The sequence below is a fragment of the Phoenix dactylifera genome, unplaced genomic scaffold, assembly GCF_009389715.1.
Source record: "Phoenix dactylifera cultivar Barhee BC4 unplaced genomic scaffold, palm_55x_up_171113_PBpolish2nd_filt_p 000026F, whole genome shotgun sequence".
Classification (NCBI taxonomy): domain Eukaryota; kingdom Viridiplantae; phylum Streptophyta; class Magnoliopsida; order Arecales; family Arecaceae; genus Phoenix; species Phoenix dactylifera.
The window spans coordinates 2,067,007-2,139,095 of NW_024067667.1; the positions used below are offsets into that span (position 1 = coordinate 2,067,007).

Consider the following 72,089-nt stretch of genomic DNA (forward strand, 5'->3'; position numbering starts at 1 on the left):
CCTACGCGGTGCATCACTCGGAGGGTTTTCTTTGGATGAACTAGGTGGATGTTTTCTACTCACTTAGTCAGCTTTTTTATTTATTATTTATTTGATTTTTTTTTTTTGGGCTATACTCATGTATGCTTGGTGTGAGGACACATTATATTGGAGGAGGAAAGCGGAAAAAAAAAAGAAAAAGAAAAAAAAAGGTGCTCGCCTTGATATCCAAGGAGACCGTGCGACAAAGACCACGCTTTCCCTCAAGCGCACGGGCCAAGACCAGTAGAAACAGCCGGAAGTAGATTTTTGCTTAAAACTTAAAAAAAAAAGTACGAAAACCTCCCTCACCGCGTGTGCATCCATGGCGACGCGAGGGCAGGGGGCAGGGGCCGGGAACACGATTAGGGTTTCGGACATGGAGAAGATGAGTTTGGAGCAGCTCAAATCCCTCAAGGAGCAGTCCGATCTCGAGGTCAATCTCCTCCAGGACAGCCTAAACAAGATCCGGACTGCCGCCGCCCGCCTCGAGATCGCCTCCTCCGCCATCCACGATCTCTCCCTCCGCCCCCAAGGCATCCATCTCTCTCCCTCCTTCCCTCCCTCTCTACAGGCTTTCTTCTTTGATTCTCATGAAAAGTTTGTTCGATTCTGTAGGGAAGAAGCTGCTGGTCCCTCTCACGGCGTCTCTCTACGTTCCTGGCACCCTCGATGACGCCGACAAAGTTCTCGTTGATGTGGGGACGGGATACTTCATCGAGGTGCTTCCTCTGTTCCTCCTTTTTGATAAAGATGTCACCTTTCAAGTCCCTTCTTGTGTTTTTGGAGCGTTTAGATTGTTTCCTGCTAGAAATTTAGAATATTTAGCAATACTGGTTGAACCTAGGGTCCCCATACAGTTTTGGAACTGCTGGATTGTGGAGATGTTTCTTCTTGATATCATTGCATATTGCCTGATGCACATTTGCTTTTTGGCCCCAAAATTGTTGCGGTAAATTCGGGTATTCGTAATAGGATAACTTAGAAAATAGATGTTTTTGATTCCAGAATGACAACTGTCCTCCTAAATTATCTAATGAAGAGGGAAGATCGGCAGAGATTTTTTACTTTCAACTTGAGAACTATAACAAGGTCAAGCTGGTTCTTCGTGAACGATTTCTTTTTGCAGTCCAGTCATTTGTACCATCCATATATGTCAGGATGGTTTTGGGCATTGAGAGTAATAATATGCCTCATTGGTCATTTAAAATGCATGAACGTCGTTACCACTTGTATTTATTTGATCTGGTAAAATGCTTATTGGAGCATGTAATCACTCTGATACTATAATTTCAGAACTGATGCAAGGGAATGTAGCTTTAAACAGCTTGCTTCATCCCATTCACCCCCTGCATCTGATCTCTGTTAGCCTTAGGTATGATACTAGTTAATACTTTAACCTGTTCAAATTAAATTTCTGTGATCGACAAATTTGTGTGTATCGCATTCCCAATTTCTTGACTATTGTGCTTTTTTTTTTTCAAGCAGCCAATGATGCCATCCATTTGATTGTCATTTACCTGTTCCGTCACTCGGCAAAGATCCTCTTGCATTCCCTTTTCATTCATCTTGATGTAGAAGTTATTAATGATGGACCTATATGCAAATTGTTGATCCTAGACTTCCATTAATGCTGAAATTTTAATACACCTCTGTCCTACAATAGCAAATCTGAGGATACCAAGGTTGTTTCATCCACTTCAGTAAGTAAGTGGCTAATTATTTCCTTGGAGAAAGTGGCTCATTATGTGCCTCACCACTAGACATACAAGGTTGTAAGGAGGGAAAAAAAGGAAATTCTGCTGTCACTCTCTTGATAACTAGTTTTTCCTACTCATAATCTTCTTTTATTTTATTCCAGAGCAACACTTCACCTTACTTGTTTCTAATTATGCCATCTACTCATCTCAGGATGTTGTTCCCTTCCACTTCGCAACATTTTGATTTATAGTTAAAACTCTAATATAATAAGGCAATGTATATTTAGTATCCCTAGGCAACAACACAACATTCTAGCAGCAAATATCTAGTTTTTCATGTTTCTTGATCCTCTTTGGAACATTCCTATTCATCTCTCCATCCTTTCATATCATGTGCTTGATGTAGCAAGATGACTTAAGAACCTGAAGCATAGATTGCTTTTAATGCTTTTACATGCATGTGTTACTTACACCAGTGAAGGGTGTGTGTGATGCATGAGTGAATAGGAGAAAGTAGAGCGGGCAAGACATAAAGCATGGAACTTGGGAAAGAGATGAAGTTGTAGATAAATATGATGATCCTTGATTTGCTTTATTATGGTATAGATATTTCAAGATTCAAATAGAAGGGGAGGAAAACATAATAAAATGTTTGGCAAATCAAGAGGGAAAGAAAACTATTGGAAATTTGAATACCTCGACCAGAAAGCCACAAACATGACCAACTGGCCTGGCTTCAACCCAAGTTTGACTGTCAGTTTTTTGAATATTTTGGTTTTATGAGAAATGGGTGGCTGGTCCTAACATTTTAAGTGGCCTTTGTTTCACGTATTTCAGTATTTCTTTGGAGGGACTGTCATCAAAGTGGTGCATAATTTTTTGTCCAGAAAAGCTAAATATACCATTGACCTGTGGTTATAAATTTTATTTGGCAATGACATGATTCAACAGTTGGATCTTTTGTACAGTTCAGCATTATATTTATATTTGTAATATCTTTATAATTCCAAAACAGATTTTTCTTTACTATAAGATCTACTATGGCCTGATCTAGATCTTGAGTCAGAAACTGATCGAGATTGTTAAATTTTCAAAACCTTAAGACAAATGCCTAAGGAAAACAGATATATATATATATATATATATATATATATATATATATATATATATATATATATATATATATATATATATGGAACAAGCACATGCATGCTTATTGTTCCCTTTATGGATAGTTGGATACGGCATTGTAAAATTATGAAAAAGGCAAGTGTAATTACCTAGTTGTTGATATTGATTTGGTTGTTGACATCTATTATGAATGCTAAATTACTAAGCTTGACTGTTTTTTGATCTTTTTCCCATCAGGCAAGGATTAGAACAACACCATGTATGTTCATGCTAAGTTACAAGAACTACATGGAGAGATATAACTAAGGTTTCCATATCGTACCGTACCAATACCGAATCAATACGCAGTACGGAGAGCACACGGAGCCGGTCTCCATACCGGGTGTACCAATATAGTAACAAGATGGTAGTTGTACAGGGTTCAGTTTTGAGACTGCAAACCTTAGATACAACATTGTTAACACAAATGTCATACTAACGCCTCCACGCACCCCTTCCCCTCCAAAATAAAAAGAAAAAAGAGAAAAGGAGGGCACTTGAACTACATCTACTTTTACACGCTTATAAAGATTTAAACTTGCTTTTGGAGCTCATAGACATGCTTTTTTGACTTATTATAAACAAGCTAAAAATCTTGAGTCATACAAAAGATGCATATTGATTGTTGAGAATTAAGTGCTAATTGTATGTACGATATTTTTTTAAACAATAAACATCAAGTAAATCCATCCAAATCAAATTATTAATATTGGTAGGTCCAATTGCACGAATGTGTAGTCTAGCAAGATATTCACATTGCATGGACTAGTTTAGAGAGTTGGAGAGATTATGATATTGGTCAATAAAGTATTGTGTGATTTTGTATGTTTTGGACCATCACTCAAATCTTAGCTTGGAGGCCTAGATTGAGTGCAAGTACATGAGGGATTGGCATTACCTATAATGTATATGTTACTCAATTTAGGGCATGTTTGGAAAAAACTAGACTTGGTCATGGGCCGGGCGGCCCGATTGCCTACTCAAGCTCGAAGCCTTTTGGTTAGACTTGGGTCTAGATTATAAGCCGACAGGCTAGGCTAGACCTGAAAACTGTGCCCGTCTATTAAACGAGTCGGACTTGGGTTTAGGTATTGAAGCCTGACCCTAGCCTAGCCTAGCCCAAATTATACATATAAGTAGGTAACCCTTGGGCTGGTTCATTATTGAGGCTGGTTCACTGGTTCATCGTTCCTCTCTTCTTCTTTGCCTTTCTTCTCCTTTCTTCCCTTCATTTGTCAGAGCGTCGATGATGAGCCTGCCACCTTCGATCGCAATCTCATAGGATTTTTCTAGCGACGTGGCCACCAACACCCCACTTGTACTCATGATGGTGGTACGTGCACTAGAATGACCGAGGGTGGCAAATCGGAGAGCAGACGCACTGCTTCAGCCCTGTTCTAGCTCAAGATGCGAGGGATTTTAGGGTTGTAGGCAAAGGACTTGATTGGGGGAGGCGAGGCACTGCTCTTTTTGAGGATTTGCGGGGGCTTGAAGTAGTGGTTCTTCCACTCATTGTTGGAGATCTTGTCAAAGATGTGCCCTCTGCCTTGGAAGGGGAAGAGATATAGGGTTTTCCTAGGGAAAACCCTAGAGCGAGAGGGCTAGTGTTTGGGGCTTGGGGTGGGGAAGGGGATGGAGTAGGAGGAGCACGAAGGTTGGAGGAGTCGAAGATGAAGTTTGGAGGAGCACGAAGCTAGTGGAAGAGGTCTAGCTTTTGGGGCTCAGGCAAGAGCTTAGGTGCGTTGGCTAAGATTTCAAGTGGTTCTTATGTTTTGCATTTTTTTTATTTTCAAGTTGAAGTAAAAAAGAGTAAGAAAACTCGAAACTCGATCCAAAGCTTTAATCCTGGGTAAGTACTGGCTCAGGCATGGGAAGTAGGCCCGAAGGCTGGGCCGGGCCAGGCTCGAGCCTAACTAATTTTAATTAACCATAGACTGATCCTAGCTTGCCCAAGCTTAGAAGATACCTTGCTTGATATGGTGTGATCAACTGAGGAACAAGTGTTAGAGAAGAAGAGAAGATGCCTGAAAAGAGCCATCATGGGTGTCAGGGCCCAATCCCTACAGGATAAAAGAAAAATATTTCAAGAAATATTTTTTTTAATCCCATGGCGATCGGCCATGTGAGCCCCATAATGGCCTCTCCGGCACTCTCTCTTCTCCAGCTCCCCTTCCCCAACTGATCTTGCCAAATCTGGCGAGTTTTCTCCTAAACAGGCCCTTAAAGTGTACATGATGTGGACGGTAAAAAATTAGTCCTATTTGGAAATGGATTCAATCAATTCAGCACCTTACTTGTATTGCTGTTGAGTTCTGTTCACAAGCTACACAAAATGCTTTTATAAATGCTTTCTTGTAACAGCCATCTTTTTTGTCTTTTTCCTTTTTTCTAATCTTTCCCTCTTGTTAGATGTTTTCTGCATAAATTCAATCCCTTCTCTTTTATGGGGCTTCATCCAATTTTCTGTTTTACTCGATTTTGCCATTTAAATATGTTCTCCATCACCTTATCTTCTATTGGTTTAACTCTAAAGCTATCTCAAATTTATTTATTTGCAATTTGTTTTACCTAGTTTTACCGTACATACACCTTAACATACACCTTAACATACTTATCTTGTGCTAAGTTTTAGTGTGTGCAGGCCTTTGTAGTTTACTTATACTTCACAAACTCTATGTAGGTTCAATAAAATATTTTCTTCCCGTTATCTTTTTTTTCCCCCTCCATCTTCCTCTATTGCTCAAACTTCTGTCTCCTTTTCGCAATAACCATAAGGCAAGCTTATTGGCAACCATGCTTGTTGGTTATGTGATGTGCCTTCTTGTCAAGAGCCAAACTCTATAGCCACCTATGTCTTATTAGAATAAGGCATATCTGATGCCCAGACAGGTGCTCTGAATAGCCTGGATAGGCTTAGGTTCTATTTTGTTGCTAATAAATTGGCAATTTGGGTTGGAACATTGATGTTGCAACATTGATGTTGTGTCAACTTGGGTCAAGTCCTACTTGCCTTTCATAGTTTGAATGATTTAATGGGCATGCTTTTTATTGTTAGTTTGGTGCATGAATTACATACTCGTGTTTCTGTAATTTTAAGCATAAAATAATCAATTTATATATGTTGATAAGCAAAAAAAAAAAAAAAATCAATAATCTGTTTCCACTTGCAACCTACTTGGTTTAACTTGTTGAGTCAATTATGTCGCCTATTTTGATTAAGGAGATTAAGTGTGAAGGCGCTCTCTTGTTCTTAGGTGTCTGACGCTGCTATAAAAAAGAAATGGTGAGAATCAACATAATCCATTAAAACATGCATATCCGCATCTGGCTTGAGAATGTTTGGAATCAACATGCATGCCATTTTGGTATTCAATCTTTTGATGCATATAGATTTGTGTTTTTTTGTGAAATAGTTTCATAATTTGCTTCTTACTTTTAGTTTATGAGATTTTTGCATGTAAAAGCAATTAAACATTTCTAGGCGTTTGACACTAGTATTGCAAGCCAACAGGGGGAATTCATTGTACCTATAGAAAAATGTGGACCAAAAAAATCTTGATAGATTATCTATTTCTAGGTGATAATATATGCCTTATATGTATAATTTCATATATGTTTATATGCTTGCCTATGTATTCCATTTGCACATCCTTCTTGTTTATCTCCTATTTTTGTTGATTTTACTTTGTTTATTACAGAAAACCATGACTGAGGGCAAGGATTATTGTGATCGGAAAATTAATTTACTCAAGTCTAATTATGAGGAACTTATTGAGGTATTTATCCACCAGAAACCTTGTGCTCGCATGCTATGCTTTTAAATCCTTTGCCATTTATTTAAAGGGAGATAGAACATTTCTATTTATTTGTTTCATTTCCACTAGACTAGAGCTGTATAAATAACTACTTTTTGCATAAAGATTGAAAACCTAATATAGCAATTTTTTGGATGTATATCTAACATGCCATTGCTTCCAGAAGACATAATGCGTAAATTTTAAATGGCTGATCCTTTTCATCATTGACTCTAATTCTAAATTTAAGGTTGGCAATGACTATCAAGTTAAGACACTGGTGGATCTTATTTAATTGTTTTTAACAAGAGTATCTATTGATGCGGCTGCACATCTGTAGGACCTGGGTTGCGCCGCTCTCTAGATGTTGGTAGAGGGTTGTGGCTAAATGTGATAACTAACTTGAGCACTACTGTTGGGTCCTATTGTATCAACAAAGCTCTATGATCACCATCCTACAATTGGCTGCCAAGATGCCTTGACTTGCTCCGGGAGATTTGTTGATTGCATTCGTTCGCCTTCCTAGGACAGAGTATACTCAGCCTAAGGATCTTCATATGGACGACTGCAAAATAGAAATGAAAGATCAGTCTAGAAGAGGTTGGTGAGGGAGGATTGACTACAACTCCCCTTTATAGGACTCTCAAAGTAAAGATAGGTAATTGAATTATGAAATGCAAATACTAAACCTATGCATGTATGAGGGGACGACCTAAAGATAAAGAGAAATAAGGAAAGAGAGTGGGTTGAGCCTGGGATGAAGTTTTTGCTTCGGCCTTGGATGATGTTTGCTCAAAGAGTCTTCTCAACCTCCATTTCTCCTTGAGCTCTCTCTTTCAGCATCAAAGTTTCTGTCATCCTCTCGTTACTCACCTTTGAAGGAATTGAGAATTGATGCTCTCAAGTGGCCAGTGACTGCAGCTCCATAGGGTAGGCATCCCATGGGTACATAGGTCCTCTAAGCTTCAACATTTGAAAAGTCTGTTGGTACTCTCCTCTAGACACTTGGACGACAAATTCGGATGACAAGAACCTACAATCCAAACAACCAGGACTACTAGGTGATTCCACTTTGTTAAACAGGGTCCCAAAATCAAATTTTGAATCCGGAAGGCAAGACTTTCCTATCTGGAAGTCAGGAAGGTCACACTTTGTTTTTCGAAGACCCAATTTTCAAGAATGAAGAAATGCTTCTATTTATTTATGATTTATGCACTTGGCCTATGTAGGGGTAATGATATCAGGCTTACGGGCATTGCATAGTTTAACATCCTCGTAGTATGTGTCGGGTGCCAAAATGTGGGGTGTCTATAGCTGCCCCTCCATGTCTGGTACTATAGGATGAAGTGCCAACCAAGGCCTTAAAAACAGCCCTTGGGATTTGCTGACACCCTTGTTTGGGTTGGCAAAGTGGCAGTCTGCGTGTTGACTAGGGAGCTAATTTAAATAAATTCAAAACCTTGTTTCACAGGGGTTTTGCGAGGTTGATTTATTTTGAGGTGAAGAGCATTCAGGGGATGTCATTAACCTGGCCTTTTCTGCCTTTTAAAAGGGCCCCTAGCTGCATGGTACGTCCTTTACCATAGATGTCAACCAATCACTAGTCCAATGTCAAGTTTGGGGAACATCATCTATCAGGTGCTGTATGCCTCTGCATACGTTGCCATGGAGTATACTAGCTATCAAGGAGGTTCGCCTGCAACTATTTCAAGACCTAACCATAAGATATGACTTGAAGTGGCTCATGATCTTATCCCAAACCAGAACCTAGGTTTACCCAAAAGTTCAGGTTAGATTGAGTCAAAAACCGGTCCTATGGATATTCTTCATCAAAACGAGAGTTATTTTGCACAATATAGGGTGGAGAGAAGGTAGGGACAGAGAACGGAGCGGAGAGGCAAAGCCACAGTTTGTTTGGTGTTACAGTTTTTAATGGTTTATAACAAAAAGAAATTGCTCACTTTTTGGTCTATGGCTTTTACTATTTAATAAATTAAAGCAGTATTTCATTAATTTAATCATTTGTTGTGACAAGTGAAGGATTCGTGGAATGTGTTTTTTTAAGATTTTCTGAAAGTAAAAATGAATCAAAGAAAATTTCTGCATTTTCACGAATGATTTTATTAACTTGCCTTTTCTTTACCACCAACCTTTTTCTTCCCCTCCTCTCCCCACATCTCTTCAATAAAATATTTTCTTTTTCTTCTCTACTGCAACCTTCAGATTCCAATGCATTATCATGCCCTCGCATATCAATTAACATTTTTTTATGCTAGACATGAAATCCATAACAATGCCACTGCTGGTCATAAGCATAGATGAGATATGTGGAGGATTTACATTAGGTTGACATGCAGTCATAAAAAGCATCTCCAACTATGTAAGAATCCTGATCTGATTTTCATGTACTGGGGTGTGAGATAGCCTGAAATAGTTGGGAGAAGGTTGATGGTGATGGTTATAAGTCCATTGGCTAGATGAATGGCTTGCATTTTGATGTCTTGGGTTGAACCCAACACACTTACGTGCTTTTAAGAAAAATCATGCGTCCTTACAAATTTTAGTGCTATCATACAATTTTTGATCATTTACTTTAAATGGCCTTTTGAGAACTGGCAAACCACTACTTGGTGCAAAAACTTTCTTCATTCAATAGCTAACTTTGGCTATCTAATGATGCAGATGGCTTCCAAGAAGAAAAACATAGCAGATGAAGCTGGAATAGTCTTACAAGCAAAACTCAGGCAATCAACCTCAACTACATGAGAGTGCAAAGTGGCAGCTATTTGTAATTCTTGAAATTCATAGTTGGACACTTGAATTATAATATTTGGTCCCGAGTAAAAACCTTTGTTTATTTGCATCTTTCAGGGTTTCTTTTCTTTTCTTTTCTTTTCTTTTTTCAATTAGATGCTCCTGCCACCTTGCCTGTATTATTCCAGATACATGTTAATGTCAATAGATCTTAAAACTGGCTTATGGTTTAGGTACTTTGAACACAGGAGAATGTGGAGTTTGTATATTTCATAATCTTGGTTGATGGATTGTGGAGTGGTACAAACTTTTCCACCACACATGGCAGTAGGGTTAAGAATGTGCATCAAATGCCCATGCCATGTCCATTGATGAGAGCATCGCCTGCCCCTACCAAATGTTGCTGATGTTCAGTGCTGGAGAGAGCTATTCTTGCAAACTTTGTTCTTATATAGGAAGTTCAGACTCTCTGGACATCTGTCTTCAGAGATGGGCAATGAAGTATCAGAGAGTTGAACGAATCCACAGCAGCCATGAGAAAGAGTTGTCATTGGGCAGATATATTGCCATCGTTCCATGTGTACTTCTAATGAAAGTTCATTCTCTAACAGGAGGCTGATGGGGTGGACTGGATCCATGAAACAACATGCGAATATCTAAGTCCGGTAAAACATCGAACGCATAAAACTTGCAATGAAAACAAAGAGAGGTTGCTTAGCTTACTCTATTCTAAAACATCCATTGGTATCTGCTGGATATAAGTTTTCAGTATTCGATACCCATTTTATAATTTCCCAGATATTTCCAAATTCCAATGTTTGAAAATTGCATGATGTGTTGTTCGCATGCATTTGTGATTCCTTAAATGATGTTTAATTACTGTAAATCGATAACTACGCTCTGTTATGTTGATTTACAATGTAGCAATTGCCTCATTACAGACAAATGTTCGAGGATTGCCAGCTATATATAAATTACTGTAAAGTGGGTATATACTCAAAAATATATGGCATTGTATAGTTTGTAAAGTCATCCTTAACCTTAAAGCATTGAACTAGTTGAAATTTGGTTCCATGATGCTTTAATAAGTGCAGAGCCTACATATGATTTAGCTAACCATCCACACAAGCAGAAAAGAATTGAGACAAATCAGGCAAATATTTTGTAAGGCAGATCTCAGTTCCATGATCTAAAGACAAGTTTAAGCAACAAAACTATGTTTAAGCAAGGAAACAATTTCAGCAATGGACTGGTGGCAAGTCCTGCTATAATAAACCTAAAATTCTAGACCACTATAGTGCCTGCCATCACAGTAACAGCTTCTCCCCGAATCTTTACTCGTCGTGTCTCCTCTTCCCATTGCAGGTCCAATACTCCACCCCTCGAAGAAGCCTGCTCGAGCATACAAAAGATAAACAACACATTAAACATTCCAGAAGAAGAAAATGAATAAAGACTGTGAAACCACCAATAACAATGTTCTTTCCTAAAGGAAATCGCTTAATAGTTTATTCCCACATGAAGATAAATTCACAATATGCAGAATATTATTACCATGTAAGCAATAAGATTGTTTTTCCCCAGCTTCTTACTCCAGTAGGGTGCTAATGCACAATGTGCGCTACCACAAACAGGATCCTGGAAGAAGCAACATATGAGAGAGAGAGAGAGAAGATGATTTCTATCATCCCCGAACCATTCGTACAAGTACCAAAAGCTTTAAGACATCAAAATCTTTGTCCTGAAAGTATGTCAGACTTGTGCATCTCACAGAAGCATTAGAATTAGTAGTTTCTGGTTGTAACCATGGCATGTAAAACTTTTGTAGCTTTCCTGATATGAGAAGAAAGGTTAATAGATGGGAGTGCTCTGGAGAATGTAACAATGTTATTTGTGATTTTGAAGGAATGCCAATGAGTTTATGTGAACACATTCACCAGCGTCCGGTCTGCAGTTAATATAATTAAGCCTGCATGCATTAGAATATTTTCCATGCTTACAGTGATACAGTATTCTGATCTTTTATTCCTAATAGCTGCAGATAAAAAAGACAGACCACATTGGTTAACATTTTCGTGCCAAAGTAGACCGGGTAGTTTCGATTGATCTTACAGCTGCCTGTTGTTTTGGATGACAATGATCATATTTAACAAATGAAGCTTTTTGCAAGGAGAAGATGCTTCTAGCTATTCCACAAAACAGTTCATACCGACCCTTGAACAAATGCATGGCATTAACAAATTAAATAAGCCTGTAAGGAAGCATAACTATATCCAGTGAATTATGGCAATGTGCAAGTTAACCATAAACACATCAGCAATCATTAGGCATTAGCTGACACCTATTCCCCAGAACCTCTCATATCTACCCTTGAAACTTTCATGAAGCAAGTAGCGACTGAATCCTTTCCATTACACTAACAATTCAAAGAAGCCTATTAGGAAGCACTACATTTAGTGAATCTTTAGCTGACACTATGGCAATGTGCAAGTTCCACGATAACCTCTCGTATCTGCCCTCGAGAATGGCTGAAACTTTTTTTTTCCATTCTGTGCTAACTATGAGAAGCATCTGGGCCTTTTCTGTGCCCGCCGTCCCATCTCATCCCCATCTTTCATGTAGGTGCTTGAGCTAAACCCTGAAAACTAATAATTCTGTCTCATTTAGACTTAGGGCCCTGGAATTTAGGGCTTTTAAGGATGTTGAGGTTCTTTTGGAATTGGCTTCTAAATTTGCCTTTTTCTTCTTAAGTACCTCAAGGTTTGATTTGAAATTTGATTTACTCTCACAACAAGATCTGATTTCTAAAAGCCTTTTTATTTGTTTGCATTTTACGGTTAAGGATGGTAATTAGGTTACTTTCCCCCGAAAAGACCATCAAAAATACTTTGCAATATCATGACTCATATATTCATCTATTTCTTGGATAGCATATCTCTGTCATCTTACCTCTTCAATTTTACTTTTCTGGTTAAGCATCAAAGCAAGGCTGATACACTCATGCATACATATATGCTGGTCGAAAAGCATAGATTTTTGGAAGTTGCCATGCCTAACACTTGAGGACACTGACACACTTTGGCACTCATGCAAGTGGCACGGCGCTTACACATGCATGCACAAGCCTCTCCTTGCTTCTATCGGCGACCATTGCTACAGCATCAACTAGCATGAGTGCAACAGACTCGAGACTATCCTCACTTGCCAAGGTGCCTAGAGCTTCCATGAACATGTAAACATGTAACATCAACTCCTTGCATGAGCATCGTGAGCTCCAAGATTAGGTGAAATGTTATGTAATTAAATTCTGTGTAGGGTCAATGACAAGTAGGCATTTTGACATCATGCATTTTCAAATTTTGTGTATGCAATCAAACTCCTTGAATCAAGACTGTTAGACTTTTAAGACAAAAAATCAGAATAGTGCCTGAGCCAGGCGAAGCCATAACTGCATAAAGGGTATATTTGAGTGCATATTGTGCACCAAACAGGCAAAATTGTGATAAAGTGGTAGTAGTTGTGTCTCAAAATGTTTAATCGTGTCCATATGAGAGACTATCTTTTACAGCTCCCGTATGCGTACTTGCTTGCAGCACTTTTAAGTTAAAATCACCACAAACGAGCCATGTGTGAAATCCTTAACCTAATGCCTTTAACGAGATGGAGTGTCGGTTGCAAAACAAATGGACTTATATGAGAAGCAAATGCAATGAGAGACATACAGACTGAATTTAATTTGAACCAGACAGCTCGAGTAAAATGCCCTTAAAAATTTCTTCAGTTCCCTCTTTGACAACTGATATCCAAGTCATACAGTGTCTTTGTTTGTCTTGATAACATCATAGATTTAAAATACCAGTATTGATGTAAATACTATAAACAGATTTCAACACATAGAAACAATTACAAAAAATGACATGAAAGTGGAATTCAGTTTGAACTTCAGAAGAAGAAAACAACATTAATCATACCAAACTAATGTTTGTGGTTTGCTCTACAAATGGCATTTAATGCCAGAGTTATCATACATGAAGGTGGCCAGAATACTGGCACAAAAGTTTCCTTTCATGTGAAAATAAAGGTCTAGTCATTCAAATTTGTATGGATGCAAAAGAAAGGACAAATAGGAAATCAGCTGTTAGAAGATGAAAAGTTCTGCTCATACATGTGATATATATGCATATACGAAGCTTTGGTTTTAATATAGATAGAAAAAGAATACTCTCAAACAATGTTCCTAAATCAGCTATTTAAATAAACTTAGAAAGTGTATGAGACATATTAAATGCATAGAATACCTCATTGACCCCTAGCTTGGGACAAAAAAATCGAGTGAAAAAATCAAATCCAGATTGAGATGGAGCAGCTCCTGTTATTATTACCCCTCTCCCAGCACAATTTTGTAACTCGTCAAACTTTGGATGTATGCCGGCAACTTCATTTCCTGAAGCAAGTTCCACCTATCAAACATGAATTTGGATTCCATGAGTAAGACTACATGGTATAGCAGAAACAAATACTGAGAATTACTTAATTGAAGCAACAAACTACTAAGAAGCTTTTGATGTTGCTCCTGCAATTCAATGATTAGAAAAGAAAAGAAATCCTTCCAACAATTGCTTAGATGATTATTCATGATGGATTCATGGTGGAAAACAGAGGTAGTTCAAGTTCTTCAAGCATGGAATTCTACCAGTGGCAGACCTAAGCAGTACAATGATAAAGCATTCACCATACTTGAAACATGAATACCAAGGAGACCATATTTTCAATTCTTATCAACACGACCAATTGTTAGAGGTGAAAAGGCAGGAGGTACAATGAGATCATTTGCAGTAGCTGTTTTTCGAACATCGACCATCGCCGCCCCATTCAAAGTTTCAGGAATCAATGGGATCTCTGCAGAATCACATTCTACCACGGGAACCATCGGAAAATCCAGCTCAATATAGAACCGTCCCTCTGCTTCATTGTTTGAAAACTTCATGGGTGGTCGAACTTTCTTGGCTGTCAGAAGTCCAGACTTCGTGACAAACTCAATTATGTCGCATTTTACTACACCAGAAGAGAGAAGGTAATGTGCAGCAGCTAATGTTCCATGTCCACAAAGTTTAACCTGCAAACGAACCCTACGAAATTCAACATAATAATTGACATAAAGAATTAAAAACATAGAGCATCATTAAACATATTCATGCTTGGCACAGTATTTGCTTCAGAGAAAAAGATGAAGCCTGTCCTATGACCTCAACACTTCAAACAATTCTGATGGATAACTACAAATCAGCAAAGAAATCAAGGCACATTGAAATAAACTTATTTACTACATAAGACCATCATTTGGAGAAGCAATACTGAAGTAAAAAAAGAGCAACACTTCATACACAGCTTTTGGGACAATTTACTCCCCAGTAATTGTGTGAACTCCAGATTCAGCTAAGTAACATCAGTTATCGTTCAATTGTGTAATGGCAGTCCATCCATGAGAAAATCATGCTCGAGCTTCCTATACTAGTTTTTTCTTGTTTACCATGAGGATGAGGATTTGTATGGGCATGTATTTAGCCTCTTCCGGACCAATAAACTCAAATAATATTTTCTGACTAGCTTTTTTTTTTTTTTTTTTTTTTTAATCACCTGGTTTTTAACTTTAAGCTACATATGGATAAGAAAAGGACACTGCTTAAAGTTGAATCTGACATGACAGTGATGCAGCACATATGCATGCAGAAAGCAGAATGTGAATTGCATTAAGCTGTGAATTGCATTAACTGGAGCAAATCTGACCTCGGCGACCGGGGTGAACCACCGGAGGTTGAACCGGGGGTTGTTGGGAGCTCCATTACTGTTTGAATCGACGCTGGAGGTGGCGCGAGCGAGGAATGCGGTCTCGGAGATGTTGAACTCCTTGGCAACCGACTGCATCCACTCCTCATCCACGGCTCCTACCAGTTCATCTTCCAAGATACACACGGCAGCCGGATTCCCCTTAAAAGGAGTATCAGTGAACGCGTCTATCTGGAAGGAAGGAAACAACAACAACAACAACAAAAATCCATGTAATAGTTTCTTCTTTTGGCAACATATAAGGGGAAAGAGAGAGTTGCTAACCACAGCGTATCTAACTGCTCTTTTTGCCATTTTTGGAAGGAAAGAAAGGAGAACAAAAGCAGAGACAGAGGCACAGAGAGAGAGAGAGACTGAAAGAGAAGAGCTTTGAAATCCAAGTGAATGGTAAATATGAGGTGAAAGGATGCACGAGAGAAGTCCAAATGGGTATTGAATACTTGAGAGGCAAGAAACTAAGGTCAGATGTGGTGGGAAGGAGGAAGCTGGTGACCGAATGGCCGAGTTTGTTTATATTAGTTGTTTTTATATATATAAGTTTTTTTTCTTTTTTTACTTCAGTTCTGGCCCTTCTTCTTCGATGGGGTCCCCGAAAACAATAAAAAAACAGCGCGAGGATTAGGATTGGGAACTGAAGGGTTGTCATTGGAAAAGGTGGGAGGGCGAAGCGAGGAAAAGACGTAGGAAAAGTCTTATCACTCATATATACTATTTCCATCTCTTTGTCGTGAAGCTTGTGACTTCTGGTGCTCGTCCAAGGCTATTTGACCTTGTGGCCACTATTTGATCTAGAATTTTTTTAGAATACTTTTTTATAATATTTTATAAAAAAAAAGAGAAGATGTCTGAACCATTCAATCAATTAGGATATTGAGAATATTATTTTTAACAGCCTCCTAATTTTTTTATAATCTTTTATAAAAAATATTTTATTATTTTTTGTTCTGACTTGGCTTGGCTTGACTAAGTCAAAGAAAAAGCTATCTTATTATTATTATTTCTCCTCCATCACCTTCATTCTTACTCAGTCTTGCTAGGTGGTTTGGAGCTTTTCATACTCAACGTGAATCTTGTTAAGAGTTTTTTTTTTGGTATCGGCCATTTTTAAATATCAATTATTTGCTGAATAGATATTAAATATTTAAATAAAATAAAATATATCCGAATAATATATCGAGGAACAAATCAGAGCCATTTATGTTGAATGGGATGATTAAAAATTAACCATAAGTGAAAAGACAATTTTTTTTAAAAAAATTCTATATTTAAAAAAATAGAGTGGGAGAGAAAGGAGGTTTCGCATGCAAATCCTTCGGTCCTTTGGAACGAGGTAGAACAGTAAAATTAGATCATTCCAAGTCGAAGAATTTGACCATGCTGCCACCAAAGAGGAATTAACCATGGGCTGTCGTACTGCAGCCAAATTCTTTCCTTTCCTCCTTCTCTCCCACCCTTTCTCCCACCCAAAACCATCCAATTCTCTATGATACACGCAAAAAAAATAAGAGTCCGATCGAAACCAGAATAAATCATGGGCCAGTCATCAAGCAGCGGGAGGAGGAGAGACGATTATTACTTCCACTCCTCCTCCTCCTCCTCCTCCTCCCAAATCCCTCCTCCGCCTCCTCCTCCGCCTCCTCCTCCGATCCCTTCCGGCTCCTCTCACGCTCCCCCACCGCCCAATTATGCCTACTGCTCGCCTTCTCGCCCCAATTATTCCACCCCATTTCCCACGCCTGCTCCTCCTCCTCCTTATGCCAATTCATCCTCCTACTACAGGACACCCAGCAATTCGTTCGGGAGTTTGGTGCCCTGGAGTCGAACCCCTTACCGCCCCTCGTATTATTGCCCCAATCCGAACCCCGGGTGGCGATTCGCTCCCCCCTCCTCTTCCGCGGCGGCGATGGCTCACCCGCCGCCGCATGTAGAGCATCAGAAGGCGAAAACCGTGAAGAATGATATTAATCTGCGTAAGGATTCGATCCGGCTGGTGGTTGATGATCAAAAACCAGATCAGCATCTGGTCTCCTTCACCTTCGATGCCGTGGTTGATGGGAGGTATTTCATACCTATTTTCTTCTCTCTTATTATTATTTTTTTTTGGCCCTGGTGGGATTGCTTGTTCTTTTCTTTTCTTTTGTATTCTTGGTTGATTCACTTGGTTCCTCCTTCATGAACAAAAACCTAGTCAATTCACGTAATTGATCCTTGGTTCTTGTAAATTTTTTTCCCTTTGATTGAGGAGGATGCCCGGTGGCTTTCATCAGTTTGGGGAAAAAAGGAAAAAGAAGGCTGCGCAGCAACTCTTGTTGAAATGCTGAGCTCAACTGGTAATACAGTTCCATGACCAGAACATGATATAGTTAGTTAGATGAGAAATCACATATAGTTCTAAACGATGTTTTAAATTCGAGTCCTGGATCTGTCATCAGTCAGGAATCGGATCATGAAGGTACTAGGATGGTACCATCCCGGCACTTGGGATTGGTTGGTGTTCAGGTGATTTGCTGGGATGTCGATTTTTTTTTCTTTTATCTTTGTTAATGATTGTTTAGTGGATTTTAGGGTTTATTTGTTATTATTTAGGATAAGGAGAGGTTTTTTAGCCCAATGATTGGATTTGTAATGTCAACCTGTACCTGTACTAATGTAGTATTTGGTTTACCAAACCCATGATCCAAGCCTCTCCACCCTTCTTCCTCTATTTCTCCCTTTTCTTGTATTTACACGATCTGGAACGGGGTGCCCTAGAGTTGAGACCAAACCTCAGACCCTAAACTCTCAAAAAATGCTCGAAAACACCCCCATAATTGTTAGTTATGATCTACAAACCCTAAACAGCCTCCAAGCAACCATTAAAGACAAAAATAAACAGAAAATTAAAAAAAATGAAAAATGGCACCCCCACAAAATTTCGAGATGCCGGACCATCCCAACTATTGGGATGCTGTGTATCGGCCATCCTGGTAACTGTTCCAGTTTTAGAAGCCAGGATGACCCAGTTTTTCATGTATTAATTATGGACTGAGATGGATTGGGACTTTAATCCTTCACTGTAACCATATTTAACTAGGCCAAGCTTTGAGTTCTGCCCAAGACTTTGAAACTAAAATATTTCAGTTTTGGACGGAAACAAAATGAAATTTTAATCATTTTGGACTCTTGCCCAAATTAGAGCAAATCTGATGTGCTTATTTTTCAAATATTGAAAAGCATTTTCCTATATTAAATTTAATTTTTTGAGTTTTAAGAAGGTTTAAAACCTTTCAATGTTAAATCTCAAAAGTTTTAAGAAATATTTTGACCAAGTTTTTGCTATTCTAGAGCTCATACCTTATAAATGTCATATATTATGGTGCCAGCACTAGACCAGAACATGCTGTATCAGTGCTACGAACATTCTTTTTCACATTTTAGTTATAAAAAAAATAATTTCGGTTGTTCATTGTCAAGCCATTAAATGAGTGATACATACAAAGTTCTAAACAATGTATATTCTTTGTTCGATTTTCTTTTTTAAAATTTTAGAATAATCATTACAAGCTGACCCAACTGTTTGGGATTAAGGCTTAGTTGAGTTGAATAATAATTATTACAATGATTTGGATCACTCATTATGTTAAATATGAAATGAAGAAGTTTTTTTGAAAGTGACTATAATTTAGATGTTATTCTATCACAACGATCATGATATTTGGAAAAAATTCTTGTTGCTGGAAATATTCACTCTTCATTTTGAAATTCAAATCCTCATGCTGGATGGAACAAATAATTTTTAATTCCATGAACATTGACTGGTTACCATATTATGTTTTTTCCATTGTTATATGTTTTTTCTGTTGTAATGGTTATAATTGACGATTATAACAGATATTGTTCTATCCCTGGTTAAACCAAATCCAGGTCGAATTAAACAACTAACGGCCTTAAGTAATAGTTTTAAAGGGATCTGCTATTGGGAATATGGCTTCATTGGAACCTCTTTTTTTCCTCTTAAATTAACTAGTTTCTTTGGATTGTTCTATAGTTTTCAACCAACCATCTGCTGAAATCAAAGCTCATCTGGTCTAGAAATAAATCCAAGTCTCAGATCTTGAATTAGATCTCTTCACCTTGATCTAACGAAATAATGGGCAGGTCTCCATGCAACTTGATCAAATTGTATTATTTTAGCTTGCCTAGTGCCTTGAGTCAGATGATGATTGAATATTCAAACTCCTCTTTGCGTCACTTTTGTAGACCAAGAACTTTAAGGAAGACCACAAAAGATAGCGACAATTGTAATTCTCCTCAATGTTGGGATGCGTGCAAACTTCAAAACTTGAAAGTCGGTTAAGCTTCTCTGAAAATTCAAATTGGGATCATATGATTTTTCTTGTAGAAAATCTTGAACTTGAGAAAACACAACATTTAGATGGGCTTATAGATCTACAACATCATTATGGCAATCCTCTTGCGAGTCTCCATCACTAGTGAGAGGCACATGGAGATTTTCTTTTTCATCTTTTTGATTCAAAGGTAGAACAACAATGAATTGATATTAAAAGGGTTGTTAACTAACTGCTTGACCACAAAATCTTAAGTTGATAGGGAACAAGTCAATAATGTATATTAGTGCAGCTTGACTACTGATATGGAGGGATAAACAAGTCGAAACAACTGAATTAAGTCAAGATGACAACTTGGTGAATCATTAAGTAATTAACCTAGAGGCAATTTGACATCATGATCTCCAACAACATGAGCTGTGATACCATGTTAACTAACCACTTGATCCAAAATCTTAAACTGATAGAAACTAGATCAACAATGTAGGTCAAGCTTAACATGGGTATATCTTTGAAAGTATCTTAGGAACCTTCATCTTCAAGAGCAGAAAAGAGAAGAAATCATTTTATGACGTAGGTCAGCCTGACTCTCAACAGTTGAAACATGAAAGAGAGTAAAAATTAAACACATAATTGTCTTACTACTATGTGAAGAAGACTTAGTAGAAGGCCACAAAAAAAAGTTTTGCTCTAGTTTGGATGTTAGTGCTTGGATCATGTGTTCTGTGAAGTTATTTATTACTTGCCTTTGTTGCTTGCTCAATAAGATGAGTGACTAGTCCCTGTTTGATTGCTTAAACCTTTAAGAATATCAAAGTCAGGTTCAACATCGAAACCTACAGAGATCAAGTAGCATACTTACCATGCTTGAAGAATTTAGTCTACTCTGGTACAAATATTGTTTAAAGAAAAGGAAGAAGGTAAAATAAAAGAAAAAGTTCTATGCTAGAACTGCTCAAAGCCTTAAACTTTACTAGCTATCTGGTTATTGATATTAAATTTCTCTTCAAGTCTACCACAAAAGGCTTGAGGTTTTTTCTAATCAATATCCTAACCTAAAAATCAAAAGTAATCATGGCCATCTATTATAGATCTTGTAGAAACCCCAAAACCATGAACATCAGTCCAAAAGCACATCTGTTAATCCTAGAGATTGGCCATGGCTGAATTTTGCCAAAGAAAGACTATAAAATGGACTTTGTAATGTTATCTTGTTTTGTTAGCTCATGAAGTCATAATTTTCAGCATTCAGAGAACTTCAGTCAAAAAAAATTCCCTCCAAAGGAATTGTTAAGCTGAAGGAAATCTCAATTATAACTGCTTCTAAAATTTTGACATATTGATTTTATTGAAGCTTTATTTCAATTCTCATTGATTGTTGATGGTTGTATAAATTGTCATTACTCATTATGCTTTTGAATTTTTCAGTATAAAGTAAAGGGGGCTCGGGAAATAGCTATCCCATGCAATGAATGGAAAAGACTTGTGTACCATTTTTCGTCTTGCAATTACTTGTTTGAGTTTGTGTAGCTCTCATTATGATTAGAGGCTTCGATTATTTTTTCTTTGCATTATGCAGTAACATAAATGAAGGCCTTAGGTGGTATTTTATTCCCATCCACCAACCAAAGCACATCTGTGAGTAGCTGAATCACATCAAATGCAAATATTGTCCCCTCCAGAAAGTAGTGCTAAGGATAGGAGTGATCACTTTTTTCCCTTGAGCATTATGAAACCATCTGTTTTCTGCCCTCTCATCTGAGATAAACATTAATCTAAACGTGTCATTTAAAATAATTTTGGAATGCTGTATCCGAGCATGTAAGTCACGGCCTCACCAAATCTTTGAAGTCAGTTCAACACTCATCATACTTAGGGTGATATTATTAATATGTGTGTGTATGTAATTATGTACGCATGCATGTATTGAAGCATAACAACAATGCTTTTACCAAAAGTAGTACATCTTTATCATGGTCCTTGCATACCTTTTACCAGTTTCATCCTCCAATATGGAAATCAAGCTGTTTAGAAACACAAAAGGAATCTAGTTCCTTGAGCAGATAAATAGCTAATATATCAGATGCCGTACTTTTGACAATGAAATAAGCTGATCTATTCCCCTCCTTATGTGAGAAATTCTGATTGTTCAAAATTTTGATGCAGTCTATATATCTGTTACAATGTACTCTAGGTCACCTTTAATCATATGCACAATTGGGTCTTCTTTAGTAGCAAAGCTTGTGCCGTATTTCTTTGAATAATCTAATCAAGGCATCTCGTAGCTGTAAGAGATTGACTCACTGTTTGTCTCCTAACACATGCAGAACACCTTCCCCACATTATTTCTTATCTGCCAACCATAACCTGCTTAGTCACTTTGAATGTTCAGTCCTATTGTTTGATCTACTTATTTCAAGTTTTTTCCAATTAGAATTGCTTCTTTTTGGAACTTGGATGTTTTAGCTTCAAAAGTATGGTCTCAGTTGCTAAACTTTTGCCTATTCTCAGCATTTTTTCCTATTAAGCAATCTCAAAACCTTTCATGTACGTTCTAAAAATCCTCCAGGATAGCATACTATTTCATGATGTACCTTGTTCTCAACTTTGATTCACTTTGCCCATATATATCAGATGGCTGCAACCGATATAATTTTTCGCAAGCAAAGGGATCTAGATTTCCCCTCATGCCCTGAACTTATCTCTCATGGCTCAATTGCTTTTTAGAGTAAGCTTCATCTAATTATAGACCTCAAGAGTTGCTTCGACCTATAGATCTTTCAAATATGAGTGTAAGGACAAGTTATCTATGATGATTAATGTTTTCCTTTCCTGTCCTCTGAAAGAGCCAAATTATCTACTTGAATGACCTTGTCGTAGAGGCTGCACCTTGATGAAATTTATGTTTTAGAGCTTCAAATTAAACAGCAGTTATGCTTAGCAATGGTATTTGGAAACCAGACATTTGTTTTTGTATCTGATCAGTTGGGTGAATGTCATTTAGAATGTTCCCAGGTAGAGCTGAATCTGAAACTGGGGCGTGCCCACCCAAACTTGAAAAAAATTCTATAGGGCTGTTTCAGGCTCCTTGGCAGCATAAAGTTTTAGCCCTTTTTCCCTCTTTAAATGTCTCCTTTTTAACTAGTCATTCTCCATTATTCCTAAAAGACCTCTCACACATCTAGTTAGTCTAGCAAATCACTAGATTCCTCCCTCCCTCTCTCCCTCTCTCTCTCTCCCCGCCTCCTTCCATTTGATAGTTATTATGAATATATCATATGCTACAATAATATTTAAGATTAAATTACTCCTATCCCTTCTAAGGAAAAAAGTATTAAAAGAATAATTTCTATGAAGATACTATATCTTAAGGTACTATATAATGAAAAATTATTTCCTATCACTTCTAAGGAAAAAAAAGTATTGAAAGAATATGTTATCTTACTACTTATACTTTTATAAAAGGACAAAACTTATGTCCACTAAGAGCCTTTTAAAGCTATTGGATATGATTTAGTTCAATGATCTTGAGTGTAATCTTTTTAATATTCGATTTTGTTTATATTTACTATCACAACCACTGTTATTTGTTACATTTATTTGTTTAGTTGTAAAAAATACCAGTGATATCATTTCTTTTTTACCGTACACTTAAATTGCATTATTTTTGGTATTTATTTAAATTTTTTTTGCATTTTATGCCCAACATTTATATTGATATTATACTTAAAAATCTTTTCTTATTACTGCTTATAAAATGACCCAAATAACTTCAAAATATTTTGCAACGAACACCTATGGTTATTTTTGCTCTAACAAAATAGTAGTTTGCATTTGTTTAGGCATTTTAACTGGATCTCACCTTCTCTTCTCTCTAATTCTCCCCTCCCCCTGTTCGATGTATGTTCTAATGGAATTATTCTCCAACGAGTATTATTGTGCTCAAGATTGTTGTAGCCAATGGCAGTCTTGCCTGTGGCCTCAACACGATAGTCTCCATCATCCATTGTTGCTCTAACGCCATCTCTGATGACATCGATGGCATCAAGGTTTCTCTGATGATGAGAATCATCTGATTATGGAGGCCGTTGGCAAGGTTGAGCAAACCTCCAACCTTCACACTATCGTTGAGGCCATGATTGCTGCTGGCTACGGCTAGAAGTGCATCCGAATCTACAAAACCCTTAGTGAATCCATGGTCGATGAGGTCCTTTACCACCTTTAGCTCGCAGTCTTACCCAATACTATATTGAGAAGCTTGATTGGGAGGTGCTCAACCTTGAGATCTGCTCTTGGCTCGGCACCACCCTGTTGCCATTGACAACCCTCTTCTTTGGTTAGCAGATCCCTTGGAACCATGTCTTTGCTAGCTCTAGTTCCATCCATGAATCTTGCTTCATCGACATCTCCTGCGATGCCACTGGTTTCTTCCTTGGATTCCCCAAATCAATGGCCAAATCGAATTGATCCTGAAGAAGCTCTTCATCATCCTTGATCTCAAGGAGAGGGTACAAGAACAAAATCCCTTGCATTGGTTAACTTGACCAAGGCATAATGGTCATTTTCTACCCCTGCATGACATAACTAGAGCCTATGGTTCATTAGGACAACAAAATGTTCATTGGAAGGGTTTTTTGCAATATAGTAGAATTCATTTGGTTGATTTATAAATAGTGATAAGAAAAGGTTTTATATATAATATCGATATAATTTGGATGCAAAATGCAAAAGCCTCTTAATTTAGTCTTGTGAGGTTTCTTATTACAAATTCTTACACTTAGTTATATCAATTATATCCAAAATTTGTCCAACAAAGAGTATACAATTGTTCAAGAGAAAGATTTCTTGTTTTATCTTGGGCCTCCCATATGAAAAATCCTAGCTCCATCTTGAGGTCGTGGGAGTTTCTGACTAACTAATAAAGTTTAGCAATTTTCGCATATGGGTCCTCATCAAAAGATAACTACGTTTTCAATTAATATGCTGTTTTAATCTCATGTGTTGTTTCAGAATTCTTTTGTATTTGGCATCAACATCAGTTTCATTTAATTAGCCTTTTAGAGATACCAGTCTTGAGATTGATTCTGAATCCAATTGACCTAAATGGCAGTGGGGACATCTACTATTACCATATTGTCAGGTCCTCTCTAGCTAGTTGCTTCATAAAAAATAGGTGGCCTAGTGCATGAGGCTCCTGCTATTGCAGGGTCCGAAGAGGATTAGATGTACATAGCCCTACCCTTGCGTGCAGAAAGGCTAGTTCCGTATTTCAAAGCTATGACACCCAGGTCACAAAGGAGCAACTTTACTATTATGCCAAGGCTCACACTTAGCTGGTTGCTTCATTCCACTCGCCTAATCCTTAAAGAACCAAAGAACCCCACCTTTTCTTATATGAAGTTTTAGCCAACTAATAACATATAAGGACTCCTCCAAAGAAACATAACATTCTCTCTATTTTCTTCTAGTGCTTCAAGGTAGCAAATTAGTAAAATATGATTAAAGTAATGATTTTCTGACTTAATTCATAGTTTAAAATATGATCAAAGTAATGATTTTCTGACTTAATTCATAGTTTTAGTTCAATTCAATTCTCCTGTCAAACAAGAATAGTTTGTCCTTAGGACCATTCAGCTCGTACCGGACTGGTCTGGTCCTTGATCGGTCCGTTTTAAGCATGAAAAACAGTTCCGGCCCCTTGAGTGGTACAAGCCTGGTATTGGTGCGAACCGGACCGGTTCGCATCGGTAGCCGCCCTCGGGGAAGAGCAGGCGCGAGAGAGGTAGCGCGCTCGCGCGCGGTTCCAGGCGCGATTCCCCAGGGCAGCACGCTTGTATGTTGGGCAGCCCGCGCGCGGTTCCGAGTGCGATTCCTCTGGGCAAAACGCGGGCGCGTTTAATACTACTCTGTGGCATTTAGCTCAGCGGGCAGGCGTCTGCGTGTGCCCACCCAGGCGTTCGCGCGCGCTGCGCGTTGGCAGGTTCGGTACCGGTTCAAACCAGTCTGAACCTGAGCCGTACCGGTCCGGTAGCCGACCGGTACCGGTATAGCGTACCTTGCTTAGGAGTTAGGACCATTAACTTTTATTTTTGTATAATAATTAGAAAATTGTGATGCAATGTCTTTTAGTTGACTAGGCAAAGGGTTTCTTCAATTTAGAAATCAGTAGAAGTGCATGGATTACTAAGTAACAACCTATGCTTCTTTGTGATTATATAAGGCCATGCTTCTTAGGTTATAGTGTAGAAACCCACCCAAGGCCTTCAAATCCTTGGCCAAAGGCTTGTATCTGCTTTGAACTATGGGCAAATTGGACTTGAATCACTTTTCTCTATCTTTGTTGTATTTATGTTCATATTGTCACCTTGATGAAGTCTATGATTTGTCCTAATAAACTTAAGTGGAAGAACTATCTGCCCGGATAGAGGGACTGCCAACAAACATTTTCATTGAGTGGCTTGTGTGTAGTCAAATCCCATAAAACTCGATGCATGCCACAATAACTCTCCATTGTCATAATCCTTTCTAGAAGTCTACCTTGATAAATGCTCTTCTACAATGTTTTGAAATGTGTTGCATAAGGGCATATGTGGTTATGATCCCTTGACCATATTGCATCAGCTATATGTGGTCACTACATGCAAACTTATCACATATGGTTTGAAGGACAATCCATTTAGTACTATTTGGCCATATTTGTGGTTCAATTAGCATTTTGCGATGGCATATATGGCTTCACTTAGCATTATGGGACGAAATATGTGGCCCACTCTTATGTAGGCATATACAGATGGAGCATGTCCAAAACTAATGGTTAGGTTGGATTTGTGTTTTAATTATGACTATTACTACTAGTATTAGGTACTAAGTAATGATCACGAATTATTAATTATTATTGTCATTAATATTGATATTATTTCTTGAAAAAACTATTACCATCATTATTGTAACATTTGTTGTACTTTTTTGCATTTTATTGTTTTTATATATTTAAAAAATTCTAACTATATATGTGCCAACATATCGTAGATGCACTATGCAATCCGTTCGACTACCCACAGGTCGTGGCTGCTTTTCAAAACATTGCTCCTCTAAATCCAAATCTAGGGTTGAAGCCCTTTATTAACTTACATACTAAGAAGATTCTATGAGTTATCTATGTATTTAAAAAAAAAAAGTAGATTGATTGGCAAATAGTAAATTATTCATCACCACTAGGGGTGTAAATGAACTGAACTCTATAGCTGGGGCGAGCTTGATCTTGGCTTAGTGATCAATGAGGCGCACTTGAGCTTTCTACGAGCTAGCTGGGCCAAGCTTAAGCTTGCTTATTAACTCTCAAGTTCACCCAAACTTAACTCACTTTAGCTTGCTTTGTTTTGACAACTTGAGACAAAAAGAGGGCAAGGAATGGTGGTCATCACAGGGGTGGGTGGAAGGAAGCATATTGATATTGACATAAGGCAATGCGGTTGATTCAGGGTTGGCTATACCGGTTATCTGGATGTACGATACGATACGGTACTGATACCATGTCATTTCGGTCTGTTTGAGGCTGTTTGTTTTTTAATTTTCAAATTGTGAATTGAAGTCGGCATGTGGTTTGCCGACTTCAATTCAAAACTCAAAAATAAAAACAAATCAATTAGAAAATAAAAAAGATCATTATCCATAGAGAGAGAGGGAGGGGGGAGAGAGAGAGAGACCGAGAGAGAGAGCTTTCGAGCCTCCGCCGTCGAGGGAGAGAGACGGAGATGGAGGGGGGAGAGAGAGAGGCTGAAAGAGAGGGCTTTTGAGCCCTTATCATCATAGAGTTAGGGTCAAGAGAGAGGGAGGAGGATGAGGAGGAGGGGTTTCTTATCGGTGACATTGAGGAGGGCGGAGAGTGCAAGCATCAAGCAAAGGCATGCTTCGAGAAGCTGTGAGCGCCAAGAGAGGGGATCTCGAACGCCGGGGGAGAGGGGTCTCAAAAGATCACGAAGGGGGCGACAGGGGCTATTAACCGAATCGGGGAGGGGGGAGCAGGTTTTAATCAAGCAAACCGATTTAATCAATGAAACTGTGCCGGTCTCAGGCCGATCTAGTTCCGTACATCCTGAACTGGCAGGTTCGGTAGGGTTTAGCATTCCTTGGATGGATTTCTAATTGAAAAACTCAAGGCGTTGATGAGTTGCAACGGATGACCAGATTACCGGATGGTGAGATGAAAGGTTGTTTGAAGATAAAACTAGGGCGGACAAGATGCTGGAGAGACATGAGAAGGAAGAAGAAAGGAATAGAGGAAGAAGGGAACTTACTCGGATAGCAGATGAGAATGGGTTGAGGCCGGCACCATCCTATCCCTCATATTCTACCATGCAACTTAGGCTTAAATTATTATCTCAACCATTAGAGTGACATCTAGACACAATTGGCTATGTAATAATTTAACCTTTATAGCTCTCCAACCTGATTTTATTAAAGCCTTGTCTTTATTCAAAACACCTTTTGGTTTTCTTTGAAAGAGAAAACTAAGAGAAACCAAACAATAATGAAGATGTGCCTATCAGCTTTCATAAATGGTAGAAATAGATCTATGAATGAGTTAAAGAAAATTGTGGACTATGGAAAATATTTAGTAGCTTATGAAAGGTAGACAAGTAGACACATTCAAAAATTGCAAGTTGTATGATGCAGGACAATCAAGGGAGAATACCTATTAGGGTTTAGGATGAAACAGCTATTACAAGGATTTGCTTGAATTTCAGTTCAGCCCTGAGTTTTCAATAAATTTGAAAATTGAGAGTTGAAATTTCAATTCTAGATTGATAGTGGATGCAGAGATGAATCTAGAGAATATCAAACTAAGCCTTGATTAGGGAACAAGATGGTTTGGTGGTGCTAATACGTTGCTGTCTATCAAAAACTAGATATGGTTTTCATATCAATGGACTAGCTAGGTAAGTTTTCTTTCTGAAAGAACAATTGATAGAATAGAATCTAGCCTAAGGATTTAGGGTATAAGGTTTAACTGATGAGCTAAGATATTTAATAAAGGGAAAAATGTTTGAAAAGGGTTGTTAAACAACCGATCTATGTTGTAAAATTTATGACTATGATGGCCTCTTTAGGTATCAAGAACAGTATTTTGGGATCAATAGAGAACAAGAGAAGGAAGAAATTGATCTAAAGCAATAAAGAACTAAAAGAGAATACAGATTATTAGAAAAAGAACAAAAAGAAAGGTGAAAGACAATATCGTATTGGACTATCTCTAGGACCTAGGAATCACACCTAGAATTGCAAGTCTCACACTAGTCTATGTCATCACACCATAAGAGAGGGAAGGAAAAAAAACTGATATTCCATCATCTTCCACATAAAAATTGATTGCATTGGTCAAATCCCAAGTTTATAAGGAATCTCTAATAATCTTTTGTAATCCCAAAACTATCCACAGAAGTCGTGGTTACTGTAATATGAACAGTATCGCTATATTCACTGACTCATTAAACAATCTAGTAAAATCTGGGATATTTTAATCTCAGCCCTTCATTCCGAAATAATGACTAAAACTAATAACCAGGAAAATACAGAATTGGTGACTAAAATCAAATCTAATGTAAACCGTTTGTTGCAGCCTTGTGATGCATCATGTCACGATCCTGGATCTCCATCATTTGCTCCTGCTTCTCAGGAACTTGCCTCAAGTTCATTGTCGTCTTCTTGTTCTCGTCCTTTTAAAATTTGATTATGAATTCCTATCTATGGCCTTCAATGTCCCAATTCCGTTGCTAGCAGCTGCTTGCAAGTCTTTTACTGCATTGTTCTCCTTCTATGCGTTGATGCAAAAGGAATTCCACATCATTTGATAATGATCAAGGCAACTGTCTCCAATATCAAATAGGATTCAGCATGGAATGCAGCACCTCTCTTGGTTTAACTTTATTCATCTCAATACTGGTAACTTCCTTTAGTCTGTGTTAGAGCTTGCTGAGCAACTTGTTCTTAAACTTTTGGAGGAGCCGGTCTAACTTCTTCAATTTGTGGAGGAACGTGTGCTGACTTGTTCTTTAAACTTTGGAACATTCCAACGAGCAGGTTTTCCAACTTCTTTGACCTTTTCTTTAGGGAATTCAGCACCCAAGTAGCATTCTTTTGATGGATGAGCAATAGGTGTTGCTTCTTTGTCTGCATAATCATCAAGATCATCAGAACTGTCCGCTTGCAGGGTGTCATCCATGGTGGCCTCAACTTCAAGGGCATTTTCATGTTCTTGTTGAGTTTCCTGTGCTGCAGTCTTAATTGCAATAGTATGCAAGGGCTCCTTTGTATCTCCTTGCTCCAATCCTGTTCCAGTGGAGCAGATCTGAGATTCTCTTTGTGGACCTTTGCTTCAATCTGGTGCAAGTGAGGTATGGTGGAGGATGCAGATGATGATGATGTTTTCCCCATAATGACTTTACCATGGGTTCAAGAACAACCTTGGGTTTTTCATGATGTGATCCTTGTATGCCTTGGAGTTCTTAGTATTATGAATCTTTGCCTTTGATGCACACCTAACAATGTCCCAATTTGGAAATTTTGTGATTCAGTTCACAATTTTGTCTTTCACTATGGTAATTAAAGCTTGTACAGATTCCACCCTTGCGTCAAGTTTGTCATGTATGCTAATCACTAAGTCATCATGTTGTTAAGGTGCCAAAATACCCCTTTCACTTCGATACCAAGAGTGTCCTTGATGAGAGTGCATTGTGGGAAATCTAGGCTGTCACCCAATTGCAACAATCCAGTTATAAATAAATGGGCATGCTTTGGCATCATATATTTTAACAATGTGAATTGGAAGAAAACCCTGGAGGCTAGACATTTCTTTTCAATCCGACTGTACTTCATGTGGCCAGTTTTCCCTTCAAAGCTGTGGATACTTGGCTTGTTATATTTCTGCACCATCTATTCATGGTTTCTCTCTGTTTTACTATTATAGTCAGTATACACCATAATTCTTTCTTACATTGCTTTTTAAGCTATTTTTCCAGAGTCTCAGCAGTTGTTAATTTGTAGCATTGGTTAATTGATGTTGCCTTTGTATTTTTTTAAAAAAAAAATACTGTAATTTGCATTCAGTACCTTTATTCTGTTTCTTCCTTTCCATTATTAGTAGAGCATACAATGGGCCTATTTTTTAATTGTTGATATTATCTTTTAATTAATGGAATAGCTTTCTCTGATGTTAAGTAATCACTTGATTAGTTTTCCTGCAACTCATGTTATTGATAGTCTACTACCACATTTGCTACTAGTCTACTACTACCAGTCTATCACTGCTGCTTGTAAGATGGCTAAAAATTCTACTGCTTCTCCTATTACCACTATGTTTATGAGATTTTGTGTTCTATAATATGTGCTTAGACTCTCAAAAAACGGGACAAGTAGATTAGATTGATATCGGTAATCTCATAGCATAAGGCTATTTTTCACTAGTTTTAATGCATGTTCAGATGCTTATGGCTGCTAAAGATCAGATTTGGAATAATTTAACTGCAGTTTTAATTCTAGAAAGATCTAAAAGTAATATATTTATAATTAACCTTTTTTCTTATCTCTTTTTCTTCTCCTTTAAAAGCATTTAGATTCAAATATACTAATGTAACTTTTAGAAGTTTTTAAATTCTTTCCTTTTTGCTAAATCAGATTTTCTCGCAAAGTCCATCAACATCAGGATCCCTTATATATAGAAGGTTTATCTTTTTTTAAGCCTTTTTAAGAGAGAAATCTAATTGGAACTAGCATAGTAATATTTGTAATATTTTAAATTTTTAATACAATGATCATAAAGTTATTTTTGGAATTGAAAAATTGATAAATTAAGCGACTTTTGTATGTAGTTTAAAGACTTGAGCAGCTAAAACAACTCCAGAGATTTTGATGTTACTACTCTTTTATCTGCTGCAAAAGATGAGCACTTCTGTTCCATAGTTCTATCATATTAACGAGTGATATCACTGGCTGTCCGCACATGCCATAGTAAAGTCGAGTGGATTATCATTGAGGATTATCACTTTGTTTGGTACAGCTAGTTTGCATTTGATTTAAGCTGCATTGATTTTCATTTTTTTTTTTTTGGATTACAGTGTCACTATATATTACTTTGCAAAGGAAGGAGCCAATTGTATTTTCTCTCCAATATATCCAGATATTTACACACCCAGGAAGGTAGCTTTTCAAAAAGGATTAGGCCAGAAATTCATCCAGCCTTCAGGATCTGGTATTGATTTGGGATTCTTCGAATTAGATGATCTTTCAAGACCGCAAGGTGGGGATGTCTTCCCACTTGTTGTTTATGCCGAAGCTTGCCCACCACCTCTATCCACATATGAACAGGTTGGTCAGTCAACAGCTGCTGCTAATGCACAGATTACTCAAGCTGTCATAGAGAAGAATAATAATGGGTCTTTTCAAGTTAAGGTAATTAAGCAGATCTTATGGGCTGAGAATGAGCGGTATGAGTTGCAAGAAATATATGGTATTGCAAACTCAGTTAAAACAGAAATTGGTGGTGATAATTCCGAAGATGTGGGGAAAGAATGCGTAATTTGCATGTCTGAGCCAAGAGATACTACCGTATTGCCCTGTAGGCATATGGTGAGAACTCAACAAACCATCATCGTTGTCTGCGCATACTTTTTCCTTTTCTTTCCTCTTATTTTAACCAGTGAATGGTTACTTTCTGGGACATTATATTTGATCCCAACCTTGCTGGCAGAATGATTTTCATGATTATAGTATTTTTCTTCTTACAAGTTGAGAGCAGTTTCTTTCTAATACTTGGTGTTATTTTTCAGTGTATGTGCAGCGACTGTGCAAAAGAATTAACCCGTCAATCAAATAAATGTCCAATATGTCGCCAGCCTGTTGAAAAACTAATGGAGATTAAGGTGAACAGTGCTAACCAGTGAATCATTGTAACATCATGTGAGGCCTGCTGGTATGCTGGATTCTACAGTTTTTTTTTTTTTTAATTTGTGCATATTTATGTTAAATAAAATTGTCCTTACTCTTGTATAATGATGTACTGTAAAATTTCCAATGTACGTTGTGGAGTTGGCATTTTAATTAATTGAATGCATATACACCCATGAAGGTAGTGTAGCTTCTATTGCTCTCATGTTTGAATGATGACTACAATCATTCAGTTGTTTAATATCATTGTTCATTATTATTCTTCTCCCTGCATGATGTATCATTTTGCTTTAATGGGTTCTTTAATGGATGTCAACAGAGAATTGCTGCAATTGCAAAATAGGAGATTGTCCTCTTTCATGCTAGGTTGGTTATGTAAGTTATTTTTGGCTGCAAGGCATGCAATGCCATTTTTACTCTGCATTCATTGTACACCATTAGACATACACCGGCACTCTTGATAGAGCTTTTCTGTGCATAAATAATAGTGTAAAATGAGAGTTTATTATTGGTCATTTTTCTGACTGAAGTCTGAAAGTATGAGATATACGTGCAATGTTACACACATTTATTGTTTCTTTAGCTATGCAAGCAAGACCCTCATTTTGCTTGGTGGCAAGTTTTATAACAAGCAGGCATGATATGTAACCCATTTATGACAAGTTTTGGAAGAAATATCACATTGGAAGATTCTTGCATAATCTACGAATAATTATTTTTATGAATATAGATTCTTCACACAACTGAAGGATAAATGTAAAGTACCATTAACTCAATCACGTCTGTTATTCCCTCGGAGAATGGATAAATTTTGCTCTTTAAATGCTTAAACCTGCTTTATTTTATTTGTAGATCTTATACATATGTAAATGCCTTGGAATTATTGGTGGTTTATGAGAAATACTTCCCACTTGGCATAACTATGTTGGGAATTAGGAAGTCTTGGTGGATCCAATTGAAGATTCCATTTCCACTCGTTTCTTTCTTCTGCTCTTCTAGATGTTCAAGGTTTTCGCCGAGTCTTGTGAGCCTGCTTTAGTGTGTTGCACAGAGGAGTCTGCAAAAGGTCCTAGAGAGTGGACAACTGACGTGTAAGGAGACCTTGCACAATTGCTGAATCGATCTAGCATTAGAGAATTTTCTTAGTATATGAAAATGTGTTCCAATGGAATCATGTCCTGGAAGAACTCTACTGATTGTCTTGGAACCTACCACCGAGCCTCACTTGTTTTACACGATATCCATGTAGTGTCGGCTTGAACCCAGTAATCCTCAGCATATTTTCTATCCGAGCCTACTTGGTAGTAGAATCCACTACCTAGGAGCTGCTATCTAGCTAAGCTCTATGAAATTTGTGTTAGCATAACCTGAATGCTAGAGAAGGTGAATTTTAGAAGAGATGAGGTGAAAATCTGTTTTGCTGCTCTTTTTTTTTTGGGTGGAACTCTGAAAAACATATCTAATAAAGCATGCATCCCAAAATATTGGTAATAACTTGTACTTATTTTATCCCTGAACAATTAGCCTATTTGGTCAGATTGGCCCTAAGTGCAACCGCTTAATTACATGCTCAGCTTAAAGTTATGGGTAGAACTCTATGTTGCTCCAAATTATATTATACGATAGTTAAGGGACAATCTTTTCGGAAGTTATCTGACAATTCATTTGCATTCAAGGTGTTGAAATGGTTGTCGGTTGTTTACTTGAAATATTCAATCTTGGGCCTGTTGCTTTCTTTGATTAAGATCCCACAGTATAAGGGAATATAGCGAAATATTCATCACTGGTCATTCTTGATGTTCTCATGAAGATCTCTAGTGGAAAGAATATAGCACTCATCTGAAGGTTCCTTATTCATCAATAAAAGCATTTTGGACAACAGTTCAACCAAAAGGCCTGTGTCTCAGCTTCAAAGGCATACTTTCTAGACTCTTGAGTATGCATTTAACATCCACCCTTAGTTCAAGGGATATGCAGTCAATGCCAAACAGGGAAGACCCTGCAGAGGATCCATTGCAGTTGATCAGGCACTCTTGTTAATATGATATAAAACAGGCTAGCAGAAAATTAAGAAGAGACTTTGCATTGCTGACTCACACATGTTGATGCAATGCCACAACCATGCATGTTATAAATAGTGTTCTGGCAAGAACCCAGAAGGAAACCTACTGGCCTTGGGATCAATTACATGGGGAACCCAAGATTAAAGGCTATACGGCATCTACCAGTAGCCGAGCATGGCAGCACAAAAGAAAAGGTGGCTTGGCACCTGCAGGACTCGTCTATTGTATGCTTTCCTCTGTCTGTGTCCAGGATCCCCATCAAGTTTTCTTGGACCACTGCCTGACTAATCTTCATGAAGTCCTTGCCTTGTCCCTCTAGGGGCCCCTTCAAGTTTATTGGACCACAACCTGGCCAGGTTTCACACAGTCCCTGCCCACACCTGTTGCTATGGATTATCTGGCACAATATCCATCGTTAGTGGTTGGCATGTTCGATGTATGCAAAATATGAGGCAGGAGTAATTAATGTTTTGCTACGATTGCAGCAAAATTTTTGCCATGAGTCAATGGCATGTTCGATGTATGCAAAATATGAGGCAGGAGTAATTAATGTTTTGCTACGATTGCAGCAAAATTTTTGCCATGAGTCAATTTAAGATCATTGTAAGTTGGTAAAAAGTTAGGAGACTTGACTACATTCATTAATGGCTGACTACCGATCGAATTGATTGAGCTTGCATCCGAACAACATCTTGTTCGATAGGCCAATATGGTTGTTAACCATAACATTGTCTTAATCTCAAGTATGCTCCCGAATTTTTTATGCAAAAGCCTCCTGGTGGCATCATGCATGGTCAGAGGTTTGCCATTCATATAGCCAGCTAGATTGGCTGAGGAGGAGTCATGTGAATTTGCAAGTGCATTATAACTAGTATTTACAAAAATAACTGGATAAAATATAGTATTTACTTATTTATATACCAAATTTAGTCAAAGCCCAGCACAAGTGCCCTGGTCAAATCTCAAGCTTGGCTCAACCACACAACCAACCCTCCCCCCACCTCAATAATGGGACCCCTTGGAAGTTGGAAGCTGCTATTTCCCGTTGAAATGGCATTCTCCTAAACAGCCATTAATGAAAAATAATGATCGGCAGCGAGAAACAATTAGGTAATTTTTCTCAACCCATTGTTAATGAAATAAGCGTTTATTTTTTATGCATAACAAAGATTTGAACTTTAAAATATTATTCTGTTCTACTTGAACAATGACTTAGTCAAATAATGACCTTGACTCAAGCTAACGAGTCAGGTTCTACCTTGACTCAGTTTATCTACATTGAGTTTATTTCCTGTTGATCTCTCACAATCCTAGGTACTCCACAAATGGGAAGAGCCAATGTTATTGTCATCTGAGGAGAAAAAAAGAAAAAGAATACATTAAAGTTGCATAGTAAAAAAAAAAATTCTCCTTTCAAATTACTCTAGTACATGCAACACAAATGGAAGGACCTTACACACCGTTACAGTTGGTGCAATTCCTTCTCTTTGACAAAAAAAAAAAAGAAGTAAAGTAATACATCAATCAAATTGAAGCATCTTTTGGCTCGGAAGAGACTGGGTGGCTGACCAAGAAATAAAAAAAATAAAAAAAATAAAAAAGCCTCCAAGGTGATGGTGGTGATCCTGGATCCCCTTACATTGATTTGAAACGGACAAGCTGTCGATGCCGCTTGGTGTCTCAAAGGGAGGGAACGTGATGTGTGCCAGAGAAAAGGGGGGCTGGCTGCCTTCCTGCCAGTCTGCCTGCCCTCCTGCTCCCCCTACTCTTCATTCAATTAATTGAATGCTGTACCCTCTGAGGTCTAGCTTTCACTGTCCACAGTCTATTCAGCAGTTCTCTTCTTCTTCTTCTTCTGGATGGATCGGAGGAGCTTTCAAATCTTTTCAGGTACTGGCAACGGTCACCACCAAGACAACATAGGGTCTAGAAAGGAGCCAAGCCCAAAATCCCACTCCCTTGCTTCGCAAAGATCTCGCTTGGTCATCAGTCCTATCCTATCTATATATTGATCATACGGCCTTCAATGTTGCATGTCTCACTGGTGGGTCACGCCAGTAGCACATTTGACATTAGTGTCATCAATTGACCATGGTTGCTTGCTCTGGTTTTGCAGAGCAGAGGTAGTTTCTAGCTTGCTGTGGGTGGATTTTCTGTTTCGATCTGGTCGTGTTTGTGCCACTCTGGATTGAGTGATTTAGGAAATAATTTATATTTATTTTGACTTTGATTTGGATCCTAAGTGTTAAAAGTTGGGAGAACTAATGAAAACTGTTTCTCATTGCCTTTTTCATCATTTTGATGCGGTTTCAATTAGCTTTATATATACATATATGGATGTGTTGTGGAATGGGGTTCCGAACTTTAGTCCCACATCGGCTAATTAGTGGAAAGGTCTGTGCCTTATAATGAGGAGGCCTAAAACCTTTCCTCACGAGGGCCCTTTTGTGGGACAAAACCGTGAGGGACGCCCAAGCCCCCTGTACGAGCTCCGTGCCTGCAGGTGGGTGCGCACCCTGTGCGAGCTCCGCGCCCGTGGGGCCCAGAGCGGACAATACCTCAGGAGGGACGCAGCCGCTTTTCCTGCTCGGCCGGTGTGCGGGCTGTTGCCGTGGGACAAAACCATGAGGGACGCCCAAGCCCCCTGTACGAGCTCCGCGCCTGCAGGTGGTGCGCATCCTGTGCGAGCTCCGCGCCCGCGGGGCCCAGAACGGACAATACCTCGGGAGGGACGCAGCCGCTTTCCCTGCTCGGCCGGTGTGCGGGCTGTTGCCGGGGTGAAAATTCCGCAACAGATGGCGCTAGAAGGAGGGCCTGAACCTCCGGCCACGCACATACCTTCCCGCTGGAGGGGCTGTGTTGTGGGATGGGGTTCCGAACTTTATTCCCACATCGGCTAATTAGCGGAAAGGTCTGTGCCTTATAATGAGGAGGCCTAAAACCTTTCCTCACGAGGGCCCTTTTGTGGGACAAAACCGTGAGGGACGCCCAAGCCCCCTGTACGAGCTCCGTGCCTGCAGGTGGGTGCGCACCCTGTGCGAGCTCTGCGCCCGTGGGGCCCAGAGCGGACAATACCTCGGGAGGGACGCAGCCGCTTTCCCTGCTCGGCCGGTGTGCGGGCTATTGCCGGGGTGAAAATTCCGCAACAGATGGCGCTAAAAGGAGGGCCTGAACCTCTGGCCACGCACATACCTTCCCGCTGGGGGGGCTGTGTTGTGGGATGGGGTTCCGAACTTTAGTCCCACATCGGCTAATCAGCGGAAAGGTCTGTGCCTTATAATGAGGAGGCTTAAAATCTTTCCTCACGAGGACCCTTTTGTGGGACAAAACCGTGAGGGACGCCCAAGCCCCCTGTACGAGCTCCACGCCTGCAGGTGGGTGCGCACCCTGTGCGAGCTCCGCGCCCGCGGGGCCCAGAGCGGACAATACCTCAGGAGGGACGCAGCCGCTTTTCCTGCTCGGCCGGTGTGCGGGCTGTTGCCGGGGTGAAAATTCCGCAACAGATGGCGCTAGAAGGAGGGCCTGAATCTCCAGCCACGCACATATCTTCCCGCTGGAGGGGCTGTGTTGTGGGATGGGGTTCCGAACTTTATTCCCACATCGGCTAATCAGTGGAAAGGTCTGTGCCTTATAATGAGGAGGCCTAAAACCTTTCCTCACGAGGGCCCTTTTGTGGGGACAAAACCGTGAGGGACGCCCAAGCCCCATGTACGAGCTTCGCGCCTGCAGGTGGGTGCGCACCCCGTGCGAGCTCCGCGCCCGCGGGGCCCAGAGCGGACAATACTTCGGGAGGGACGCAGCCGCTTTCCCTGCTCGGCCGGTGTGCGAGCTATTGCCGGGGTGAAAATCCCGCAACAGATGGCGCTAGAAGGAGGGCTTGAACCTCCGGCCACGCACATACCTTCCCACTGGGGGGGCTGTGTTGTGGGATGGAGTTCCGAACTTTAGTCCCACATCGGCTAATCAGCGGAAAGGTCTGTGCCTTATAATGAGGAGGCCTGAAACCTTTCCTCACGAGGGCCCTTTTGTGGGACAAAACCGTGAGGGACGCCTAAGCCCCCTGTACGAGCTCCGCGCCTGCAGGTGGGTGCGCACCCCGTGCGAGCTCCGCACCCGCGGGGCCCAGAGCGGACAATACCTCGGGAGGGACGCAGCCACTTTTCCTGCTCGGCCGGTGTGCAGGCTGTTGCCGGGGTGAAAATTCCGCAACAGATGGCGCTAGAAGGAGGGCCTGAACCTCCGGCCACGCACATACATTCCCGCTGGAGGGGTTGTGTTGTGGGATGGGGTTCCGAACTTTAGTCCCACATCGGCTAATCAGCGGAAAGGTCTGTGCCTTATAATGAGGAGGCCTAAAATCTTTCCTCACGAGGACCTTTTTGTGGGACAAAACCGTGAGGGACGCCCAAGCCCCCTGTACGAGCTCCGCACCTGCAGGTGGGTGCGCACCCCGTGCGAGCTCCGCGCCCGCAGGGCTCAGAGCGGACAATATCTCGGGAGGGACGCAGCTGCTTTTCCTGCTCGGCCGGTGTGCGGGCTGTTGCCGGGGTGAAAAACCCGCAACAGGATGCATAGAGAGAGACTGTGTGCACACATGTTAGATATAGCTACACTCGAGTGAAGCTCCACTTAAATATAATTAGGTCTAGATATGACAATGAAGTCTTATATGAATCATACAAGTCATTGATTGTGATCTACTATCTCTAAACTATTTAATACGAAAAATCATATGATTAAGAAATCTTTAGACTATACATCAAATAACCAAAAATTTAGATAGTTTAAATAACATGAAACAACATATTTTTTGACTCCTAATCATATGATTTTTTTATGTATAAATAATTTAGAATTATTAGATCATATTCAATGGCTCGGACATTGATATGGAATCTTCATCATCTAATATACACTTGATAGGACTTGAGTGAAGATTCACTCAAGTGTAGCAAGATCTATATATATGTGTGTGTACAAATATTTGTATATATGTATAATTGTGTGCATGTAAGTATTATGTGTGCATGTGTTGCATACTTGCACGCATGATAATTCTAATATCTCACTTTTAATGATAAGTTTAATGAGATAAGATCCTCACTACTTCATGTAAGAATGGTGGAATTAAGTTCTTCAGTATTAATTATCCGATAGATGGGTACCACTATACGACGATGAAAGGTGATTACTAGTTAGGGCTCGTTTGGTTCACGAAAAAAGAAGGGAAAAAAGTATGGTCAACGGAAAAATAATGAGATGCCACTTATTTGGTTGGAGTTTTCAAAGAAAAAAGACGGAAAAATTATATTTTTATAGGAATATGATTTCCACATTTCTTTGAAAAGTCTTTCCTATGAAAAATATGGAAAAGTTACTTTCTCGTGAGCCGGAAATTACTCCATTTTTATTTTTTCTCAAAAAAGCCCTTCAGCATTAAAGATGCATTAAAGACCTAATTTTTATTAAGGGTATAATAGAAATTATATATAACTTTCTAGAAAAGTGGATAATCAACCAAACATAAACACTCTGAAAATCTGTCATTTTTCCATTGTCAACCAAAAATGCCAAAAGTACTTTCCGAGACATTTTCTTTCCAGAAATCATATTTCTAGGAGGAAAAATACTTCTCGCAAACCAAACGAGCCCTTATTACATAAATTAGAGAGGATCCAAGACCATATTGATCATTTATTCCTACTTTCCCTTTTATTGAGCAATGCAATGGTAATGTGGTGTCCCTAGGGTTTGAATCATGGATCTTTGCTAAGAACAAATCCTGAAGAGGGGTGCCAACTAGGTCTTCTGATCATTCAGTGAAATTACACTCTAACTGCACTATGAATCATAATAGAGATGCATCCACCCAAGAAAAAGTTATCAACTTCTTACGTAGGTAAGCTGAACAAAGTCCTTCCTCGGCGAGCCAACCCATGACATGATGTACCTCTTACTGTACACATGTGAAACCTGCTATAAGAACAAGGGCGCAACAGAGCAATTATGTCATCCAAGGTCACCTCATGGTATAAACCTGCACCACTCCATATGCCCTTGATTGGTGGGGTTGAAGCTGGTTGAGAATCTCCTTCAAACCACATAGCTGACACCCTACCCACACACACACACAGGCCACTGTGAGCATCCCTCCATGGAAACTAAGATTTTTCAAGCTTGCCCCACTTTTAAAGAGTTCAAGATCATCTCATTCCTTCCAATGTATACTTTGTCTATATATTCTTGATAGAATATTCATCATACTAAAAAAAATGGGGTGCATGCTGACAAATAAAATCTAGTATTTTTTTTTTCTTACGTCTGTCATTGTCACCAGCATTAGAGTGACACTTAGATATAGTAATTGACAAAAAGAACGGTACAGATATCAGATTAGGTGATCTAGTTGTTAAAATTAATGGAGCTTTGGTTGTCCAAACCATGGCTCTCCAATGATTCCTTCTTCCTTGTGCCCGCTTCTTCTCCCTGCCTTCTCCCCTGGGGACTTTCTACTTATAGGAGGGATATCACATACGGTCCGTCATATGGATAACATCCAAATAAGCAGGGAAAAAAAATTGATGGATGCTGCACATGCTCCTTCCATCCTACATACTAAACCAAGTTTGCAGTAACATTCTATTAAGATTTTTCATTTTATTTATCTTAATTTCTACCAAAGTTCGCTGTTTTGGTACTGGATCCCGTACCGGTGCCATATTAGTACAGTATCAGTACGATATAGTACAGAATTTTTTAACATGTCGACGCTCGGTACGCCATTCATACTGAGTATTCGTATCGTCCGATTCGAGCCGATACGACATACCATACTTTCTATGACCCACTAATCTCATACAACTTGAATCTCTATGATGATTATCAATTACCATTGCCTAAAGATGAATAATTATCAAATAACACGATAGCATTCGTGAGCCCTTTTCATTCAATAGCTATCCATCATCTTACGATGATTACTAACAATTATATGGTATTTTGCCATGCGGCCCATGCATCATTTGAATGTTTTTTATTTTCTTATATCAGCTTTCCTCCCATGTCTGTCCCAAGCCAAGCTCATGAACACTGGACCACGGTCCCACATCCTTTTTTATTAAAAGTTTCAGGGCAGAGGCATTAAATCCATGCAGCGCCCGTTGTGCGGCCGCGTTCGGAGCAAACGGAACGCCACCGCAAACAAGCGAACGCCAAACGACAAACGAAAGGCGAAGGCTGCAGCGCCTACGGGCGCCCGCGTGTCAAAACATTTGTGTCAGAGATTCTTCTGCTCCTTTTTTTCTCTCTCAACCCGCACCCAAGCCTCACTCAACAGCTACAACATAGCATCTATCTATTGCCAAAAAAAATAACTACAGCATTGCATCACAAGAAGGAAAGGGAAAAATCCATCATATATTAAAAATATACAAGCATATAACTCCAAAGATTTTGCTCGCCATGTGGCAGTTATAATTGATCCAATCTTCATATAATTGATGCATGACAGAATAATTTTTTTTTTCCCCATATGCAATCCACTTATATCAGTCTAGCTCGCCATCACAAGTCATCTTATATATATCGGTGAATATATATGGCAATTTATGATCTGATCCGTTAATTCGATTTGATATAAATAAATTTGGATCATCAATAAATTGACCTATCAAAATTCTTTTATTAAACAAATCAGGATCAGATTTAGATATTTGATCTATTTAACCAATTTAATGATTAGATCGTATCATAAGATATGTTTAACTCGTTTAAAACCTACTTAATCTATTTCTATCCAATTTACTCTGACCTAAATTACCTATTTAACTCATGTAAATTTGTTTAATCCATTAAAAATTTATTTAACATGGTTAACCATTTTCACCTGATTCGACCTGCTTAGTAAATAGTTTATTCAGGTCGGATTAGATTGCCTATTTAATGAAAATGTCAGATTTAAATCTGAATTTTAATATGTTTATTACACAAATTGCCTATCAATTTTTTTCGATTGATAAATTTTTGACCGATCCGCATTCGACCTGATCTGTATCCAACCCAATCCGATCGGGTTGCGACCTCTAGTATCGAAAAACTTTTGATGATCAAAAATAGACTAGTTATGTATTACAGATGGTAACAATGAACCGAGTTGTTGCTTTTCATTCCTGTGGACCAATTCTTGCTTGTCGCCTAAACTGCGATAACTCCGAAAAGCCTTCGATCTCAATCATCCAATTTATGGTTTTATAAACATATATAGCCGTGCACATGATCTAATATAATGGGTGGGCCATTGCAAGATTCTGATCTAAATTAATAACTCATGCACTGAACCCTGCAATCTTGAATGAATGAATAAATAATTCAAGCCTACAATATGACCAACTCCATACCACAGCCAGCTAGCCAATACCCAGGATTCTTATCTGCTACTGCTACCACTATCATCACCACCACTACTATCTGATCCAGCAACAGAGCTTATTTAATTATTCGATGTCGGCCACATAAGCTTGTGACAGTGGAGTGATGAATCATAATCTTCTCCACCCCACTCCCTTCTGCACCCTCCCCATCCAGTCCCAATGCAGACTGCAAGAGAGCTCCATGATAGAGTGTGTTGTTTTGAGCTGAAAGGGTGCAAGAAGACCTCATGGCCGTATCCTTGGTTCTTCCCTCCCTCAGAAAAGACACTCAAAAAGAGGGCCAAGGTCCCACCGGGACCCAGTTCTTTTGGGCATAGAGGACAATTATTTTGGCTCTGGTTTAAAGGTTTGACCCAGAGGCATGTATGGATGGCATTGGGAGGTGTGCCATTGGAACCCTGATTAGGTGAATTCACTGCTGCTAGCCGCATGGCAAGGACTTGCAAGTTGTTTAAAAATCTTTTAGTTTTTCTTTTTATTCTTTAACTTTTCCTGTGAGAGGAAAGAGGTTGATAGGCTGTCAGAACTTAAAGATCATTGAGTTAGGCTGGAATTTCAATTTAAAACGGCTAATTTGATTAGCAAACATGTGAAGCAGCAGTTGAACTTGACATGGATTGATTAAACTCAATTAAAATTGATAGTTATTATTGATTTATTTTTAAGATTTTAAGTTTTTCAAACCAACCAATGAGTGTGTTAACATAATAGTAGAGCTCATGTTCTAAGATACATTAGATGTGTGTGACAATTAGCTCAATAGATGAAGCCAGTTAACACCTTACTTTACATCTAACAGCTTGCCCTTCAATTTTTATTATTAAATTATCAATAAAAAATATATTATTTTTTGACAAAACTAGTGTTATTTGTATTTTTAAAATAGTTTTAATTATTTATTAATATACAATTACAGAAGTTAGTTCAAAATATATAATTTAAGATTTTGAACAATCAAATTGTTGCATGCTACATGGAAGGTTTTAAACTCAATAACTAAATGATTCGGCTCCAATCTAGAGCTCAAGCGACCTCTAGCTCATAATTGGACCAGTAGGAATACAATTGTTGTATTGGAAATTCATGAGAGGCATCTGATTGGCATGATGAATAGGGAAAGCAAAGGATGGTGGGATTCCTTTTTATTTTGCTGCCATCTGTTCCAATTTGAACCTAAGCTGGTGGAACAAAAATCCTCTAGCATGTACATTGGGGAGATCATATGAAATTTATATTTTTTAAAATTAAATATTAAATTATAAATAAAAAATAGTTTATATTTATCAACTAAATTATTATTATTTATATTTAAAAATAATTTTAATCATAATATAATTTTTTTGAACTTTAATTTAGTACAATCAGGTCATCGAACTTCTAAATTCATTTGATATTACTGACATGATGAAACCGTCGTGAGGACGATGTAGTTAGACAGAATTCACAGCTAGGGTCTGTATTGAACGAACTTAAAAGTTCAACGACGTGATTACACTAAATTAGAAGTTTAGAAGAAAATTAAATACCTTCAAATAATTTAAAATTTTTTGCATGTTTATTTTTTTAACAAAAAACATAGCTGAGAATATATAACTTAAGATATTATTTAAACTTGAACCCGAGGAGGCTCGCCGTGGAAACACGGAGGAGGGGGAGGAGGGGAAAAGCGGGCGCTGGTTTTCAGAAGAGGCTCTGTCACCGTACGCTTTTGTTTTTGCGTTTCCATCAGAACTACGGAAAAGGAGCAGGCAAGCTGCAAGCACTAAGAAGTAGATGGTTCACGGGCTAAAGGGGTAGGATTTGGCCTCCAAAACATGCTCATGCTTGTGTTGTCATCAAAACATATGTTCTTCCACTAGCTTTTGTTGGTGCAGCTCCAAGTAGTATATGATCGATACAAAAACGCCTTGGCTCCTTTTGGCAATGTGGAATCATTGCCATGGGAAATTCCCACTTGGTTTGTGCTCCTGTTTGTTTGTTTTTTGGTATAACGGCTGTTTATCCTATTCTGATATAATTTGTGCTTCCTTTTGAATGCATTTCTCGGAGACTTATTTTAAATTGCATAAAGTAGATAATATGATCATAATTGAGTGCATGCAATTGAACAAATAAGTTGTGTTACGTATGGACACGAACCGTTAGGCACATAATGTCATTGTTGATGCCATATGATACAAGATTGAGTGTGATAAGTTTTGGGAGTGATTAATTGAAGAAGCTGATGGAATGTTTGCATGACGATGGAGTATAGGTTTTCCCCGACGACATGCTAGGGCTGATGTAATGATTTGGGAGAGGTAAGTAGAGAAAGGAAGGATCCACAAAAGAATTTTCATTTTGCCATTGTACAATTTCAGCCGTTCTAGGCTTGGTGGCTAACATTTGGCACTTGCTTTTGAAAAGTTGTCTTTGTAATATTCATGATGTTTACTCAAAATACACTAGGTAGTATGCCATATAATTTAAACAAACTATAATTGGTGCAAATCCTCTATAATTCTAATTGAAAGAAGTTGCATGTCTGCAACAATTAGATATTTGGCTTTTAAATCACCAACCCTGCCTCGAGTTTTTTTTTTTTTTTTTTGTGGGGAACAGGAGGGGCTAATTCTCATCCGAATTTGAACCCTCGACCTCTTACCCAAGTGGTAGCGGATGATATTATTCGAACTAGAGTTTGGTGGTCCTCTTAGTCCAATGAGAGATGAAAGCTATGCTCAAATTCCAACAATAACAATCTTCGATGTACCTAGACTGCTCAAATTTCCCATAGTCATCGAGGTAGAGGATTCACATCTAGAGAAATTGCAATAGCACCCTTTTTCTAGAATTATGATGGTAGAAAGTCTGGCCAAGGATGGGACTCGAACACATTATCGATATAGGTAGTCAAAGCCCTCGAGACTACATCTAGATTTATGGATGACTACATCTAGATTTATGGATTTTATCGATACAATCACCTACATTGATCATGCGACCTCCACCTACAGATATCTGAAGTATTTATAAAAAATTATTTCCTTTTTGTTAGCCACACTTCTCTTAAGCATCTCTTTGTAGTTATCCTTTGCAGGGTACAAGATTAGGATCGTGTTTAACATATAAGGATGAACTTACCAAATTTTACCTTCCAATGGAAAACGTGATCATAGGTAAACAATCTCCAAAATGCCCCTATTCAAAGGCATTTACTAACTGTGTTTTATTTTCACATCTGCCTCGCTCTGATTAGTAATGTACTCAAGGAAACTTCTTCACTTGGTGTTTGCTTTGAATAAAGCAGGACAAAGCTTCTTGGAATAGGTAATTTAAGATTATAGGAATAGGGAAGGAATAGTTGTTCCAAATAAAGCTTCTTAGTAATATTTCTAGGATAAGGCCTTCAAGGACCAAAATATCCTCATCCTTAGAACTCTCAATGGAACTTTCAATCAGATTCTAGAGGATGTTTGGATAGACAACATCCTCTTCCCCAACTTATTTGAGAACTCCCCATGATAGAGAAGCTCATGTTATCAACTTATGGAATCTATTCCTCTTCAAAGAGCTTGCAGGTATCTTGAGCTAACTTGGCTCCCCTACAAGTTTTAAGGTTTTTCTTTAGCATGCTTTTGAAGAACAGGCTCAAACACTGGTGAAATATCAAAAAGAGAAGGTTGGGTTCGCTTCTTTTGCTACCCACTTGCACCATGGGGCTTAACTCAGTGCATCATCTCTTCCATCTTTGCACCTTCTTTATTTGAAATCTGATTAGAGCTAGATGTAAGGTTCATTGTATAAGGTGTCCAAGAAAAGAGCTCTCCAAACTCTTTTTAACTCCAGCTTGGAATTGGTTGATCACCCTCGATCATAACCTGGTCACCTTAGAAAGGCATAAGATTATAGGAGGATCTTCTTGCAGCAATCCAAGTACAATAAATATGGTCTCAAATGATGCAATCTCCATAATACTCTCTTGGAACCGCGTTATTCCTCACTTCTCTGCTTCTTAATCAAGTCTTGCATCTGCTCTTCTCCCTTCCACCTCTATAACAACACATGAGCAAAACCTTAAAAAAAAAAAAAAACGAATGCACAACATATCAATGGAATTACCATCATTTCCATCTCTATGGACTTGTTTGACATGTCAGCTTGTGGATTTTCTCAACCAACTACATTTTGTCGAGTATCAAACTAAGGGTTCAGGCTGTATATTTTGTACTAAAGAATGATTGATCTTCTTTCAAAATGTCAACCACTGGATCATGCCTTGTACAGATCTCAAAAAGCGCTCTAACATTTTATTTCATTTATTTCCACATATCTTGAAGTAGACATTGTGATCTAGTAGTTAAAGTCATGAAAGAAGGTGAATCATTTTTTCAAGCGAAAAATACAACCAGAACCCATCAAACTAAAATTCAAGGAGATAGATCGATGTACAATATATTTGATTCGACTCGTACCCCGACACCGCCGCACTCGAACCGAGCCTAGGTTTACTTATAATATTTGGTGGAATGAGTAGCCAAATTTGTTGCCTAAGATCACTTTAAAACAGGTTTGGCAAAACTCCAAAAGAGGGCAATGATTAACAGTAGAAAAGGGCAAAAGACAAATCTAGCAAGGATCCATAGTAATTCTCAGACATGATATTTAACCGCTAGGGTTTGCCACCAGGGCATATGTCCTTCATCCAGGATGTAGATGGAAAAAGCTTCAATAACATAGAAATCTCACACAAACAAGGTACACATTCATCCATTATATGACTTGCTTCCATGATTGGCAACTGGTGCCTAGCTAAGAGGTTATCAATGAGTGGAATAATATATATAAAAGCTACATGATAGCCATGTTGCCTCTTTGTGTGAGTTCTTCTCTATGCTAACCTTGTGCACCTTGATGATTTAGAATCTTCAGTTGCTAGGTCAGTCCCTTCCCAATATTTATTTCAAAATCTAGTGGTGCAGCAAACAATCTTCATGTGGTCATCTTCGACGTCCAACCTATCACCGGAAAATTTCGAAACCTACGCTAATTTAGTAACAAGGATATATAAACACTGCATTCTCTAGCTAGCACCACTTTTTTTTTTTTTTTGTCCCCATTGTTTGATTTTGCTAATCCTCCTAGAGTTCTAGAGTTTAAATGAAATGTCCTATATAATGACATATTCTAAAATATGTTCACTTATAAAATTACTCGCCACCTAATCTCTTAACTAGCCATATAAGATATGCTTATCTAAACAAAGTCTTTTGGTTCTAACCTCATGATTAGGTTTCCTGTAATCAAAGTCTTTTCCTTTGCGGAAAGCATGCAAAAAAGCAAAAGAATGATGATGGTTTGGTGGTATGTGCAACAACCACACCAGAAACTGGTGTGCTTGCAGTCCGGACCTTTGTTCATGTTGCTCCATTCCCATTCCAACTACAATGGTTTTGGCCTTTTGCTGTGGGAGCTTTGGCCCACCCCTGTCCCCTTGTTCTATATTAACTTGTCCCTCTCAGTGAGGAGAAGCTGGAGAGAGAGAGAGAGAGAGAGAGAGAGAGAGACAGAGAGAGAGAGAGAGACTCCACACTTAAGAGGGATGGGTTGATACAAGCTGATCACAGTGGCTGTACATGAGACCAGCACAGGAACCCTAATCCTTTCATGGCTTTACCTCTCACTCCAAACGAAAAAACAAAGTACTGCAAGCCCAAGAACGCCTTGGAAATAGTTGTCTGTGCTTCTTTCGGTTAAATAATTGACTTGGACTTCAGTTGTGGTTAGGATTGTTTAAGTAGCATCGTAGAGCAGATTTTGCACCAATATTTGTAGGGGTTCGGGTTGTATCTTTTTTTACGATGTCGACTGTTGAATCTTAAAGTGCTCCAATCTTCTTTATGCATCCATTAATTTGTACTGATTTTGAAGTGATCATATACTGCACGATCTAATGGTGGATTCATTCGAAGGAAGAAAAATATTTCTTCGAGGTCCGAGAAAGGAAGTAGCTTGCCTTGCCACTGGTGGCAAGCTCAATAACCCTACACTCTCAAAAGTGTGGGTGAGAGTACCTGTATTAAACTAATAAGCACAATGCTTGGGGAGTGTGGATCTCACCTATGCCCCCATGAACAGGGTTCACTGTAGGTTGCTCTCATCACTTGTGGTGAGGTAAACTTGTTCCTTCTCAAAAGAGCATGCTTCCTAAGTTTTCTAGATGACAGATTGAAGGGCTTCGAGATTCACATTCGGAGTATGATGCCAATCCAATTGTTCATTGGCATACTGAAGTATGGGGATAGGTATTCAAGACTTAGAGAAATATGGAGTTTATAAGAAATAAAGTATAGGAAACAAAAATGGAAAAAATAAAGATTGGGTAATATTTATAATTTAAAATTTTATTTAAGTGAACATGAGCATAGGAACAACATCCCAAATGACAAGAAGAAAGCATCATTTGACCTGGAGCCTATTCTTGTTTCCTTAAAATATTATGAATACTTCTTGAATAAATCATAAAATATGAAAATAATGAACAATTCTCAATTGATTTGTTTGACAAAAAGGTTATAAGTAACTTAATTTTAATAGATTCAATATATAGTTAATATTGCACATTCATGAGTAGTTAGAGTAGCAGCACAAATCTCAAGCTTTGCTATGCATTACGCCAAAGACTTTCATCACAAGGGAGTTCTTTGTTTACCTAACTATTGGACACACATTGATAAATATATAAAATCCACACCCTCATTACCTTGGATGATATAAATTGGTATATTTTGATGTATTTTCGTATTTGATATTAATATATTAATTGAAAATTTTCAATGTTGTTATTCATTTATTGAACAATAAGTTAAATTTATAAATATCTAAATCAACGGCTAAAAATAATATGTAATCTCATTTTTATTGTACTTAGAAAGATTTTATATCATTTTCCTTGTTGGACAAGATCTTGGAATATCATGGTTGTCTTTATAATTTTCCCACCGTCCACTCTCAACTAAGAGAATTTGTTATCTTGGTTCATCTAGAAACCAATCACACCCTTGAAGATGGCCAACATCTCATCTTTTAAGAATGTTGACTATCCAATCACACTATGAAAAACTTTCCTCCTAAATAGCTATAACGATCGAGGACTTTACCCAAAAATGTTATTCAGGTATTAATTCGATTTCTTAGCTTTATATAATTAGTACCTAAGATCTACTCAGTGCATAGTTGATGTAGGACTATACATATATCTATACAAGTCTTTACATACTTCTTTTGTTTAAGCCTTGGCATCCTCGCTAGACTAAGAGTTCAAATCTATTCAAATCTAATTACAAGTACCACAAATTTAATCACAAATACTAAAATTAGTTCATGATCATCCTAAATAGATCCGTATTGTAGCGTCTCCTAGTCCATATGAACTATGAGCCCGGTTCGCTTTGATACCATTTATAACAATCTAAGATCTCGCTCCAAAAAGCTAGCTGAAAGATGTTATTTAGATTCATTGGCTCTATATAAATATTTAAGATTTACGAAGTATATAGCCGATGTGAGACTAAGCACACACTCGCATGAGTCCTCATAGTAGATCTAAACAAAATTGTTATGCGATGCATCATTTTCTGCAATGTAGCTTTTGGTTGAGAGATAAGTTGGGATAAATAGGAATTTGTCTATTTATGCTGCCAATCAACATTAAACATGTAACTTGAAAATAACTTTATCTTGCTCGAGGTTAACCGACTCGCTTAACCATTTATTTTATGGAGAGGAATGAAATATCTGTATCTTGTGATAAAAGGGGGCATTTATTCTTTATTCTTCATGTAAATCACTAATTTCTCATGTAACCCCTTATTATCCACATTTTCAGCTCTCCTGTAATATTTTACAGATAATAACAAAGCAATTTAAACCAAACAACATTTATGTTTAATCCAAAAATACCAAAGCGTTCGAAGAATATGAAGGAAAAGAGCCAACTTTCACACCTTTCCAGTCTTGCAACTAAATGCAGCCATTTTAAGAGTGATTGTCAATATCAAGTTAGTAATCTTTCATGCCAATTTCTTTCTCAACTCTAATCCACAATGATGGAAGATAGAACATGGATATGAATGCAGCAATACAAATTCTCTACAACTCTGCTGATAAAAATTTCCCACAATTAAGATATAACCTAACTTGGAACCACATCTAGTACATTGAGATAGTTGATTTTTAGTAAAGGAAAAATTTACAAAAGTTCTTTCAAACTTATCAAAAACTACCAGGTTCCCAGTTGTAGAAATAGAAGAAGAATAAATCTTGAAATGAATTGCATGAGAGCAGAGGTGAGCAATGGCTATAAAATACAAAACCACTTGGCAAGACCAATTTTAGCTAATATAGGAACAACAAGTGGAGATAGATTGGTAAATGGGAATAAGACCAATTTTATCTAAGTAAAAATAGAAACGACTAGTAGAGATAGTTTGGGAAATGGGAATAAGAACAACAAGTGGAGATAGATTGCTAAATGGGAATGAGAATAACATCAATTGATGGCATAGTAATTGAATTTCCAAATTTGGGAGAAATTATAAACTTTCCTCCATGTCTTGTGATTACTTTTAAAAATCTTACCATGAGTGAGCTGACAATTCAACTCCTCTCTTGTGCTCCCGAGATTGTCACACCACATAACAAGCCAAATACCCAAATATCACAAAGGATCGAGTAAGAGGTGATTAAATAAAAAATACTATGAAATAAATTAAATAATCTTATACAGATACCTTATACAAATTTAATTTTAAATATAAATGACTTGATGACTCAAAAAAACTGTTCAAAGGGCTAATGAGAAAGGATGCAGTTTAGTTTGGGGTTTCTTTCCAACCTTCAACCTCTCGCAATTGCGAAATAGAAAATTTTACATTCGCTAGTGAATTATATTTGCCTGAGTTTATATATTAGTGCCAATCAACATAAATATATAAACACAATTAAAGTAGTGTCTTTCTATTTGAATAAGGATGTATACATTTATAGGCATATGCCAACTTAAATTGTGTCAGTGAGGAAAAACCTTTATATTTGTAGAATAATTTTCCCTAAGTAAAAATTTTGAATGTAGAAGCACCACTGCTTAATTTTCTAATCGCACTGATATTTTATCATGTTAATCCCTAATGTCATCTTTGTGACTACATATATTATATAGTTGTTTTCTCCAGTGAGTTGAGTAACAATTACACCTATGGTATATCCTATCGGCCCGAACTGAACGATAAGAGATGCACCGTACTGCATCGGTTCGATATCGATACTCGATACATAAAAAAAATTCATACTAATATTGTAATGCTGTGACACCTATACGAGATTCAGTACTGAGATGGAAAACTTTGTTTACATGTTTTAAAAGTAAGGCTCTCATCATGGTTGAGATAAAGTATCAATCTCTTGCTAATGTAATGCAAAGGAAACTGTAGCCTTGATTAACTCAGCCAATATAAATTGATCATGAAATATTGGAAAATATGATCAACTATTATTCTTTCCCTTATTCTATTTCTTTAAATAATATTTGACTTAATAAATCTTGAAATTAACTTTTAAATATATTTTTTAATTATAGATCAACTGTACTTGCCAAGATTTCAACATTTGTGTTACTCTATATCGCCCGAGATCTCGGTATTGACTAGGATATTTGAAAATTTAAATTTTACATATCTGAAAACCTAGATCCTTTTTAAATCTTCTCACTCAAATCTTGGCTGATATAATTCAATAAATATCTCTATCATATTATATCATCTATAATTTTGGTATCATCTAGCATATCCGAAATGCTAGCTCTTTTCTAAATTTTCTCACCTTACAATTCCTAGCAGATGATCCAACTAATATCTTTATTCGTAATTTATCGCCGAGATTTCAGTATCTACCAAGATATCAGAAAATCTGGTTCCACCACCTAATCTTAGTTAACAAATAATCTGACCCATATATTTGATGTAGCATGCCCGCCGAGATATCCGAAAATCTAGATTTCATTTAAACTTTCCCACCCTTGCTTGAAAATATATATAGGCTACTCTGGGTGAGAACAGTGCCAACTCAAGTGAAATGCTGTTGATAGGTGGTGGGGGTGTGGTTAGAGAATACAAGTTTTTTCTGGACTGTATTAAAAGAAACAAAGGGAAGGGCAAAAGTGAGAGGCTATGTATTTGGAGCACTCCCTTTCCTTTCCCCACCACCCTTACATCAGATTCTGAGAGGGGGGCCAGGGTTAATGGTCATATTTTAAGAGTACCAACCTTCTCTAAAACTCCCTCCTCTCTCTGCTCAAATGCACTAAATCCATTTCTCCACCATTATTTCTCACACTCTAGGATGAGAAACCCAGAAAAGAAAATGATCTCTTTCGTAGGTCTTCTTTAGTTGCTTCCTTGCCCTGTTTTTTTTTTCTTCTTGTCTCCCACATCTCTTAAAAATATTGTCTTGGGTCTAGAAGAAGAAAAAAATTGGCCCTGTTCTTCTGTTCGGTGGAAGGGATGAGCAAAGAAGACGATATCAAGTTCCTCAAGATACAGGTACGCCTTTCTTTTCTCTCCTTTTCGTTATGTCTTTGCTTCTTCTGAACTCAAGGTCTTACCATAGTCAGTCATCTCTCTTTGTTTCCTTTTTGTTCCATGCTATTTCTTGAGCATTAGTCTTAACATTTATCATGTTTCTAAATGTCAAGGTTTTTTTTAATTATTTTTTCCTCCTTTTTTTCTCTCTTTTTTTGGGTGTCTTGGCCCAACTGCAGACCTGTGTTCTCAAAGTGAGCATACACTGTGAGGGATGTAAGAAGAAGGTGAAGAAATTGCTTCAGAAAATTGATGGTACTCCCATTTCCAAAGCTCTGGTTTGGTAGTGTTTTTAGCACTATTATGAAAAACAAAAAGAGTTGTTCCTCTCATTTTGCTTTATCTATCGTAGTTTGAATCCCCACATATCTCTGATGAAATCTTTGTTCTTGCCTCTTTTTCTTTCTTCGTCTTTCTATTTTATATTGCTGTTGATCTCAGGAGTGTACACCACCACCATAGATGCAGAGCAAGGGAAGGTGACTGTTTCAGGCAATGTTGATCCTGCCACCCTCATAAAAAAGCTTGGAAAGGCTGGCAAGCATGCAGAGCTGTTGGCTCCGAAGGGTGGCAACCACAGCAGCAGCAGCAGCAACCAATTCCAGAAGCCACAGCCTGAGCAGCGGAAAGGCCAACCCAAAGACAATGGCAAGCCCCAGCAGAAGGGTGGTGGTGGTGGTGGTGGGAAAGACCACAAGGTTCAGCAACCACCACCACAACAGCAGCAGCAGCAGCAGCAGCAGCAGCAACGAGAACAGCTGCTGCAGCAACAGTTACAGCAGTTGCAGCAGATGAAAGGATTCGAAAATCTGAAGCTTCCCCCATTGAAGGACCTGAAGCTCCCTATGTCAAAGGATCAGAAATCTGTGAGCTTTGCGCCTCTCCCCGAAGATGGCGGCAGCGACTATGATGATCTCGATGACTTTGATGATGAGGACCTGGATGATATGGATGGATTTGATGCGGATTTTGATGAAGATTTCAAGAACATCAAGATTAAGACCATGAATGCACCACCCAATGGGAATGGGGTGAATGACAAGAAGGGTGGCAGCAGTGGCGGTGGGAATTCTAAGAAGGGAGGAGGAGGTGGTGGTAGTGGTGCTGGAGATGCCATGGTGCAAGACAAGGGCATGGGTGGCAATAATGGGCAGAAGAATGGTAATGGCGGTGGTGGTAAAAAAGGTGGCGGCGGCGGTGGGAATCTGAACCATGGTGCCGGCAATAGTGGTGGCGGAGCTGCCGGGAAGAATGGTGGTGGGCCTGGGCCACAGGATAACAAGAATGGAGGGAACAATAGCAAGGCCAGTGGCAATGGTGGTAACAATAGCAAGGCCAATGGCAATGGTGGGAACAATAGCAACAGTGCAGCCAGTGGAGGCAAGAAGGGTGGTGGTGGTGTTGGTAATGGAAAGAATGATGTGGGTGGTGGTGGTGGGAGCCAACCAGTGGTGAATCCCAACATGATGGGCCCAGGCTGCCCTGGTTTGGGATTGAGCCAGATGGGGAACATGCATGCCCCCATGGCCCAGATGGGGAACATGCATGCTCCCATGGCCCAGATGGGGGCCATCCCGGCGGCCGTCCAGGGCCTTCCCACCGGCGGTGCACCGCCCGGATACTTCCAAGGGGGAATGGTGGCACCGCCACCGGAGATGATGGCTGCTGCAAACCCATACCAGCAGCAGTACATGGCTGCCATGATGCAGCAGCAGCAGCAACAGCAGAAGATGATGATGATGAATGGCCAGGATCGTGCGTATCAGCCGATGATGGGGTATGCTCGACCGCCACCACCAATGTACATGTACCAGCCACCGCCACCACCCCAGGGGGAGCCATACACCAACTTCTTCAGTGATGAGAACCCTAGTAGTTGCTCAATTATGTGAAGCAAGTTATTTGGTGGTGGTGGTCAGGAGACTAGGTTCTGCTTCATAATTTCTTTGCCTATCTCTTCTTAAGTTCTCTGTGTGGGAAGTTTCATTCAAAGAGAAGAGGCATTACCAGTGGTTCTGCTGCATATAGATGGAAGATGGGTAATTTAGGTTTTTCTTTTTCTCTTTACTTTTTCATGAGGAAAATGCTTTCTTGCATCTCAAGTGGAAGTTAGGTCAAAGGCATATTTATGTCTATATAGGGTTAATTATAATATCTAATCTTTTAGGAGTTAAGGGGTTGTATGGTTCTCTTATGGTATTATAAGATGTGAAAGGAGTAGAAAGTGAATGTAATGTGAGTTTAGATTCGGGAGAGCTTTATAGCCTTCATTGGATGTGTCAATGTGCATTTACAAATCGAGAAATAATGATAATAATGGAGATAGCAGAACGTCCCATCCATTAAAGATGAATGCTTGGTGCATTGCTTTTTTTGGACCGGCATACTGATGTTTCTTCATCATTGAGTTGTCTTTTTTTTTTTTCTTGATTTTACTAGCTATGCTCACGTTAGAGTAGTGTAAGTAGTCGATGTACTCAAAAAAAAAAAAAAAAGAAAACAAAAAAAAAAAAAGGTTGCGATGGCAAAAAGGCATCACATCAATTTTCGATCTCCTTTGCCCTAAGATAATAAGATAATTTTCTTCGAGATGATTTGTTACTAGCAAGGCATTCACTTCGCAAAGACTTAGGCAAGATCCATAGCAAATGTTGGCACCTTTGTTCATGAGTCATGCCAACCCCTTTCTATGGTCCCTTCACTGAATGGCATGGATCCATTTACTACTTGGGACTAGCATTTGTATTTGTTAATGCGACCAACCTGTAATAAGTTGTTATCGTACTCAAAGTCTGTTATAGTTTGGTTTATATATATATATATATCGTGGACATACTTACTGTATTCAGACAATTTATACTACAATTAGAATTATAGAAATTTATTTTACTTCTTCCTTCGGCCGAATCATGCATGACAATCCATCAAATACTCCTTGCCAATGAATAATGCAGGTATGCAGCAAGATGAGGTTAAAAACCTCTGAGACTCTCAGAAGAGGATGGAATGGGATTGCCATCAGAATTGGGTGAAGGAGGGATGATGACAAGGTAGTACACAGGGAGGAGCTGCAGCAAGGATGAGTCTGTGTGCTGAGTTTGTTGGTGTTTCCCAGCATCTTTATGGTTGGACTTTGATGGATGCTAGCTAGATGGTTACAACTTTTACTCCAGGATCACACTGTAAAATTAAGATTGCTGACCCTTAAAACTCTGTGTTCGCTTCAACTCCCTTGCATGCAGATGGTCAAATAGCCCTCTTACCTTAAATAAATAAGCTATTATAACTTGAAAGGATTATCTTCTTGACATTTAAACTTAGGTTCTACAAATTGCAATTGCTTTTTTGTGTAGGTTCAAGAAAGTTGGAACTTGTTGGCAGTTCATTACCATATTTGATCTCTAGAAAATCATTGATGAAAATTGATGTAGGTTTTTGGCTCTAACTTCATACTCATTTTGATAAGAATCAAATCATAATTGCAATAAAGCTTCGACATATATGTTCATGAAAAAATTATATCACATGTGTCAGCCAGAGCTCGGGTTGAGGAATCTGGAGTCACACTTCAATGCACAAAATTATGCATTACAACATAATACATTGATTAAATTGGAAGATATAGTGGATTTTGGCTGGCCAACTTTTTTAAAAAAATTCTACTTAAACACATGCAGGTCTGGATTAAATTGTCTTTCATCTTCGATACGTCGGTTTCTGAAGCAGAGCTGCGGGCGGCTTAGATCGGCCTGTGTCATGCGCGGCGAGTGTTATAGGCTAGCTTGATTATATTAGAAGGTAACTCGGCCACTGTGATCAGCTGGGTCTAAGGAGCCCATGCAGTGGTGGAGAGGGACAACCTCTACTTCGGAATATTTGAGCGATGGTGAGAAATGGAGTGACTTTTCAGTTTAAGCATGTGTTTAGAGAAGCATATGGACGGAGTGGTTGTATATGTGGCCGGTCACTTTGGAGGCACTCTGTGGGTTAGGAAGGAGGAGTTGCCTATGACACTTTATGACTTGTTTTCTGTTTTTATTGGATATATCCGTATTTAAAATATATAAAATATCTGCTTTAGTATATATATAAAAAAAATCCATCTCATCCTCAATTCGCATAAGATTTAATGTGAGGGGCTGAGTGAAACTTTTACAGATGCCTCGGACACAATTCCTCATTTGCATCATAGAAATTTTCAAATGTGCCAAAGAGCACAGGAAGCAAAACAAGTGTAAATTAACAGGGCCCTACATGTGAAAGGTGTAGTGAGGAATCCCAAGTAGTCCTGTCCCTGTGCATTGGGACAGGAGCTCTTCTCCTTTTTCTTCTTGTGTAACTGTTTGTTCCTAGGCTCGAAGGTCAAGTAAACTCTAATCTTTCTCTTTACTAGTCTCTCTTTTTTTTAATTCATGGCAGAGATATAAGAGTGGACAGCCTCTTTTGATCTTGGAAACAGTGGAGGGAGAGAAGAATGATGCCCCTCTTTATTTCCTCTGATTCTTCCCTTCTTTACTCCTTCCTTCCTCCCAAGTTTAAAGTTACTGGCCTAAATGTGTACTGCCGCCATTTATTAGCTACGCTGCGGCGCGAGCCCACCAAGCATTTACAAGGGACTGAGTTCCTTGTTTCTTAGCCATTATAAGTATCTATTAATATATCTATATATGTGTGCATATATTATATAATTTATTGATAAGGCTGTCAGAGCTACAGAGTGACAAAGGAGGTACGTGGCCTTAAGAGACTATTTCAACCATGCACAGTATTCTCCTCTTTGTTTTCTTAAATCAAGTATAAAAATCTGTGATATGAACTACAAAACTATATTCTAATAAACAAAATTTTATAGAAAACTTGTCAACAAATCCTCCAAGTTCGAGGTGAGATAGCTGTAAGAATATTGCACGTACGGTATGTGATATCAAATATATTGCACTAAGTTCGTTGGATCTGAGCTGTCCAATAAATGGTCTTTGTAAATAGATGGATGGATGGATTGGAATGGTGGACTTGGAAGTGACATTTCCACCAGCATAAGGGAGATACTTTCCATCACATCCATCATAAATCTCTCTCACTTCTACCGTCTTCATCTGAGGTCAAATCAAATCCAGATATCTATGGAATCTCATCAATGCATTCTATTTTTTTTATAAAGTCACCGATTTGTATTGCTGCCAGTTTTGTTTTTTTTTTGGGGCTTCTGCTCACTAAACTTATTATTATTTCGTCTCAACAAGTTCTCTGTTTGCATGGTTCTGGGGGCTACCATTATTATTATTATGGAGCTGTGGGCCCGCCTTCTCCCAATGGGAGTAAGGGACGGACCACTCACGGACTTCTCTAATTAATATGTTCCCACAGTACAGGGTAGATGCTCTGCTTTTGACTCCTTTCTCAACTGCATCTCTAACTTGCAAATGGCCGGATTTCCCGTGATCTTATCACATTCAATCCGTGTGCGTGCGTGTGTGTGTGTGTGTGAGAATTTGGCACGTGTACTTGCATATAAGCAGTATAGATGATTGGGATGTGCTCATCTCTAATTGAACTTTTAAGAATAGTTTGTTGTTACACTTCAATGGTGAGAGGTAAATTTTCTGTCAAGCGAAAACGAATTGAAGCTTTCAATGTATGAAAGAATAGATGCATTGAATTCTATTAATTAAATGACTGAAATACTTTTCTGAAAATGATGGCTGTATATCACCCAGTCTACAATGCATTGATTTTTCTGGCTTCTCATGTCTACGATGGCTTTGATCATCTCCTGCTTCATTTGAATCTTTAAAACGAACGGCTTCTCCTTTTTTGTCAGACTCGGTTTGGGGACCCAAGGCTGTCTCCTTCAGCTTTGCCGTCAAAGATAGACTAGGGTCCGCCTTTTGAACCTGGTCGACTACTGTGGCTTCGGTTCCGACTATTGTTGCTACTGTCTTGCCCTTTTGCCACTTTTTGGGATATAACTCAAGGTGAAGTTTCCAACATTTTTCTTTTGTATGGCCCTCTATCTTGCAGTGGTCACAATACTTCTCAACTCGTGTGGCTGGGGACGAGGTTGCAGTGGCGCTCGTATTTTTCTTTTTCTTTCGGTTGGACGAGCTTCTGGAAACACCTTCGGAGGTTTTATCACCACGAGCATTCTTCTTCTCGATGGTCATGGCTATCGCGCTTGCACTAGACATATTGTCCATCTTGTAAAGAGACAACTCCATGTAGATTCGAATGTTCAAGCTGGAGGTATATTTCATAAAGGTCTAAGAATTGTTTATCGAGACTCCCAACACCACCGCCTCACGCCGGAATTCGGTTGTACAATCTCGCACCGGTTGGTCCCGTCTCTGACGATGGTTGTGCCATCGTCGCCATCTCTCCTTAGCATAACCCATCGGGTAGAATTCTTTCCGGATGAGTTTCATGAAATCTTTCCATGTAATCACTTCATCTCCATGGTTGCGTAGGTAGGCATTCCACCATGCCAAGGCATAACTTGTAAGCTTTAGCCTGGCTAGCGAAACTTTTTCTTCGCTACTATACCCATACAGGGTATGTCTCCAGTTGGATGATCCATGAATCCAGCTTCTCTGCATCAATTGACCCGTCGTAAGTCGGAATCTCAGTTCTAGCCTCCACCTTGAACGGTCTCGGCTGCTTCAGCTCGTCATCCTCTGTACGAGAGTTCTTTTGCTTCTTTGGGTCTTTCTTTGAAGGGGGACCCTTAATAGTATCTATTTATATGTATGTTCTATTTTCTTGGTGCTACTCACTCATTTGTATCTATAAATTTCATTAGAAAAAATAGTGGATTGTGCCACTAAAGTCTGGACTTACTGTCTCTAATGCAAGTAGAGATATCATCTTGATAGACTTTGTTTGTAAATCTTGCACATTTAGCATTGAGGATAGAGAAATGGAGATAGATTTATTGGTGCTAGAGATGAAGAATTTTGATTGTGATCCTCGGAATGGATTGGTTGATGACATGTTATATCATAGAAGATTAGTTCTAGAAGAGGCTAAAATTTTCTATTCCCATCCAGCAAGAATTTATTTTCATAGGTAGTAGATCATGTTGCCTACCAAAGTTGATCTCAGCTCTATAGGGGAAGCTCTTAAGGTACGAAAGATTCTTAGACATTGTTAAAGATATTTAGTAGAAGGAGTTGAATTTGTAGGATATTCATCTTGCAAGGGAATTCCTTGTCATCTTTCCAGAGGAATTGCCAAAATGACCTCTTGATAAAGAGATTGAATTCTCCGTTGACTTGATATACACTGGCCGCATCTCAAAGGATCTATATGGAATAGCTCCAGTCGAATTGAAGAATTTGAAGTAATGGTAGTAGTTGTTGGAAAAAAGGCTCCATTAGATGCAGTATATCTCCTTAGAATGACCCTGTACTATTTATACAAAAGAAAGATGAAAGTTTTCAGCTCTATATTAACTATCAAGAACTAAATAAAGTAACAATACATAACAAATTCTCCTTATCAAAAATTGATCTTCACTCTGATTACCATTAGGTAAAGATTAAATTTGAGAATGTGTCCAAGATAGCCTTCAAAACAAGATGTAAGAACTATAAATTCCTGGTCATACTCTTGGGGTTGATAAATGAACTTACCGCTTTCATGGACCTCATGAATAGGGTATTCAAAACTTGTTTGGACTAATTTGTGATGGTGTTCAACGATGACATTTTGGTTTGTTCGAAGACACCACACGGGCATGAAGAATATTTGAGAGCAGTGCTGCAAAACCTATAAAAGAAGAAGCTCTATCCCAAGTATCAAAGTGCGAGTTTTGGTTGGATAGCATTAACCTTTCTCTAGCATGCGATCTTCAAAGATGACACCTTCATCAATCCAAAAAAAGTAGAGGCAGTGGTTGCTTGGAGTAGGCCCACTAATATGTTCAAAGTGTATAGCTTCTTGAGATTAGCTGGATACTATCGAAGATTTGTTGAGGGATTCTCTCGCACTGCCATGCCCTCAATCCTGCTTGGCTAATAAGCAGGTTAAGTTTGAGTGAACTAAGGTGTACAAATAGAGCTTCCAAGATCTGAGGAAGTGATTGGTGACAACTCCAGTCTTCACCATTCCATCTAGGATAGGAGGCTTCACTATTTTCAATGACGTGTTCCAAGGGGCTTGGGTTGTATTTTGATGCAGAATGGGTGGTGGTAGCCTATACCTTTAGATAGTTGAAACCTATTAATAGAATTTTCCAGCTCATGATTTGAAGATACTAGCTACGTTTTTCTCCTTAAAAATATAGAGGCATCATCTATATGGAAGCCCTTTTGGATCTATACATATCATAGAAGCTTGAAATATATCTTCACTTAGAAGGAGTTAAACCTAAGATGGAGAAGGTGATTGGATCTGCTGAAGGATTGAGATCTAACTATTGATTATCACCTAAGAAGGCAAATGTTGCAGCATATGCAATAACCAAAACATCCTTGGTAAGATTAGCAGCTCTGATCACTTTATAGAGACCTATCCTAGAAGATCTAAAGAGGTTGAACATTAAGGTGTGGCTACATTATCTTGAAGCTTGACTTGCTACTCTCATAGTGCACCTGCCCTGATCAAAAGGATTAAGATATCTCAGAGAGAAGATCTAGAATTATAGAAGATCAGGGAGGTGGTAGAATCTAGTGCCCAATCAGAATTCACAATTTATAAGGATGGGTTTTTGAGAGTTGGTAGAAAGATATGTGTCCCTAAGAATTCCAAATTAAAGAAAGAGATTTTGGAGGACTACAACTTTGCTTTGAACATGCATTCAGGAGGAACAAAGATGTACTGAAATCTAAGAGAGCTTTTAATGGAATGGTATGAACAGCAACATTGCTCAATATATTGCTTGGTGCCTAGTATGTCAGTAAGTAAAGGTTGAGCATTAAATACATGTAGAATCCTTACAAGCACTTCTTATTCCTCAATGAAAATACGAGCACGTTGCCATAGACTTCATGACTTTCCTATTAGAACCCCTAAAGGTATTGATTCTATACGGATAATTTTTGACCAGTGGATGAAGTCAACACTTTTCTTGCTCTTCATAGTTGGTTTGTCCTTGGAGAGGCTGGTTAGGTTATGTATAGAGTAGCTTGTGAGGTTGCACAAAGTTCCAGTCTCTATTATATTTGACAAGGATACTAGGTCCATGTCTTCTAGAAGGGTCTGTACAAAGCCATGGTGACCAAATAAATTTTAGTACAACCTTTCACTCGTAGATCGACGAACAAATCTAAAAGGACTATTCAAATTATGGGGAACATGTTGAGAGCTTGTTTCCTAGATTTTGGTGGTGCATGGAGTAGTTTTTGCCTCCCATGGAGTCTTCTTACAACAACAACTATCAGGCTAATACTTAGATGGCACTATTTGAGGCACTGTAGAGCAAAAAGTATAAGATCTTCATTTGTCAGGATGATGTTGGTGTGAGGTAGCTAATGGGCCCTAAGATAGCGCAACATAATGTGGAAAAAATTCAACTAATTAGGAAATAACTACGGACAGTCTAATCACAAACACCATGAATAGCTCATGGTTAGCCTCCAAAGAGCATGTGCTATAGTGTCTCCTAATCTATATGGGCCATAATTTTGATCTGCTCTGATACCATTTGTAATAACCTAAGACCTCATCCATAAAAACTAACCAAAAAGTTTTATTTAGGTTTCTTGGTCCTGTGTATGTATCCAAGATGTCCCTAATACACAATTAATATAGGACTAAATACACACTCACATGGGTCCTCACAAAATCTATATAGGAGCGGTAGGGCATCAGAGGATCATGCCATTTTGGCTCTTCAAAAGTCTCTAAGCTCCCACTTAAGGTTTACATGATGCAGACTAGTTGGTAGTCTTCTACTGCCTTAGGGATATAGGCTGCAAAATAATCTTGCAGCCAGGGCTATAGAGGATCTTTAGCCTGATCCATTGCTATTTTCTTAGGCCAATCCTAGGATGCCACTTAGCATCATCTTAACTCTTCCCAGATCAAAAGAAATTTTTTAAAGTCCATCATTGATTCCCCCTCTTTTCTAGCTATAAATAGTCCCTTAAAGGAGAAAATTGGATCCACTGTTCAGTCTTTGAGCTTTTAGTTCTCTTGATCCCCCTTCTCTCATTTGGAGTTCTTAGTTTATGTTTAGATTTTCCTTAGCTTCAGCTCTTCTTTTTCCCTTCTCCTTTCTTTTACCTCAATTCTCTTAGACATAGATGCTCCAGCCTAAGGAGCACACTATTAGAGATCCAAAAATGGTCAAAAGTAAATAGAAACTCAAGTTATTGCAAATCCTCGAAGAGATCACCTCCAAGAAAAAGGAATATACTGAGTCCAAGCCTATATATCCTAGATGACCCTCTTTTCCTCTCTCTCTCTCTCTCTCTCTTATTCTTTTGATTAAATCCACATGATGATGATTTTATTCATGTAATTTCTACTCCTTGATGATCTATTGATGATATCTTGTTCCTTTCCTTGTTTTAGTTTAAGTTTTTGTATGCTTTCTTAATAGCTTATTTATGTTTGTTTTACTTCATTTTTGGGCATCTAGATTGGTAGAATGGATCTAGGACTCTTTCATCTTATCCTCTGGAAAGACATTTCTATCATCAAAAGTTCTAATATATAGCGTCTTAGGGTGCATGGGGGTTAGATCTCTTCATTTCTAGACCAATCTACCATATGCCTATCTAATAGGCACATCGTGGATGAACCTTAGTACTTGGTATAGATTTTTATGTCTAGAACTAGAACAGTGCCTCACTCTTTAAGCCTTCACCAATAGTATCCTCAAGCATTATCCAGGCTAGGGTCCATAGATCCACTTTATCCCCCCTTTTTCCTTTGGTTCTTCTACTTTTCTAGGTCAAGGGAACTCCAAACCCACTCAAGACCGTTGTTGTGGCCCTCCCCATAAAGGTGATCATAGTTAAATTACGATTGTTTTCTTTTTACAATGACAAATAGCAGGTTTCTTGATTGGTATAGTTGGACTTAAGCATCTCGAGTGTGAGAACCCCGGAAAAAAAAAGGAATGGACGGGCCGGCCCGAAAAGACCGGGCCCATCCATCTATTACGATCGTGCCCTAGGCACGATCGTGGAAGAGGGGAGATTGCTGGGGGGTGGCGGCGGCGTTAGAGAGGTCGATCGCCGGAGGAGGACGATCGTCGGGGGAGGGTGATCGCCAGAGAAGGGGCGGTGGAAGCCATAAGCTTTCTCCCTTCAACGAATCACACGAAGAGGCCTTAGATCCGTGCGTGAAAACTCAAGATTCCTCCTCCGATTCCTCGCCGGAAAGGTCACCGGATGTTGCCCAAGAAGACAACCCAAGAGGGGGGGTGAATTGGGTTATGATTTAAATTTCGACCAATTAAAAACTACGTTTGGTTAATATCCAATTCTATTGCAAGTATTCTGGTTAAGTAACTATATGCAGTGAAAGATTAGCGAGAGTGTAAGAGAGAGTGCAGCAACCAACACAAACACAAAATAATTTATAGTGGTTCGGAGCTAACCTCTGCTCCTACGTCCACTCCCCAAGCTACACTTGGGAGTTCACTATAATTCCTCGGATTACAGCCGGTTGTTTTACAAGTTCACAACCCAACTTGTTGTTTTACGAGATCACAACGAACTCGGTCGGTTTTTACAGGCTCACCGACTAGAACCACCCGATTGTTTTCTCGGGATCACAATCGAACCTTTACACCATTGGTTTTAACCTTGGCTCACCAACAAACCTTACAACCCTTCATTCAATCCCCTGATTGAATCAAGTAAGAAAATAGTTTGGAAAAAGTTACAAGGAAAGCTTCTTAATAAGCAAATATTAAACAATATGAAAAGAGAAGACTTAGAAGCCCTCAAACAGATTTTGAAAGAGGAAGAAGGGACTTCTCGGACTCTGAGTCTCCTCTTTGAATGCGCTAAAGATTTGATGTCAGAAGGAGATCCTTGAATGCGAAGGAAAGAGTTTGTTGGATGGAGTTCAATGCGCTTCTTCCTTCTTTCTCTTGTATTTACTCTTGAGAGCCTTTGGTAGGTGGAAATCCCTTTTTGTTTGAATGGAATAGCTCTCTTGATGTCTACTACTGTTCACTTTGGCTATTTAAGCAGTCCTCTTTGAAAACTAGCCATTAGACACTAATTTATGGCCGTTCTACACAATCTGCAACTCCTAACAATGTATCCGTTGGGTCGGAGTCAACTCGCTCGATCTGGAGTCGACTCGGCTGTTGCTGGAGTCGACTCTTGCTTTACTAGAGACGACTCGTCCACTGTTCGGGATTTGAATTAAAATGCTGTCCCGTTCTGGAGTCGACTCGGCCAAACCTGGAGTCGACTCGCCAATATCCGGAGATGACTCGGCACTTTTGGAGATGGCTCATTCTCAGGGTTCCAGAGATCTATATTTCTGCATTTCTTTCTCGAGTCGACTCGGATCATCTTGGAGTCGACTCGGCTCTCAGAGTCCGAAAAACCGATCCTCTGTCTTTGGAGTTGAACTGCCTTGGAGTCGACTCAGATTATCTTGGAGTCGACTCGGCTCTAAGAGCCCGAAAACTGATCCTCTGTCTTTGGAGTTGAACTGCCTCGGAGTCGACTCGGATTATCTTGGAGTCGACTCGGCTCTCAGAGTCACTTTGTTTGATTTTCTGCCTTTCAGTCTGCTTTTCTCTGAGAGTCGACTCTTGCTTGTTTAGGAGTCGACTCGCCAAACGTTGGAGTCGACTCGAATTCTTCTGGAGTCGACTCGATAACAGGATCCAGAAAATACTTCTCTATCTTTCTGTCTGTTACTCCTTGGAATCGACTCGGAACTGTCGGGAGTCGACTCGGTAAGCATCGGAGTCGACTCGAAACCGTTGGAGTCGACTCAGTGACAGGATCTGAGATTCATCTTTCTGTCCTTCTGTCTGTTCTCAGTCGGAGTCGACTCGTAGTGTACCGAAGTCGACTCGAACTCGTGCCAGAATCTCTGAAACACTTGGAGTCGACTCGCAAGCTTTCGGAGTCGACTCGAGCTTCAGACTTTGGCTTAATTGTGTTCAACACTTAGCCAAATAATCTTGAACAACAGCTCGATGCTTTTAAAGATAAATTCACATATATTTGCCTGAAACTCTAGATTGAATTCATTAGTATAACTTGAAATATACTCAAATGCTTTGAGCTCATCAAAATCAAATAGGGGTATAACCAATCACTCCACAATCTTCCCCTTTTTGATGATGACAAAACATTGAGTATTTGTAAAGTGAATTGCTCAACCAAGAGGAGATTTATAATAGAGTTTTGAGATGAATTCAAATGTCTAGTCATTTAATTTATCCAAAATTGAAAGGTATGAAACAGTAAATTCTGAAATTAAAGCTTCCCCTTTTATTTGGAATTATATAAGCCTTCATATCATGCAATCAATTGTTTGGCTTATATGTATTTAATGAATTTGCTTTCTTAAGATTTCAGATTCTCCCCCTCAACATATGCATTCAATTTTGTTTAGGTTCTCTGAATTTTTTTTTTAATGTCTTGAAGCTTTTGAGCTTAAATTCTTACTTTCAGAGGAAAAATCTGGTAATTTGTTCTTGAGTATGATTCAACTAATCTCCGAATATCTCTTGAATAGATTCTGGAGATTACTCCTTGAGGAGCCCCAACAGAGAGATAATGAGCCTCGAGGTATCGAATCCACTAAGAACAAATTACTTTTTGCTTTAAGAATTTTCTTTTTAGTGATTCCCTTTACATTTCAATTCATCATATTTTCTCCCCCTTTTTGTCATCATAGCAAAAAGGCAGAAGGCATACAAGTATAAAAATTCAATTGCACAATTGTGAAAGAGAAATGTCTACTCATTATATTAATGTTAATTTGAGTACGAATGTGAGTACATAATACAAGTGTAAGCAAAAGAAATACATCATAAAGCAGGAAAAAAGAGCTACACTAGGGTTTCTTGGAGGATGTGGCTCCCGTACTTAGTCTTGTGTGTTTCAAGACCAAGCTGAGCCCCTTTGAAACGTTCCCTAGTTGAGCTATGATCTCTGTTGCCCAGATAGACAACCCAAGAGGGGGGGGGTGAATTGGGTTTTTAAAATAATTTGGCTAATTAAAACTTTGTGGATGATTAATTAAAAACTATAGCAAGTTATTTAATTAAAGCCTAGTGCTGTGAGTAATGTGCGGGGAAGAAGATGAGAGACAATGCACTACAAACACAAAGTTTTATAGTGGTTCGGAGCTAACCCTTGCTCCTACGTCCACTTCCCAAGTCTCACTTGGGAATTTCACTATAACCCCCTTGGATTACAGCCGGTTGTTTTGCAAGCTCACAACCAAACTTGTTGTTTTACGAGCTCACAACGAACTCGGTCGGTTTTTCCAGGCTCACCGACTAGAACCAATCCCGATTGTTTTTCCGGGCTCACAATCAAACCCTTACACACGTTGGTTTTAACTTGGCTCACCAACCAACCTTAAACCCCTTGATTCAATCCCCCGATTGAATCAAGTAAATACAAGAGATAGAAGAAGACAGAAAATAGCTTCTCAAAAAGCAGATTTAAAACAATATAATCGTAAAGGAGTTAGAAGCCCTCAAACGCTTTTAAGCTGGTGAAGAGGTATGGCTTCTGGAACTCCGGTCTCCTCTTGAAAGAGTGGTCGACTTGAATGCAGGAGGAGGAAGCTTTGATTGTTGGGAAGAAGTTGTTGGAGCAGTAAATGCAGATCTTCCCTTTTTCATTTAAGAGCACTTGGAGAGCTTGAAAACTTGAATGCTTGGAGTGGAATATCTGTTCCCTGCCTTGCTACAGTCCTCTGTGGCTATTTAAGCCAACCCCCACGGAAACTAGCCGTTACTCTGCTTTTTCTGGCCGTTCTGCACACTCTGCGCAGCCTGACAATATGACCGTTGGTGGGTTGGAGTCGACTCGCGCGATCAGGAGTCGACTCGGCTGTAGCAGGAGTCGACTCACGCTTTTCCGGAGTCGACTCGGCAACTGTTCCAAATTTGAATTAAAGTTGCCGTCTTGACTGGGAGTCGACTCGTCTTGACCTGGAGTCGACTCGCCAACTTCTGGAGCTGACCTGGCAATTTTGGAGTCGGCTCATCCACTGAAGTCCGTGGATCCAATTTTGAATTTTGTCCACTCGAGTCGACTCGACTGTCCTGGGAGTCGACTCGAATCTCAGAGCCCGAACTCCCGATTCTCTGTCTTTTGGCTCATCCAGTCTTGGAGTCGACTCGAACTTCCTTGGAGTCGACTCGGCTCTCAGTTTCCGAAAGTTGGTCTTCTGCCTTTTGACGTGAAGCTTGTCTCGGAGTCGACTCGAGCTGTCTGTGAGTCGACTCGAATCTCAGAGGCAGTAACATGGTCTTCTGTCTGTTGATGGTCGCTCAGTCTCGGAGTCGACTCGCGTACTGCGGGAGTCGACTCGAATCTCAGAGTCCGAAAATCGTTCTCTGACTTTTTCCTTGTGTTCCTCTGAGAGTCGACTCTTACCTTCTTTGGAGTCGACCTGCCAACCATCGGAGTCGACTCGCGTTCCACTGGAGTCGACTCGAATCTCAGACCCGAAAACTGTTCTCTGACTTTTCTTTGTGTTTCTCTTGGAGTCGACTCTTACTACCCTGGAGTCGACTCGTTGAACATTGGAGTCGACTCGCGCACTTCGGGAGTCGACTCGTTGACAGTTTCTGAGTTGAAGCTTTCTGTCCTTCTGTCTGTTCTCAGTCGGAGTCGACTCGTACTGATCTGGAGTCGACTCGAGCTCGTGCCAGTGAACTTGATACGCTTGGAGTCGACTCGTGATACTCGGGAGTCGACTCGAGTCTCAGACTTTGGTTCAGCAGACTTCTTACCTTATCCAAAATACTATGAACCAAATCTAGAGACACTTGGACAGGATTTTCACTGAAACACTCAATTGAATTCATTAGTAATCACAAGATATACTCAAATGCTTTGAGCTCATCAAAATCAAATGGGGTTTTAATCAATCACTCCACAATCTCCCCCTTTTTGATGATGACAAAATTTTGAGTATATGTAAAATGAATTGCTCATAAAACAATGAAGTAAAATCCATAAATGAATTCAAATGTCTGATAATTTAATTTATCCAAGTTTGAAAGGAGTGAAACATTAAATTTCGGAGTTAAAGCTCCCCCTTTCATTTGGAATTATATAAGCCTTCATATTATGCAATCAATTGTTTGGCTTATATGTCATTAATGATTTAGCTTGATTAAAATTCAGATTCTCCCCCTCAACATATGCATTCAACTATGTTTTGATTCTCTGAATTTTCTTTTAATGCTTTGAAGTTTTTGAACTGAATTTTATCTTTTTAGAGGAAAAATCTGTCAATTTGTTCTTGAGTAGGATTCAGCTAATCTCCGAATATCCCTTGAATAGATTCTGGAGATTACTCCATTAGGAGCCCCAAAAGAGAGATAATGAGCCTCGAGGTACCGAATCCACTTAGAACAAATTTGAGTGTGTTTTTAAGAGTTTATCTTTTTATTTATTTCCATTGATTTCTTTTACATATTTTTTCATATTTCTCCCCTTTTACACATTTTATACATATTTCTCCCCCTTTTTGTCATCATACCAAAAAGGAGGTAATCACACACAATCAATCATAAAGCAAAGCACATAATTGAAGATAAAATGTCTACTCATTGTATTGATATGAATGTGAATACATGTGAGAATACAATAAGTAAAGCAAAGCAAGACAAAACACAACTCAAACACATCTATGTCCTCCTCGAGGATGAAGCTCCCCCTCTCGAGGATGCATCTCCTCCTCTGGAGGATGTGGCACCTCCTCTCGAGGATGGTGCTCCTCCTCTCAATCGGCTCTGCTCCATGAGGAAGGTGACTGCATCTGTCACATGTCCGAGCTGCGTGATAATAGACGTGGTGGCTCTGCTATGTGTAGTGGAGAGCTCTGTCACCGACGCCTGAAGCCCAGTCACCGATGTCTGAAGTGCGTCCAGCTTGTCGATGAGTACATTCGCCAAGCGCTCGGCCCCCTCGGTGGTGGTGTGCATGTCACGACCTATCTCCTCTCGCATCTGTCGAGTGGAGCTCGTGACCTCACTCATGCTGTGGAACTGGGCCTGGACCAAACTCCGGACATTGTAGATCTCTTCCCGTACATGAGCCGTCATGTCAGTCACGGTTGTCAAGGAAGGGACCAACTGAGAAGATACGGGTGCAGGAGTGGGGGCAGGCACCGCACCTCGGAGCTCCCGAAGCAGCTCATCCCTCAGATCTCGGACGATCTCCTGCCGCAGCTCCCGGAGCTGCTCTGTATCAATACGGACCTCCATAGATGGTGGAACTGAGGAGGAAGGTCCGGCAGAGGTGGTAGGAGCAGGAGGAGTGGATGGGAGGTCTGGATGGTCTGGAAGGTCTGGGTAGTCTGAATCTGGCTCAGGACTGGGTGATGGTCTGGTGGTCTGAGCAGTGAGAGTGGACTTCCTAACCCAGATCCCTTCTCTCTTCCGAAACCCCATCCTGTGCATAGTCCCCGTACATAAGCGATCAGTCCATCGCAAGGCACGAGAGGGTTCCCTCTCAGGAATGGAAATCTCGTACTGCCTAAAAAGAAGAGTGAATAACATCCCGTATGGGAGTGAGAGCCTAGGTCTATCTAGGGGCTCACACATATACCTATAAATGAGCTTTGGGAAGTTGATCGGGGTGTCCTGAAGGATATAAGACATGATAGCTAAGTCCCTCTCATTCACAAAATCAAATCTCCCTGTCTTAGGGAAGATGGACCTGGACAGAATGCTCAAAAGAATTCTCACTTCAATAGGAAGTGAGCTAGCAGATACCTCATCTAGGGGGGACTGAGGTGGATGCCCTAAGACGACCGTAAGGGCCGCAACTCTATCCTCAGGGTGTGCGGGAGCCACCCCTACTAATGGAAGGTGAAGGATATGGGCAATGAGGTCCTCTGTAACACGCAACGGGACACCTACTACCGTGCCCTCGATACCTCCATCTCCCCGATGGACGGTACTGTAAAACTCTTGAACTAGGCCAGGATAGGTGGGAAGGTCCAAGGTGAGGAAGTACTCTAGGCCCTGGGCTCTAAGCCTATCGCCTATGGTGAACCCCTCCCGGGAGAGATAGTCGAAATCGACAAACCTCCCGGAGGTGACGGCCTTCCCGGCCAACGGCCTAACGAGAACCACCCTAGGCGGGGAACGATCCGGAGGTGGTTGCCTCGCGGGATCGTGCCGCGCCTTGGAGCGCCGCTCGGGACCGGCCTCGGGACGGGACCTCTTCCTAACGACGGTCTTACGAGGCATCTTGACCTAAACGGGAAGAAAAATACCTAGAGGACGGTGAAGGACCGACAGAGGAAGC

The 72,089-nt window shown here is 39.3% G+C and overlaps 4 protein-coding genes across 4 annotated transcripts; 3 read left to right on the plus strand and 1 right to left on the minus strand.

Annotated features, from left to right (window-relative positions):
* The first annotated feature begins 285 nt into the window (after positions 1–285).
* Positions 286–9,672, plus strand: LOC103712324 (probable prefoldin subunit 5). The gene is made up of 4 exons (XM_008798811.4): positions 286–554; positions 637–740; positions 6,587–6,664; positions 9,365–9,672. Exons 1-4 carry the CDS (start codon positions 344–346, stop codon positions 9,446–9,448), a joined length of 477 nt encoding a protein of 158 aa, XP_008797033.2. The 5' UTR covers positions 286–343; the 3' UTR covers positions 9,449–9,672.
* Positions 9,673–10,543: 871 nt separating this feature from the next.
* Positions 10,544–15,790, minus strand: LOC103712326 (uncharacterized isomerase BH0283-like). Its single transcript, XM_008798813.3, has 6 exons — positions 15,548–15,790; positions 15,224–15,454; positions 14,256–14,552; positions 13,735–13,896; positions 10,991–11,074; positions 10,544–10,828 (listed from the first exon to the last, which is right to left on the minus strand). Exons 1-6 carry the CDS (start codon positions 15,575–15,577, stop codon positions 10,721–10,723), a joined length of 912 nt encoding a protein of 303 aa, XP_008797035.2. The 5' UTR covers positions 15,578–15,790; the 3' UTR covers positions 10,544–10,720.
* Positions 15,791–16,688: 898 nt separating this feature from the next.
* LOC103712327 (probable E3 ubiquitin-protein ligase LUL4) lies at positions 16,689–32,749 on the plus strand. The gene is made up of 3 exons (XM_008798814.4): positions 16,689–17,341; positions 31,725–32,235; positions 32,436–32,749. Exons 1-3 carry the CDS (start codon positions 16,815–16,817, stop codon positions 32,547–32,549), a joined length of 1,152 nt encoding a protein of 383 aa, XP_008797036.1. The 5' UTR covers positions 16,689–16,814; the 3' UTR covers positions 32,550–32,749.
* Positions 32,750–53,266: 20,517 nt separating this feature from the next.
* On the plus strand, positions 53,267–56,014 carry LOC103712346 (heavy metal-associated isoprenylated plant protein 33). Its single transcript, XM_008798843.2, has 3 exons — positions 53,267–53,622; positions 53,841–53,916; positions 54,103–56,014. The coding sequence occupies exons 1-3, from the start codon at positions 53,584–53,586 to the stop codon at positions 55,551–55,553; spliced, it is 1,566 nt and encodes a 521-aa protein (XP_008797065.2). The 5' UTR covers positions 53,267–53,583; the 3' UTR covers positions 55,554–56,014.
* The last annotated feature ends 16,075 nt before the right edge of the window (positions 56,015–72,089 follow it).

Bases quoted from the DNA above. Each gene is read 5' to 3' on its own strand.
- LOC103712346 (XM_008798843.2), top strand. From the start codon at position 53,584: ATGAGCAAAGAAGACGATATCAAGTTCCTCAAGATACAG. The intron at 53,623-53,840 runs GTACGCCTTTCT...GCCCAACTGCAG, and splicing joins TCAAGTTCCTCAAGATACAG to ACCTGTGTTCTCAAAGTGAG. The intron at 53,917-54,102 runs GTACTCCCATTT...TGTTGATCTCAG, and splicing joins ATTGCTTCAGAAAATTGATG to GAGTGTACACCACCACCATA.
- LOC103712327 (XM_008798814.4), top strand. From the start codon at position 16,815: ATGGGCCAGTCATCAAGCAGCGGGAGGAGGAGAGACGATTATTACTTC. The intron at 17,342-31,724 runs GTATTTCATACC...TTTGGATTACAG, and splicing joins GATGCCGTGGTTGATGGGAG to TGTCACTATATATTACTTTG. The intron at 32,236-32,435 runs GTGAGAACTCAA...GTTATTTTTCAG, and splicing joins TATTGCCCTGTAGGCATATG to TGTATGTGCAGCGACTGTGC.
- LOC103712324 (XM_008798811.4), top strand. From the start codon at position 344: ATGGCGACGCGAGGGCAGGGGGCAGGGGCCGGGAACACGATTAGGGTT. The intron at 741-6,586 runs GTGCTTCCTCTG...TGTTTATTACAG, and splicing joins GGACGGGATACTTCATCGAG to AAAACCATGACTGAGGGCAA. The intron at 6,665-9,364 runs GTATTTATCCAC...CTAATGATGCAG, and splicing joins ATTATGAGGAACTTATTGAG to ATGGCTTCCAAGAAGAAAAA.
- LOC103712326 (XM_008798813.3), bottom strand. From the start codon at position 15,577: ATGGCAAAAAGAGCAGTTAGATACGCTGTG. The intron at 15,455-15,547 runs GTTAGCAACTCT...CCTTCCTTCCAG, and splicing joins GAGCAGTTAGATACGCTGTG to ATAGACGCGTTCACTGATAC. The intron at 14,553-15,223 runs GTCAGATTTGCT...GTTCGTTTGCAG, and splicing joins GGTTCACCCCGGTCGCCGAG to GTTAAACTTTGTGGACATGG.